This window comes from Lolium perenne, chromosome 1, assembly GCF_019359855.2.
Source record: "Lolium perenne isolate Kyuss_39 chromosome 1, Kyuss_2.0, whole genome shotgun sequence".
NCBI lineage: Eukaryota > Viridiplantae > Streptophyta > Magnoliopsida > Poales > Poaceae > Lolium > Lolium perenne.
Genome location: NC_067244.2, coordinates 113,685,678 through 113,757,766, shown reverse-complemented (window position 1 = coordinate 113,757,766; position 72,089 = coordinate 113,685,678). Strand labels below are relative to the sequence as shown.

General features: G+C 44.6%; 2 protein-coding genes and 1 long non-coding RNA gene across 9 annotated transcripts; 2 read left to right on the top strand and 1 right to left on the bottom strand.

The window, feature by feature from the left end:
* Window positions 1–40,092: 40,092 nt before the first annotated feature.
* LOC127299588 (uncharacterized) lies at window positions 40,093–45,736 on the top strand. 7 transcript variants are annotated; one of them, XR_011756795.1, is made up of 4 exons: window positions 40,093–40,377; window positions 40,469–41,749; window positions 43,416–43,438; window positions 44,369–45,736. It is a non-coding gene; the product is annotated as an uncharacterized lncRNA (long non-coding RNA). The 7 variants fall into 7 exon arrangements; XR_011756793.1 differs by having other exon boundaries at window positions 40,469–42,060; XR_011756794.1 differs by lacking the exon at window positions 44,369–45,736 and having other exon boundaries at window positions 40,469–41,362; window positions 41,490–42,060; window positions 43,416–44,321.
* A 3,034-nt stretch (window positions 45,737–48,770) lies between these two features.
* Window positions 48,771–52,017, top strand: LOC127299570 (uncharacterized). Its single transcript, XM_051329549.2, has 4 exons — window positions 48,771–48,929; window positions 49,107–49,780; window positions 50,228–50,314; window positions 50,422–52,017. The coding sequence occupies exons 2-4, from the start codon at window positions 49,442–49,444 to the stop codon at window positions 51,697–51,699; spliced, it is 1,704 nt and encodes a 567-aa protein (XP_051185509.1). The 5' UTR covers window positions 48,771–48,929; window positions 49,107–49,441; the 3' UTR covers window positions 51,700–52,017.
* Window positions 52,018–52,405: 388 nt separating this feature from the next.
* LOC127332757 (uncharacterized) lies at window positions 52,406–57,080 on the bottom strand. The gene is made up of 12 exons (XM_051359097.2): window positions 56,856–57,080; window positions 56,655–56,744; window positions 56,370–56,447; window positions 56,140–56,214; window positions 55,420–55,472; window positions 54,660–54,810; window positions 53,773–53,889; window positions 53,538–53,661; window positions 53,255–53,358; window positions 53,000–53,144; window positions 52,788–52,840; window positions 52,406–52,677 (listed from the first exon to the last, which is right to left on the bottom strand). Exons 1-12 carry the CDS (start codon window positions 56,988–56,990, stop codon window positions 52,627–52,629), a joined length of 1,176 nt encoding a protein of 391 aa, XP_051215057.2. The 5' UTR covers window positions 56,991–57,080; the 3' UTR covers window positions 52,406–52,626.
* Between the last annotated feature and the right edge of the window lie 15,009 nt (window positions 57,081–72,089).

The window sequence follows — 72,089 nt, the reverse complement described above, 5'->3', positions numbered from 1 at the left end:
GCTACTCTAGTGATGTTATTAAAGTAGTTTTATTCCTCCTGCACGGTGTAATGGTGACAGTGTGTGCATCCGTGTTAGTACTTGGCGTAGACTATGATTGTGATCTCTTGTAGATTATGAAGTTAACTATTGCTATGATGGTATTGATGTGATCTATGCCTCCTTTCGTAGCGTGAAGGTGACATTGTGCATGCTACGTTAGTACTTGGTTTAGTTGTGTTGATCTGTCGTGCACTCTAAGGTTATTTAAATATGAACATCGAATATTGTGGAGCTTGTTAACTCCGGCATTGAGGGTTCGTGTAATCCTACACAGTTAGTGGTGTTCATCATCCAACAAGAGGGTGTAGAGTATGCATTTATCTATTCTGTTATGTGATCAAAGTTGAGAGTGTCCACTAGTGAAAGTCTAATCCCTAGGCCTTGTTCCCAAATACTGCTATCGCTGCTTGTTTACTGTTTTACTGCGTTACTACTGCTGCATTACTACTGCTTGTTTACTGTCCTGGGCAAAGCACTTTTCTGGTGCCGTTGCTACTACTTATTTATACCACCTGTATTTCACTATCTGTTCGCCGAACTAGTGCACCTATTAGGTGTGTTGGGGACACAAGAGACTTCTTGCTTTGTGGTTGCAGGGTTGCATGAGAGGGATATCTTTGACCTCTTCCTCCCTGAGATCGATAAACCTTGGGTGATCCACTTAAGGGAAATTTGCTGCTGTTCTACAAACCTCTGCTCTTGGAGGCCCAACACTGTCTACAAGAATAGAAGCTCCCGTAGACATCAAGCACTTTTCTGGCGCCTTTGCCGGGGAGGAAAGGTAAAAGGCACTCATACTTCGGTCCCAGGTAAAGTACTCTTCTGGTGCCATTGTGTTTGTGCTCGAAGCTATTTCCTTTAGATCCTGCAATTACAACTTTTTGTTTCTTGTTTACACTAGTAAGGCATAATGGAAAACAACAAAAATATGAGAGATCTTTATGAACTTTATCTTGAATTAGGACATGATGTGTTTGAAGAGAGAATTAAAAAACCCATGGAACTTTATATGCATGCTAATGGGAATGTTATTAATATGAATGCTTTGAACACTATTGTTGCTAATGCTATGGAAAATTCTAAGCTTGGGGAAGCTGGCTTTGATGAGCATGATCTTTTTAGTCCCCCAAGCATTGAGGAGGAAATTTTCTTTGATGATACTTTGCCTCCTATTTATGATGATTATAATGATAGTAGTCTTTTGGTGCCACCTGTTATGGAGGTTAAATTTGATTATGATTACAATATGCCTCCTATATTTGATGATGAGAATAATAACGATAGCTACTTTGTTGAATTTGCTCCCACTATTACTAATAAAATTGATTATGCTTATGTGGAGAGTAATAATTTTATGCATGAGACTCATGATAAGAATGCTTTATGTGATAGTTATATTGTTGAGTTTGCTCATGTTGCTACTGAAAGTTATTATGAGAGAGGAAAATATGGTTGTAGAAATTTTCATGTTACTAAAACACCTCTCTATGTGCTGAAATTTTTGAAGCTATACTTGTTTTATCTTCCTATGCTTGTCACTTTGCTCTTCATGAACTTGTTTATTTACAAGATTCCTATGCATAGGAGGCATGTTAGACTTAAATGTGTTTTGGATTTGCTTCTTGATGCTCTCTTTTGCTTCAAATACTATTCCTTGCGAGTGCATCATTAAAACTGCTGAGCCCATCTTAATGGCTATAAAGAAAGCACTTCTTGGGAGATAACCCATGTGTTATTTTGCTACAGTACTTTGTTTTATATTTGTGTCTTGGAAGTTGTTTACTACTGTAGCAACCTCTCCTTATCTTAGTTTTGTGTTTTGTTGTGCCAAGTAAAGTCTTTGATAGCAAGGTTCATACTAGATTTGGATTACTGCGCAGAAACAGATTTCTTGCTGTCACGAATCTGGGCAAAATTCTCTGTAGGTAACTCAGAAAATTATGCCAATTTACGTGAGTGATCCCCAGATATGTACGCAACTTTCATTCAATTTGGGCATTTTCATTTGAGCAAGTCTGGTGCCTCAATAAAATTGGTCTTTACGGACTGTTCTGTTTTGACAGATTCTGCCTTTTATTTCGCATTGCCTCTTTTGCTATGTGGGATGGATTTCTTTGTTCCATTGACTTCCAGTAGCTTTAGGAAATGTCTAGAAGTGTTAAGAATGATTGTGTCACCTCTGAACATGTGAGTTTTTGATTATGCACTAACCCTCTAATGAGTTTGTTTCGAGTTTGGTGTGGAGGAAGTTTTCAAGGGTCAAGAGAGGAGGATGATATACTACGATCAAGAAGAGTGAAAAGTCTAAGCTTGGGGATGCCCCGGTGGTTCATCCCTGCATATTTCAAGAAGACTCAAGCATCTAAGCTTGGGGATGCCCAAGGCATCCCCTTCTTCATCGACAAATTATCAGGTTTCTTCTCTTGAAACTATATTTTTATTCCATCACATCTTATGTACTTTACTTGGAGCGTGTGTTTGCTTTCGTTTTTGTTTTGTTTGAATAAAATGGATCCTAGCATTCTTTGTGTGGGAGAGAGACATGCTCCGCTGTAGCATATGGACAAGTATGTCCTTAGGCTTTACTCATAATATTCATGGCGAAGTTTCTTCTTCGTTAAATTGTTATATGGTGGGAATTGGAAAATGATACATGTAGTAATTTGCTAAAATGTCTTGGATAATGTGATACTTGGCAATTGTTGTGCTCATGTTTAAGCTCTTGCATCATATACTTTGCACCTATTAATGAAGAAATACATAGAGCATGCTAAAATTTGGTTTGCATATTTGGTCTCTCTAAAGTCTAGATAATTTCTAGTATTGAGTTTGAACAACAAGGAAGACGGTGTAGAGTCTTATAATGTTTACAATATGTCTTTTATGTGAGTTTTTCTGCACCGCTTCATCCTTGTGTTTGTTTCAAATAGCCTTGCTAGCCTAAACCTTGTATCGAGAGGGAATACTTCTCATGCATCCAAAATACTTGAGCCAACCACTATGCCATTTGTGTCCACCATACCTACCTACTACATGGTATTTCTCCGCCATTCCAAAGTAAATTGCTTGAGTGCTACCTTTAAATTTCCATCCTCCACCTTTACAATATATAGCTCATGGGACAAATAGCCTAAAAACTATTGTGGTATTGAATATGTACTTATGCACTTTATCTCTTATTAAGTTGCTCGTTGTGCGATAACCATGTTCCTGGGGACGCCATCAACTACTCTTTGTTGAATATCATGTGAGTTGCTATGCATGTCCGTCTTGTCTGAAGTAAGGGAGATTTACCACCTTTATGGTTAGAGCATGCATATTGTTAGAGAAGAACATTGGGCCGCTAACTAAAGCCATGATCCATGGTGGAAGTTTCAGTTTTGGACAAATATCCTCAATCTCATATGAGAAAATTAATTGTTGTTGAATGCTTATGCATTAAAGAGGAGTCCATTATCTGTTGTCTATGTTGTCCCGGTATGGATGTCTAAGTTTAGAATAATCAATAGCGAGAAATCCGATGCGAGCTTTCTCCTTAGACCTTTGTACAGGCGGCATAGAGGTACCCCTTTGTGACACTTGGTTAAAACATGTGCATTGCGATAATCCCGGTAATCCAAGCTAATTAGGACAAGGTGCGGGCACTATTAGTATACTATGCATGAGGCTTGCAACTTGTAAGATATAATTTACATAACACATATGCTTTATTACTACCGTTGACAAAATTGTTTCTTGTTTTCAAAACCAAAGCTCTAGCACAAATATAGCAATCGATGCTTTCCTCTTTGAAGGACCATTCTTCTACTTTTATGTTGAGTCAGTTCACCTATTCCTCCCATCTCAAGAAGCAAACACTTGTGTGAACTGTGCATTGATTCCTACATACTTGCATATTGCATTTGTTATATTACTCTATGTTGACAATTATCCATGAGATATACATGTTACAAGTTGGAAGCAACCGCTGAAACTTAATCTTCCTTTATGTTGCTTCAATACCTTTACTTTAATTTATTGCTTTATGAGTTAACTCTTATGCAAGACTTATTGATGCTTGTCTTGAAGTACTATTCATGAAAAGTCTTTGCTATATGATTCAGTTGTTTACTCATGTCATTTACATTGTTTTGATCGCTGCATTCACTACATATGCTTTACAATAGTATGATCAAGGTTATGATGGCATGTCACTCCAGAAATTATCTTTGTTTATCGTTTACCTGCTCGGGACGAGCAGAAACTAAGCTTGGGGATGCTGATACGTCTCCGACGTATCGATAATTTCTTATGTTCCATGCCACATTATTGATGATATCTACATGTTTTATGCACACTTTATGTCATATTTGTGCATTTTCTGGAACTAACCTATTGACAAGATGCCAAAGGGCCAGTTGTTGTTTTCTGCTGTTTTTGGTTTCAGAAATCCTAGTAAAGAAATATTCTCGGAATCGGACGAAATCAACGCCCAGCATCCTATTTTTCCACGAAGCTTCCAGAACACCCGGGAAGGACCAGAGGGGGGCCACAGGCCCACCAGGAGGGTGGCCGGCGCGGCCTAGGGCTGGCCCGCACCCCCCTATCTCCTCGCCGCCTCTTCGACCCTCTGACGCCGCCTCTTCGCCTATATAAAGGTCCTCGACCTAAAACCTCGATACGGAAAAGCCACGGTACGAGAAACCATCCAGAGCCGCCGCCATTGCGAAGCCAAGATCTGGGGGACAGGAGTCTCTGTTCCGGCACGCCGCCGGGACGGGGAAGTGCCCCCGGAAGGCTCCTCCATCGACACCACCGCCATCTCCATCACCGCTGTTGTCTCCCATGAGGAGAGAGTAGTTCTCCATCGAGACTCGGGGCTGTACCGGTAGCTATGTGGTTCATCTCTCTCCTATGTACTTCAATACAATAATCTCATGAGCTGCCTTACATGATTGAGATTCATATGATGATGCTTGTAATCTAGATGTCGTTATGCTAGTCAAGTGAATTTTACTTATGTGATCTCCGGAGACTCCTTGTCCCACGTGTGTAAAGGTGACAGTGTGTGCACCGTGTGGGTCTCTTAGGCTATATTTCACAGAATACTTATTCACTGTTATGAATGGCATAGTGAAGTGCTTATTTATATCTCTTTATGATTGCAATGTGTTTTGTATCACAATTTATCTATGTGCTACTCTAGTGATGTTATTAAAGTAGTTTTATTCCTCCTGCACGGTGTAATGGTGACAGTGTGTGCATCCGTGTTAGTACTTGGCATAGACTATGATTGTGATCTCTTGTAGATTATGAAGTTAACTATTGCTATGATGGTATTGATGTGATCTATGCCTCCTTTCGTAGCGTGAAGGTGACATTGTGCATGTTACGTTAGTACTTGGTTTAGTTGTGTTGATCTGTCGTGCACTCTAAGGTTATTTAAATATGAACATCGAATATTGTGGAGCTTATTAACTCCGGCATTGAGGGTTCGTGTAATCCTACACAGTTAGTGGTGTTCATCATCCAACAAGAGGGTGTAGAGTATGCATTTATCTATTCTGTTATGTGATCAAAGTTGAGAGTGTCCACTAGTGAAAGTCTAATCCCTAGGCCTTGTTCCCAAATACTGCTATCGCTGCTTGTTTACTGTTTTACTACGTTACTACTGCTTGTTTACTGTCCTGGGTGATGCGTGCAGTTGACACGTCCGTTGGGAACCCCAAGAGGAAGGTGTGATGCGCACAGCGGCAAGTTTCCCTCAGTAAGAAACCAAGGTTTAATCGAACCAGTAGGAGTCAAGAAGCACGTTGAAGGTTGATGGCGGCGGGATGTAGTGCGGCGCAACACCAGAGATTCCGGCGCCAACGTGGAACCTGCACAACACAACCAAAGTACTTTGCCCCAACGAAACAGTGAGGTTGTCAATCTCACCGGCTTGCTGTAACAAAGGATTAACCGTATTGTGTGGAAGATGATTGTTTGCAGAAAACAGTAAAACAAGTATTGCAGTAGATTGTATTTCAGTATAGAGAATTGGACCGGGGTCCACAGTTCACTAGAGGTGTCTCTCCCATAAGATAAACAGCATGTTGGGTGAACAAATTACAGTTGGGCAATTGACAAATAAAGAGGGCATGGCCATGCACATACATATTATGATGAGTATAGTGAGATTTAATTGGGCATTACGACAAAGTACATAGACCGCTATCCAGCATGCATCTATGCCTAAAAAGTCCACCTTCAGGTTATCATCCGAACCCCCTCCAGTATTAAGTTGCTAACAACAGACAATTGCATTAAGTATTGCGCGTAATGTAATCAGTAACTACATCCTCGAACATAGCACCAATGTTTTATCCCTAGTGGCAATAGCACATCCATAATCTTAGAGATTTCTGTCACTTCCCCAGATTCACGGAGACATGAACCCACTATCGAGCATAAATACTCCCTCTTGGAGTTACAAGCATCTACTTGGCCAGAGCATCTACTAGTAACGGAGAGCATGCAAGATCATAAACAACACATAGATATAAATTGATAATCAACATAACAAGTATTCTCTATTCATCGGATCCCAACAAACACAACATATAGAATTACAGATAGATGATCCTGATCATGTTCGGCAGCTCACAAGACCCGACAATTAAGCACAATGGGGAGAAGACAACCATCTAGCTACTGCTACGGACCCATAGTCCAGGGGTAGACTACTCACACATCACTCCGGAGGCGACCATGGCGGCGTAGAGTCCTCCGGGAGATGATTCCCCTCTCCGGCAGGGTGCCGGAGGCGATCTCCTGAATCCCCCGAGATGGGATTGGCGGCGGCGGCGTCTCTGGAAGGTTTTCCGTATCGTGGCTCTCGGTACTGGGGGTTTCGCGACGGAGGCTTTAAGTAGGCGGAAGGGCAGGTCAGGGGGCCACACGAGGGCCCCACACTACAGGTCGGCGCGGCCAAGGGCCAGGCCGCGCCGCCCTATGGTGTGGCCACCTCGTGGCTCCACTTCGTCTCCTCTTCGGTCTTCTGGAAGCTTCGTGGCAAAATAGGACCCTGGGCGTTGATTTCGTCCAATTCCGAGAATATTTCATTACTAGGATTTCTGAAACCAAAAACAGCAGAAAAACAAGAATCGGCACTTCGGCATCTTGTTAATAGGTTAGTTCCAGAAAATGCACGAATATGACATAAAGTGTGCATAAAACATGTAGATATCATCAATAATGTGGCATGGAACACAAGAAATTATCGATACGTCGGAGATGTATCAGCATCCCCAAGCTTAGTTCTGCTCGTCCCGAGCAGGTAAAACGATAACAAAGATAATTTCTGGAGTGACATGCCATCATAACCTTGATCATACTATTTGTAAAGCATATGTAGTGAATGCAGCGATCAAAACAATGTATATGACATGAGTAAACAAGTGAATCATATAGCAAAGACTTTTCATGAATAGTACTTCAAGACAAGCATCAATAAGTCTTGCATAAGAGTTAACTCATAAAGCAATAAATCAAAGTAAAGGTATTGAAGCAACACAAAGGAAGATTCAGTTTCAGCGGTTGCTTTCAACTTATAACATGTATATCGCATGGATAATTGTCAACATAGAGTAATATAATAAGTGCAATATGCAAGTATGTAGGAATCAATGCACAGTTCACACAAGTGTTTGCTTCTTGAGGTGGAGAGAAATAGGTGAACTGACTCAACAATAAAAGTAAAAGAATGGTCCTCCATAGAGGAAAAGCATCGATTGCTATATTTATGCTAGAGCTTTGATTTTGAAAACAAGAAACAATTTTGTCAACGGTAGTAATAAAGCATATGAGTTATGTAAATTATATCTTACAAGTTGCAAGCCTCATGCATAGTATACTAATAGTGCCCGCACCTTGTCCTAATTAGCTTGGACTACCGGATCATCGCAATGCACATGTTTTAACCAAGTGTCACAATGGGGTACCTCCATGCCGCCTGTACAAAGGTCTAAGGAGAAAGCTCGCATTTTGGATTTCTCGCTTTTGATTATTCTCAACTTAGACATCCATACCGGGACAACATGGACAACAGATAATGGACTCCTCTTTAATGCATAAGCATGTGGCAACAATTATTATTCTCATATGAGATTGAGGATATATGTCCAAAACTGAAACTTCCACCATGAATCATGGCTTTAGTTAGCGGCCCAATGTTCTTCTCTAACAATATGCATGCTTAACCATAAGGTGGTAGATCTCTCTTACTTCAGACAAGACGGACATGCATAGCAACTCACATGATATTCAACAAAGAATAGTTGATGGCGTCCCCAGTGAACATGGTTATCGCACAACGAGCAACTTAATAAGAGATAAAGTGCATAAGTACATATTCAATACCATAATAGTTTTTAAGCTATTTGTCCCATGAGCTATATATTGCAAAGGTGAATGATGGAATTTTAAAGGTAGCACTCAAGCAATTTACTTTGGAATGGCGGAGAAATACCATGTAGTAGGTAGGTATGGTGGACACAAATGGCATAGTGGTTGGCTCAAGGATTTTGGATGCATGAGAAGTATTCCCTCTCGATACAAGGTTTAGGCTAGCAAGGTTATTTGAAACAAACACAAGGATGAACCGGTGCAGCAAAACTCACATAAAAGACATATTGAAAACATTATAAGACTCTACACCGTCTTCCTTGTTGTTCAAAACTCAATACTAGAAATTATCTAGACCTTAGAGAGACCAAATATGCAAACCAAATTTAAACATGCTCTATGTATTTCTTCATTAATGGGTGCAAAGTATATGATGCAAGAGCTTAAACATGAGCACAACAATTGCCAAGTATCACATTATCCAAGACATTATAGCAATTACTACATGTATCATTTTCCAATTCCAACCATATAACAATTTAACGAAGAAGAAACTTCGCCATGAATACTATGAGTAAAGCCTAAGGACATACTTGTCCATATGCTACAGCGGAGCGTGTCTCTCTCCCATACAGTGAATGCTAGGATCCATTTTATTCAAACAAAACAAAAACAAAAACAAACCGACGCTCCAAGAAAAGCACATAAGATGTGATGGAATAAAAATATAGTTTCAGGGGAGGAACCTGATAATGTTATCGATGAAGAAGGGGATGCCTTGGGCATCCCCAAGCTTAGACGCTTGAGTCTTCTTAGAATATGTAGGGGTGAACCACCGGGGCATCCCCAAGCTTAGAGCTTTCACTCTCCTTGATCATATTGCATCATACTCCTCTCTTGATCCTTGAAAACTTCCTCCACACCAAACTTAGAACAACTCATTAGAGGGTTAGTGGACAATAAAAATTAACATGTTCAGAGGTGACACAATCATTCTTAACACTTCTGGACATTGCATAAAGCTACTGGACATTAATGGATCAAAGAAATTCATCCAACATAGCAAAAGAGGCAATGCGAAATAAAAGGCAGAATCTGTCAAAACAGAACAGTTCGTATTGACGAATTTTATCGAGGCACCAGACTTGCTCAAATGAAAATGCTCAAATTGAATGAAAGTTGCGTACATATCTGAGGATCACTCACGTAAATTGGCATAATTTTCTGAGTTACCGACAGAGAATTTTGCCCAGATTTGTGACAACAAAGAAATCTGTTTCTGCGCAGTAATCCAAATCTAGTATGAACTTTACTATCAACGACTTTACTTGGCACAACAAAACACAAAACTAAGATAAGGAGAGGTTGCTACAGTAGTAAACAACTTCCAATACACAAAATAAAAACAAAGTACTATAGTAAAAACCATGGGTTGTCTCCCATAAGCGCTTTTCTTTAACGCCTTTCAGCTAGGCGCAGAAAGTGTATATCAAGTATTATCAAGAGATGGTGCATCGTTATCATGAGCTCCCCCATCCGTAGTGGTACTAAGGGCTTTGTCAATTTTAGGCCTATAATAATACTTCTTTGGTTTAGGCACTTTAGAGACATACATAAACTTTTGCTCCTTACCCACATAAGCTTTCTCCTTATATTTAAGAGAAGAAAATGTTGAACCCAAGGTTCCCATAGCTTTTTCAAGTTCGTCAATCCTATTGCTTTGATCGTCATGGACAACACAAGTTCCTAGGACACTAATTCTTTCATCAATTCCTCCTAAGGATTTATCAAGTTCATCAGTTTTATCAAGTAACATTTCCAATTTAGCTTCAATACTTGGAAAAAATTTCTCTAAGGTTTCCAATTTTTTCATAACATCTTCAAGAGAGATTTCAGTTTTAACTTCATCAACAGGGGGTATTCCAAATAGACTCTCAATAATGCAGCTAGCTTCTAATGCAGGAGTACTTAGGAAGTTACCTTTCGCGAGACTATCAAGAACATACCTATTCCAGCTAGAGATACCAACATAAAAATTCCTGAGTAGGATAGTGGTGGAGTGTTTCTTAATGCACCTATTATGGGCATCACTAATTCTATACCAGGCATCTCTTAGACATTCTCCCCCTCGTTGCTTAAATGTACGAACTTCAACTTCAGGATTACTCATTTTAGCAGTAGTAAATAAAGCAAACTAGATAAAGTAAATGCAAGTAACTAATTTTTTTGTGTTTTTGATATAGCAAACAAGATAGCAAATAAAGTAAAACTAGCAACTAATTTTTTTGTATTTTGATATAATGCAGCAAACAAAGTAGTAAATAAAACTAAGCAAGACAAAAACAAAGTAAAGAGATTGGGAAGTGGAGACTCCCCTTGTAGCGTGTCTTGATCTCCCCGGCAACGGCGCCAGAAATTTGCTTGATGCGTGCAGTTGACACGTCCGTTGGGAACCCCAAGAGGAAGGTGTGATGCGCACAGCGCCAAGTTTCCCTCAGTAAGAAACCAAGGTTTAATCGAACCAGTAGGAGTCAAGAAGCACGTTGAAGGTTGATGGCGGCGGGATGTAGTGCGGCGCAACACAGAGATTCCGGCGCCAACGTGGAACCTGCACAACACAACCAAAGTACTTTGCCCCAACGAAACAGTGAGGTTGTCAATCTCACCGGCTTGCTGTAACAAAGGATTAACCGTATTGTGTGGAAGATGATTGTTTGCAGAAAACAAGAAACAAGTATTGCAGTAGATTGTATTTCAGTATAGAGAATTGGACCGGGGTCCACAGTTCACTAGAGGTGTCTCTCCCATAAGATAAACAGCATGTTGGGTGAACAAATTACAGTTGGGCAATTGACAAATAAAGAGGGCATGACCATGCACATACATATTATGATGAGTATAGTGAGATTTAATTGGGCATTACGACAAAGTACATAGACCGCTATCCAGCATGCATCTATGCCTAAAAAGTCCACCTTCAGGTTATCATCCGAACCCCCTCCAGTATTAAGTTGCTAACAACAGACAATTGCATTAAGTATTGCGCGTAATGTAATCAGTAACTACATCCTCGAACATAGCACCAATGTTTTATCCCTAGTGGCAACAGCACATCCATAATCTTAGAGATTTCTGTCACTTCCCCAGATTCACGGAGACATGAACCCACTATCGAGCATAAATACTCCCTCTTGGAGTTACAAGCATCTACTTGGCCAGAGCATCTACTAGTAACGGAGAGCATGCAAGATCATAAACAACACATAGATATAAATTGATAATCAACATAATAAGTATTCTCTATTCATCGGATCCCAACAAACACAACATATAGAATTACAGATAGATGATCTTGATCATGTTCGGCAGCTCACAAGACCCGACAATTAAGCACAATGGGGAGAAGACAACCATCTAGCTACTGCTACGGACCCATAGTCCAGGGGTAGACTACTCACACATCACTCCGGAGGCGACCATGGCGGCGTAGAGTCCTCCGGGAGATGATTCCCCTCTCCGGCAGGGTGCCGGAGGCGATCTCCGGAATCCCCCGAGATGGGATTGGCGGCGGTGGCGTCTCGGGAAGGTTTTCCGTATCGTGGCTCTCGCATCGGGGGTTTCGCGACGGAGGCTTTAAGTAGGCGGAAGGGCAGGTCGGGGGCCACACGAGGGCCCCACACTACAGGTCGGCGCGGCCAAGGGCCAGGCCGCGCCGCCTATGGTGTGGCCACCTCGTGGCTCCACTTCGTCTCCTCTTCGGTCTTCGGAAGCTTCGTGGCAAAATAGGACCCCGGGCGTTGATTTCGTCCAATTCCGAGAATATTTCATTACTAGGATTTCTGAAACCAAAAACAGCAGAAACAAAGAATCGGCACTTCGGCATCTTGTTAATAGGTTAGTTCCAGAAAATGCACGAATATGACATAAAGTGTGCATAAAACATGTAGATATCATCAATAATGTGGCATGGAACACAAGAAATTATCGATACGTCGGAGACATATCAGCATCCCCAAGCTTAGTTCTGCTCGTCCCGAGCAGGTAAAACGATAACAAAGATAATTTCTGGAGTGACATGCCATCATAACCTTGATCATACTATTTGTAAAGCATATGTAGTGAATGCAGCGATCAAAACAATGTATATGACATGAGTAAACAAGTGAATCATATAGCAAAGACTTTTCATGAATAGTACTTCAAGACAAGCATCAATAAGTCTTGCATAAGAGTTAACTCATAAAGCAATAAATCAAAGTAAAGGTATTGAAGCAACACAAAGGAAGATTAAGTTTCAGCGGTTGCTTTCAACTTATAACATGTATATCGCATGGATAATTGTCAACATAGAGTAATATAATAAGTGCAATATGCAAGTATGTAGGAATCAATGCACAGTTCACACAAGTGTTTGCTTCTTCAGGTGGAGAGAAATAGGTGAACTGACTCAACAATAAAAGTAAAAGAATGGTCCTCCATAGAGGAAAAGCATCGATTGCTATATTTATGCTAGAGCTTTGATTTTGAAAACAAGAAACAATTTTGTCAATGGTAGTAATAAAGCATATGAGTTATGTAAATTATATCTTACAAGTTGCAAGCCTCATGCATAGTATACTAATAGTGCCCGCACCTTGTCCTAATTAGCTTGGACTACCGGATCATCGCAATGCACATGTTTTAACCAAGTGTCACAATGGGGTACCTCCATGCCGCCTGTACAAAGGTCTAAGGAGAAAGCTCGCATTTTGGATTTCTCGCTTTTGATTATTCTCAACTTAGACATCCATACCGGGACAACATGGACAACAGATAATGGACTCCTCTTTAATGCATAAGCATGTGGCAACAATTATTATTCTCATATGAGATTGAGGATATATGTCCAAAACTGAAACTTCCACCATGAATCATGGCTTTAGTTAGCGGCCCAATGTTCTTCTCTAACAATATGCATGCTTAACCATAAGGTGGTAGATCTCTCTTACTTCAGACAAGACGGACATGCATAGCAACTCACATGATATTCAACAAAGAATAGTTGATGGCGTCCCCAGTGAACATGGTTATCGCACAACGAGCAACTTAATAAGAGATAAAGTGCATAAGTACATATTCAATACCACAATAGTTTTTAAGCTATTTGTCCCATGAGCTATATATTGCAAAGGTGAATGATGGAATTTTAAAGGTAGCACTCAAGCAATTTACTTTGGAATGGCGGAGAAATACCATGTAGTAGGTAGGTATGGTGGACACAAATGGCATAGTGGTTGGCTCAAGGATTTTGGATGCATGAGAAGTATTCCCTCTCGATACAAGGTTTAGGCTAGCAAGGTTATTTGAAACAAACACAAGGATGAACCGGTGCAGCAAAACTCACATAAAAGACATATTGAAAACATTATAAGACTCTACACCGTCTTCCTTGTTGTTCAAAACTCAATACTAGAAATTATCTAGACCTTAGAGAGACCAAATATGCAAACCAAATTTAAACATGCTCTATGTATTTCTTCATTAATGGGTGCAAAGTATATGATGCAAGAGCTTAAACATGAGCACAACAATTGCCAAGTATCACATTATCCAAGACATTATAGCAATTACTACATGTATCATTTTCCAATTCCAACCATATAACAATTTAACGAAGAAGAAACTTCGCCATGAATACTATGAGTAAAGCCTAAGGACATACTTGTCCATATGCTACAGCGGAGCGTGTCTCTCTCCCATACAGTGAATGCTAGGATCCATTTTATTCAAACAAAACAAAAACAAAAACAAACCGACGCTCCAAGAAAAGCACATAAGATGTGATGGAATAAAAATATAGTTTCAGGGGAGGAACCTGATAATGTTATCGATGAAGAAGGGGATGCCTTGGGCATCCCCAAGCTTAGACGCTTGAGTCTTCTTAGAATATGTAGGGGTGAACCACCGGGGCATCCCCAAGCTTAGAGCTTTCACTCTCCTTGATCATATTGCATCATACTCCTCTCTTGATCCTTGAAAACTTCCTCCACACCAAACTTAGAACAACTCATTAGAGGGTTAGTGGACAATAAAAATTAACATGTTCAGAGGTGACACAATCATTCTTAACACTTCTGGACATTGCATAAAGCTACTGGACATTAATGGATCAAAGAAATTCATCCAACATAGCAAAAGAGGCAATGCGAAATAAAAGGCAGAATCTGTCAAATCAGAACAGTTCGTATTGACGAATTTTATCGAGGCACCAGACTTGCTCAAATGAAAATGCTCAAATTGAATGAAAGTTGCGTACATATCTGAGGATCACTCACGTAAATTGGTATAATTTTCTGAGTTACCGACAGAGAATTTTGCCCAGATTCGTGACAGCAAAGAAATCTGTTTCTGCGCAGTAATCCAAATCTAGTATGAACTTTACTATCAACGACTTTACTTGGCACAACAAAACACAAAACTAAGATAAGGAGAGGTTGCTACAGTAGTAAACAACTTCCAATACACAAAATAAAAACAAAGTACTGTAGTAAAAACCATGGGTTGTCTCCCATAAGCGCTTTTCTTTAACGCCTTTCAGCTAGGCGCAGAAAGTGTATATCAAGTATTATCAAGAGATGGTGCATCGTTATCATGAGCTCCCCCATCCGTAGTGGTACTAAGGGCTTTGTCAATTTTAGGCCTATAATAATACTTCTTTGGTTTAGGCACTTTAGAGACATACATAAACTTTTGCTCCTTACCCACATAAGCTTTCTCCTTATATTTAAGAGAAGAAAATGTTGAACCCAAGGTTCCCATAGCTTTTTCAAGTTCGTCAATCCTATTGCTTTGATCGTCATGGACAACACAAGTTCCTAGGACACTAATTCTTTCATCAATTCCTCCTAAGGATTTATCAAGTTCATCAGTTTTATCAAGTAACATTTCCAATTTAGCTTCAATACTTGGAAAAATTTTCTCTAAGGTTTCCAATTTTTTCATAACATCTTCAAGAGAGATTTCAGTTTTAACTTCATCAACAGGGGGTATTCCAAATAGACTCTCAATAATGCAGCTAGCTTCTAATGCAGGAGTACTTAGGAAGTTACCTTTCGCGAGACTATCAAGAACATACCTATTCCAGCTAGAGATACCAACATAAAAATTCCTGAGTAGGATAGTGGTGGAGTGTTTCTTAATGCACCTATTATGGGCATCACTAATTCTATACCAGGCATCTCTTAGACATTCTCCCCCTCGATGCTTAAATGTACGAACTTCAACTTCAGGATTACTCATTTTAGCAGTAGTAAATAAAGCAAACTAGATAAAGTAAATGCAAGTAACTAATTTTTTTGTGTTTTTGATATAGCAAACAAGATAGCAAATAAAGTAAAACTAGCAACTAATTTTTTTGTATTTTGATATAATGCAGCAAACAAAGTAGTAAATAAAACTAAGCAAGACAAAAACAAAGTAAAGAGATTGGGAAGTGGAGACTCCCCTTGTAGCGTGTCTTGATCTCCCCGGCAACGGCGCCAGAAATTTGCTTGATGCGTGCAGTTGACACGTCCGTTGGGAACCCCAAGAGGAAGGTGTGATGCGCACAGCGGCAAGTTTCCCTCAGTAAGAAACCAAGGTTTAATCGAACCAGTAGGAGTCAAGAAGCACGTTGAAGGTTGATGGCGGCGGGATGTAGTGCGGCGCAACACCAGAGATTCCGGCGCCAACGTGGAACCTGCACAACACAACCAAAGTACTTTGCCCCAACGAAACAGTGAGGTTGTCAATCTCACCGGCTTGCTGTAACAAAGGATTAACCGTATTGTGTGGAAGATGATTGTTTGCAGAAAACAGTAAAACAAGTATTGCAGTAGATTGTATTTCAGTATAGAGAATTGGACCGGGGTCCACAGTTCACTAGAGGTGTCTCTCCCATAAGATAAACAGCATGTTGGGTGAACAAAATACAGTTGGGCAATTGACAAATAAAGAGGGCATGACCATGCACATACATATTATGATGAGTATAGTGAGATTTAATTGGGCATTACGACAAAGTACATAGACCGCTATCCAGCATGCATCTATGCCTAAAAAGTCCACCTTCAGGTTATCATCCGAACCCCCTCCAGTATTAAGTTGCTAACAACAGACAATTGCATTAAGTATTGCGCGTAATGTAATCAGTAACTACATCCTCGAACATAGCACCAATGTTTTATCCCTAGTGGCAACAGCACATCCATAATCTTAGAGATTTCTGTCACTTCCCAGATTCACGGAGACATGAACCCACTATCGAGCATAAATACTCCCTCTTGGAGTTACAAGCATCTACTTGGCCAGAGCATCTACTAGTAACGGAGAGCATGCAAGATCATAAACAACACATAGATATAAATTGATAATCAACATAACAAGTATTCTCTATTCATCGGATCCCAACAAACACAACATATAGAATTACAGATAGATGATCTTGATCATGTTCGGCAGCTCACAAGACCCGACAATTCAGCACAATGGGGAGAAGACAACCATCTAGCTACTGCTACGGACCCATAGTCCATGGGTAGACTACTCACTCATCACTCCGGAGGCGACCATGGCGGCGTAGAGTCCTCCGGGAGATGATTCCCCTCTCCGGCAGGGTGCCGGAGGCGATCTCCTGAATCCCCCGAGATGGGATTGGCGGCGGCGGCGTCTCTGGAAGGTTTTCCGTATCGTGGCTCTCGGTCGGGGGTTTCGCGACGGAGGCTTTAAGTAGGCGGAAGGGCAGGTCAGGGGGCCACACGAGGGCCCCACACTACAGGTCGGCGCGGCCAAGGGCCAGGCCGCGCCGCCCTATGGTGTGGCCACCTCGTGGCCCCACTTCGTCTCCTCTTCGGTCTTCTGGAAGCTTCGTGGCAAAATAGGACCCTGGGCGTTGATTTCGTCCAATTCCGAGAATATTTCGTTACTAGGATTTCTGAAACCAAAAACAGCAGAAAACAAGAATCGGGCACTTCGGCATCTTGTTAATAGGTTAGTTCCAGAAAATGCACGAATATGACATAAAGTGTGCATAAAACATGTAGATATCATCAATAATGTGGCATGGAACACAAGAAATTATCGATACGTCGGAGACGTATCAGCATCCCCAAGCTTAGTTCTGCTCGTCCCGAGCAGGTAAAACGATAACAAAGATAATTTCTGGAGTGACATGCCATCATAACCTTGATCATACTATTTGTAAAGCATATGTAGTGAATGCAGCGATCAAAACAATGTATATGACATGAGTAAACAAGTGAATCATATAGCAAAGACTTTTCATGAATAGTACTTCAAGACAAGCATCAATAAGTCTTGCATAAGAGTTAACTCATAAAGCAATAAATCAAAGTAAAGGTATTGAAGCAACACAAAGGAAGATTAAGTTTCAGCGGTTGCTTTCAACTTATAACATGTATATCTCATGGATAATTGTCAACATAGAGTAATATAATAAGTGCAATATGCAAGTATGTAGGAATCAATGCACAGTTCACACAAGTGTTTGCTTCTTGAGGTGGAGAGAAATAGGTGAACTGACTCAACAATAAAAGTAAAAGAATGGTCCTCCATAGAGAAAAAGCATCGATCTATATTTGTGCTAGAGCTTTGATTTTGAAAACAAGAAACAATTTTGTCAACGGTAGTAATAAAGCATATGAGTTATGTAAATTATATCTTACAAGTTGCAAGCCTCATGCATAGTATACTAATAGTGCCCGCACCTTGTCCTAATTAGCTTGGACTACCGGATCATCGCAATGCACATGTTTTAACCAAGTGTCACAATGGGGTACCTCCATGCCGCCTGTACAAAGGTCTAAGGAGAAAGCTCGCATTTTGGATTTCTCGCTTTTGATTATTCTCAACTTAGACATCCATACCGGGACAACATGGACAACAGATAATGGACTCCTCTTTAATGCATAAGCATGTGGCAACAATTATTATTCTCATATGAGATTGAGGATATATGTCCAAAACTGAAACTTCCACCATGAATCATGGCTTTAGTTAGCGGCCCAATGTTCTTCTCTAACAATATGCATGCTTAACCATAAGGTGGTAGATCTCTCTTACTTCAGACAAGACGGACATGCATAGCAACTCACATGATATTCAACAAAGAATAGTTGATGGCATCCCCAGTGAACATGGTTATCGCACAACGAGCAACTTAATAAGAGATAAAGTGCATAAGTACATATTCAATACCACAATAGTTTTTAAGCTATTTGTCCCATGAGCTATATATTGCAAAGGTGAATGATGGAATTTTAAAGGTAGCACTCAAGCAATTTACTTTGGAATGGCGGAGAAATACCATGTAGTAGGTAGGTATGGTGGACACAAATGGCATAGTGGTTGGCTCAAGGATTTTGGATGCATGAGAAGTATTCCCTCTCGATACAAGGTTTAGGATAGCAAGGTTATTTGAAACAAACACAAGGATGAACTGGTGCAGCAAAACTCACATAAAAGACATATTGAAAACATTATAAGACTCTACACCGTCTTCCTTGTTGTTCAAAACTCAATACTAGAAATTATCTAGACCTTAGAGAGACCAAATATGCAAACCAAATTTAAACATGCTCTATGTATTTCTTCATTAATGGGTGCAAAGTATATGATGCAAGAGCTTAAACATGAGCACAACAATTGCCAAGTATCAGATTATCCAAGACATTATAGCAATTACTACATGTATCATTTTCCAATTCCAACCATATAACAATTTAACGAAGAAGAAACTTCGCCATGAATACTATGAGTAAAGCCTAAGGACATACTTGTCCATATGCTACAGCGGAGCGTGTCTCTCTCCCATACAGTGAATGCTAGGATCCATTTTATTCAAACAAAACAAAAACAAAAACAAACCGACGCTCCAAGAAAAGCACATAAGATGTGATGGAATAAAAATATAGTTTCAGGGGAGGAACCTGATAATGTTATCGATGAAGAAGGGGATGCCTTGGGCATCCCCAAGCTTAGATGCTTGAGTCTTCTTAGAATATGTAGGGGTGAACCACCGGGGCATCCCCAAGCTTAGAGCTTTCACCCTCCTTGATCATATTGCATCATACTCCTCTCTTGATCCTTGAAAACTTCCTCCACACCAAACTTAGAACAACTCATTAGAGGGTTAGTGGACAATAAAAATTAACATGTTCAGAGGTGACACAATCATTCTTAACACTTCTGGACATTGCATAAAGCTACTGGACATTAATGGATCAAAGAAATTCATCCAACATAGCAAAAGAGGCAATGCGAAATAAAAGGCAGAATCTATCAAAACAGAACAGTTCGTATTGACGAATTTTATCGAGGCAACAGACTTGCTCAAATGAAAATACTCAAATTGAATGAAAGTTGCGTACATATCTGAGGATCACTCACGTAAATTGGCATAATTTTCTGAGTTACCTACAGAGAATTTTGCCCAGATTCGTGACAGCAAAGAAATCTGTTTCTGTGCAGTAATCCAAATCTAGTATGAACTTTACTATCAACGACTTTACTTGGCACAACAAAACACAAAACTAAGATAAGGAGAGGTTGCTACAGTAGTAAACAACTTCCAATACACAAAATAAAAACAAAGTACTGTAGTAAAAACCATGGGTTGTCTCCCATAAGCGCTTTTCTTTAACGCCTTTCAGCTAGGCGCAGAAAGTGTATATCAAGTATTATCAAGAGATGGTGCATCGTTATCATGAGCTCCCCCATCCGTAGTGGTACTAAGGGCTTTGTCAATTTTAGGCCTATAATAATACTTCTTTGGTTTAGGCACTTTAGAGACATACATAAACTTTTGCTCCTTACCCACATAAGCTTTCTCCTTATATTTAAGAGAAGAAAATGTTGAACCCAAGGTTCCCATAGCTTTTTCAAGTTCGTCAATCCTATTGCTTTGATCGTCATGGACAACACAAGTTCCTAGGACACTAATTCTTTCATCAATTCCTCCTAAGGATTTATCAAGTTCATCAGTTTTATCAAGTAACATTTCCAATTTAGCTTCAATACTTGGAAATTTTTTCTCTAAGGTTTCCAATTTTTTCATAACATCTTCAAGAGAGATTTCAGTTTTAACTTCATCAACAGGGGGTATTCCAAATAGACTCTCAATAATGCAGCTAGCTTCTAATGCAGGAGTACTTAGGAAGTTACCTTTCGCGAGACTATCAAGAACATACCTATTCCAGCTAGAGATACCAACATAAAAATTCCTGAGTAGGATAGTGGTGGAGTGTTTCTTAATGCACCTATTATGGGCATCACTAATTCTATACCAGGCATCTCTTAGACATTCTCCCCCTCGATGCTTAAATGTACGAACTTCAACTTCAGGATTACTCATTTTAGCAGTAGTAAATAAAGCAAACTAGATAAAGTAAATGCAAGTAACTAATTTTTTTGTGTTTTTGATATAGCAAACAAGATAGCAAATAAAGTAAAACTAGCAACTAATTTTTTTGTATTTTGATATAATGCAGCAAACAAAGTAGTAAATAAAACTAAGCAAGACAAAAACAAAGTAAAGAGATTGGGAAGTGGAGACTCCCCTTGTAGCGTGTCTTGATCTCCCCGGCAACGGCGCCAGAAATTTGCTTGATGCGTGCAGTTGACACGTCCATTGGGAACCCCAAGAGGAAGGTGTGATGCGCACAGCGGCAAGTTTCCTCAAGAAGAAACCAAGGTTTAATCGAACCAGTAGGAGTCAAGAAGCACGTTGAAGGTTGATGGCGGCGGGATGTAGTGCGGCGCAACACCAGAGATTCCGGCGCCAACGTGGAACCTGCACAACACAACCAAAGTACTTTGCCCCAACGAAACAGTGAGGTTGTCAATCTCACCGGCTTGCTGTAACAAAGGATTAACCGTATTGTGTGGAAGATGATTGTTTGCAGAAAACAAGAAACAAGTATTGCAGTAGATTGTATTTCAGTATAGAGAATTGGACCGGGGTCCATAGTTCACTAGAGGTGTCTCTCCCATAAGATAAACAGCATGTTGGGTGAACAAATTACAGTTGGGCAATTGACAAATAAAGAGGGCATGACCATGCACATACATATTATGATGAGTATAGTGAGATTTAATTGGGCATTACGACAAAGTACATAGACCGCTATCCAGCATGCATCTATGCCTAAAAAGTCCACCTTCAGGTTATCATCCGAACCCCCTTCAGTATTAAGTTGCTAACAACAGACAATTGCATTAAGTATTGCGCGTAATGTAATCAGTAACTACATCCTCGAACATAGCACCAATGTTTTATCCCTAGTGGCAACAACACATCCATAATCTTAGAGATTTCTGTCACTTCCTGCATTCACGGAGACATGAACCCACTATCGAGCATAAATACTCCCTCTTGGAGTTACAAGCATCTACTTGGCCAGAGCATCTACTAGTAACGGAGAGCATGCAAGATCATAAACAACACATAGATATAAATTGATAATCAACATAACAAGTATTCTCTATTCATCGGATCCCAACAAACACAACATATAGAATTACAGATAGATGATCTTGATCATGTTCGGCAGCTCACAAGACCCGACAATTAAGCACAATGGGGAGAAGACAACCATCTAGCTACTGCTACGGACCCATAGTCCAGGGGTAGACTACTCACTCATCACTCCGGAGGCGACCATGGCGGCGTAGAGTCCTCCGGGAGATGATTCCCCTCTCCGGCAGGGTGCCGGAGGCGATCTCCTGAATCCCCCGAGATGGGATTGGCGGCGGCGGCGTCTCTGGAAGGTTTTCCATATCATGGCTCTCGGTACTGGGGGTTTCGCGACGGAGGCTTTAAGTAGGCGGAAGGGCAGGTCAGGGGGCCACACGAGGGCCCCACACTACAGGTCGGCGCGGCCAAGGGCCAGGCTGCGCCGCCCTATGGTGTGGCCACCTCGTGGCCCCACTTTGTCTCCTCTTCGGTCTTCTGGAAGCTTCGTGGCAAAATAGGACCCTGGGCGTTGATTTCGTCCAATTCCGAGAATATTTCGTTACTAGGATTTCTGAAACCAAAAATAGCAGAAAATAGCAACTGGCACTTCGGCATCTTGTTAATAGGTTAGTTCCAGAAAATGCACGAATATGACATAAAGTGTGCATAAAACATGTAGATATCATCAATAATGTGGCATGGAACACAAGAAATTATCGATACGTCGGAGACGTATCACTGGGCAAAGCACTTTTCTGGTGCCGTTGCTACTACTTATTTATACCACCTGTATTTCACTATCTCTTCGCCGAACTAGTGCACCTATTAGGTGTGTTGGGGACACAAGAGACTTCTTGCTTTGTGGTTGCAGGGTTGCATGAGAGGGATATCTTTGACCTCTTCCTCCCTGAGATCGATAAACCTTGGGTGATCCACTTAAGGGAAATTTGCTGCTGTTCTACAAACCTCTGCTCTTGGAGGCCCAACACTGTCTACAGGAATAGAAGCTCCCGTAGACATCAGAGACACGCTCCGCTATTGCATATGGACAAATATGTCCTTAGGCTTTACTCATAATGTTCATGGCCAAGGTTGAATCTGCTTCGTTAAATTGTTATATGGTTGGAAACGGGAAATGCTACATGTAGTAATTGGTAGAATGTCTTGAATAATGTGATACTTGGCAATTGTTGTGCTCATGTTTAAGCTCTTGCATCATATACTTTGCACCTATTAATGAAGAAATACATAGAGCTTGCTAAAATTTGGTTTGCATAATTGGTCTCTCTAAGGTCTAGATAATTTCTAGTAAGGGTCGAACAACAAGGAAGACGGTGTAGAGTCTTATAATACTTACAATATGTCTTTTATGTGAGTTTTGCTGTACCGCTTCATACTTGTGTTTGCTTCAACTAACCTTGCTAGCCTAAACCTTGTATCGAGAGGGAATACTTCTCATGCATCCAAAATCCTTGAGCCAAACACTATGCCACTTGTGTCCACCATACCTACCTACTACATGGTATTTCTCCGCCATTCCAAAGTAAATTGCTTGAGTGCTACCTTTAAAATTTCTATCCTTTATCTTTGCAATATATAGCTCATGGGACAAATAGCCTAAAAACTATTGTGGTATTGAATATGTACTTATGCATTTTATCTCTTATTAAGTTGCTTGTTGAGCGATAACCATGTTCCTGGGGACGCCATCAACTACTCTTTGTTGAATATCATGTGAGTTGCTATGCATGTTCGTCTTGTCTGAAGTAAGGGCGATTTACCATGAGTTGAATGATTTGAGCATGCATATTGTTAGGGAAGAACATTGGGCCGCTAACTAAAGCCATGATCCATGGTGAAAGTTTCAGTTTTGGACAAATATCCTCAATCTCATATGAGAATATTAATTGTTGCTAAATGCTTATGCATTAAAGAGGAGTCCATTATCTATTGTCTATGTTGTCCCGGTATGGATGTCTAAGTTGAGAATAATCAAAAGCGAGAAATCCAATGCGAGCTTTCTCCTTAGACCTTTGTACAGGCGGCATAGAGGTACCCCTTTGTGACACTTGGTTAAAACATATGTATTGCGGTGATAATCCAGGTAATCCGAGCTAATTAGGACAAGGTGCGAACACTATTAGTATACTATGCATGAGGCTTGCAACTTGTAGGATATAATTTACATGATACATATGCTTTATTAGTACCGTTGACAAAATTGTTTCTTGTTTTCGAAATCAAAGCTCTAGCACAAATATAGCAATCAATGCTTCCCTCTGCGAAGGGCCTTTCTTCTACTTTTATGTTGAGTCAGTTCACCTATTTCTCTCCCATCTCAACAAACAAACACTTGTGTGAACTGTGCATTGATTCTTACATACTTGCATATTGCACTTGTTATATTACTTTACATTGACAATATCCATGAGATATACATGTTACAAGTTGAAAGCAACCGCTGAAACTTAATCTTCCTTTGTGTTGCTTCAATACCTCTACTATGAATTTATTGCTTTATGAGTTAACTCTTATGCAAGACTTATTGATGCTTGTCTTGAAAGTACTATTCATGAAAAGTCATTGCTATATGATTCGATTGTTTACTCATTGCATTAACATTGCTTCGAATCACTGCATTCATTACATGTGCTTACAATAGTATGATCAAGATTATGATGGCATGTCACTTCAGAAATTATCTTTGTTATCGTTTACCTACTCGGGACGAGCAGGAACTAAGCTTGGGGATGCTGATACGTCTCCAATGTATCGATAATTTCTTATGTTCCATGCTACTTTATTGATGATATCTACATGTTTTATACATACTTTATGTCATATTTATGCATTTTCTGGCACTAACCTATTAACGAGATGCCGAAGAGCCAGTTGTTGTTTTCTGCTGTTTTTGGTTTCAGAAATCCTAGTAAGGAAATATTCTCGGAATTGGACGAAATCAACGCCCAGGATCTTATTTTTCCACGAAGCTTCCAGAAGTCCGGAGAGGAAACGAAGTGGGGCGACGAGGCGGCGCCACACCAGGGCGGCGCGGCCCAAGCCCTGGCCGCGCCGGCCTGTGGTGTGGGCCCCTCGTGGCGCCCCTGACCTACCCTTCCGCCTACTTAAGCCTTCATCGAGAATAACTCCAGTACCGAGAGCCACGATATGGAAAACCTTCCAGAGACACCACCGCCGCCAATCCCATCTCGGGGGATTCAGGAGATCGCCTCCGGCACCCTGCCGGAGAGGGGAATCATCTCCCGGAGGACTCTTCACCGCCATGGTCGCCTCCGGAGTGATGAGTGAGTAGTTCACCCCTGGACTATGGGTCCATAGCAGTAGCTAGATGGTCGTCTTCTCCTAATTGTGCTATCATTGTTGGATCTTGTGAGCTGCCTAACATGATCAAGATCATCTATCTGTAATGCTACATGTTGTGTTTGTTGGGATCTGATGAATAAGTGAATGCTATGTTATGTTGATTATCAATATCATCTATGTGTTGTTTATGATCTTGCATGCTCTCCGTTGCTAGTAGAGGCTCTGGCCAAGTTTTTGCTTGTAACTCCAAGAGGGAGTATTTATGCTCGATAGTGGGTTCATGTCTCCATTAAATCTGGGGGAGTGACAGAAACCTCTAAGGTTGTGGATGTGCTGTTGCCACTAGGGATAAAACATCAATGTTATGTCTAAGGATATATTCGTTGATTACATTACGCACCATACTTAATGCAATTGTCTGTTGTTTGCAACTTAATACTGAAGGGGGTTCGGATGATAACCTGAAGGTGGACTTTTTAGTCATAGATGCATGCTGGATAGCGGTACTTTGTCGTAATGCCCAATTAAATCTCACAATACTCATCATAACATGTATGTGCATGGTCATGCCCTCTTTATTTGTCAATTGCCCAACTGTAATTTGTTCACCCAACATGCTTATTCTTATCGGAGAGACACCACTAGTGAACTGTGGACCCCAGTCCATTCTTTACATCGAATACAATCAACTGCAATACTCGTTCTACTGTTTTCTGCAACAATCATCATCCACACTATACATCTAATCCTTTGTTACAGCAAGCCGGTGAGATTGACAACCTCACTGTTACGTTGGGACAAAGTATCTTGGTCGTGTTGTGCAGGTTCCACGTTGGCGCCGGAATCCCTGGTGTTGCGCCGCACTATACTCCGCCACCATCAACCTTCAACGTGCTTCTTGGCTCCTACTGGTTCGATAAACCTTGGTTTCTTAGTGAGGGAAAACTTGCCGCTGTACGCATCACACCTTCCTCTTGGGGTTCCCAACGGACGCGTGCTGTATGCATATCACGCGGCTACTTGTTGCATCCCGTATCTCCTATCCGGAAAATCTTCCCTTCTTTTGTTGTGGTGGTTGTTTCGGTACTGATCTTGACGTGGCTGGGGTTTTGACAAAGGGTCACCCGCGATTGTCGGTTGCATTGGATCTCCCAATGCGTAGCTATCAGCCACCCGGATCATCTCAACCAAAGTGGTTGGCATGTTTCTCTGTAGCTTTTGCCACAACGGCGAACCTCTCCGACACCCATTACAGAACCAAGCAATTGCTTGTGCTTGTATTACACCTTCGCAAGAATTCCTCGTGGAGTTCCATCGGGTTAGATAATCCCGGTCGGTTTCGTTCTCGCGCTGCTGGCACATGGCGAGCTGCTGCGGTCTGTTCGGCCTCCGGTACGTGCTGCCGAAGTTACTCACAAAAGCTTCTTCAAAATCAAGCCAACCGTTTATGCTTCCCTTTGGCAGCTTGTTAAGCCAAATGCGTGCCGGTCCTACCAGGAAGGACGGTATGATTCTCATCGCCCAACACCGGTTTCCTCCGCCAGTTGCGGTTCCTCCACCTCCAGCGAGGTATACCGCTGTCACATAGTCTACAAGCTAATCTTCCGGCTTGGTGGTGCCATCGTATGTTTTTGTGTCACGGGGTAACTAAAAGCTGCGTACCGGTGGTTCTACCCTCATGATCCATGGGCCAAAGCATTCTGGACCCAGCGGACCCTCAGCTTCAATCATTTCGGATAGATATACCCTATCTAGCCTGTGCTTCGCATCCCGGTCTGGCAGGCATCTTTCTCCAACACGCTCTCCAAACGGGTTCCGGTAAGCACCGACCCTTTCCATTCCGGAATCGGCTTCATCGTATCGTTCCAGTATCGCAACATTTCCTTGCTGGTACCTGGGTGGAGGCATTTCCTCCTCAGCATAAGATGCTCTTGCTGCTCGATAATTTTGCCCGGTTTCTCCTTTACCGGCATAAGCATTTCCGGTGTAGCCATTTCCGGCATAGCCACGGCCTGCCCCTTGGCTTTTTCTACCGGCATCGTGTTGCCCGACTTGTTGTTTTCTGGCCAGAACCGGGTCGTACACAGTCATTTGTTGTGCATTCGCATCATTTTCTCTTCTGTCAGGATGGGGGGACGATGCCTGCCCATGTGACTTGCTTCCAGCATTTCTTGCCGAGTGAACCGATTTTGACGCTGCAGCGGCTTTGTTGATACGAGCCAGCTCAATGTTTTGTGCCTCGATCATATCAAGTAACTCTCTTACTCGATCTTGCTGCTTTGCTAAAGCCTCACTTGAAAGCGATTCACACATTTCTACTGCAGCCCTAGCAGCTTTTATTGTTTTATTCGGACTGATGTACTTAGGTTTCTCTACCATGCTCAAAGATACCTACACATTCTTACTGGAAAGCACTTCCCGATGCAGATCCTGCTCTAGGTTGCGTCTTCTAAGCCGGTTTCCCGCTATTCTAGTAGGGTTCGCGCTAACAGAAGCAAAGCCATGGGCAGCGTTATACTCACATAGGGTGAGGTTGAGCTCTTGCTGGGCCTTGACGATGTTCGCTGCGCCGGAGAGCGGCTTCTGTCGCTGCGCCTCCAGTTCGGCTTGAGCTGCAGCAGGGTCTATGTTTTGTGCGATGGGCGTGGCCAACACGCTCATGGCCGCTTGTAGCGGGGTCGCTTCCGGTGGCACGGTAGATGTTCCGACGACGACCTCGTCGCGCTCGGTCGGCAGCTTGGTCGTGCGCGTAGACTTGGTCTGCGCTGCGCCCTCCACGACAGCTTCTTTGCCGGCGCCTCCTGCGCCAGCCATCATCACATCCATGCTGCCGGCGACACGGTCGGAGCGCGGCCCGCGAGCAGCTGAAGAACTTGGCGGATCCGGCGCCACCAGCACCGGCGAGGGGTACTGGCGCTCCATCACGGTGCCGAGGTAGATGCGGTGGCTGCCGAACTCGATGACGTGACCATTCTACAGGTAGCGGCCGCCGTTGGTGAAGTAGCCCGCGTTGTCGTCGATGAAGTCCAGCAAGCCGAGGCGGTAGACGAGGCCAGAGACCACGCGCTCGCCGAAGACGGTGAGAAGGCCCTCCCTGATATGAACTCCAGCAAGCGCAGCTGCTGGCCCCACGGTGGGCGCCAACTGTCGTCGTGGGGAAACAACAGATGCCATAGGATGGCTTAAGTTCGGGCCGAATGTGCGCTAGAGGATCCGGGGGAGGGTGTTGTTAACAGGGAAAGAGAGAAAAGAAACCGGAATATATTGCTAAACTTGGCCCTTGGCCAGAGGTTGAAGATGTACAGTACAAGATTCCTTCTACTTGCTACTGAACAACCTAACTCCTCTCCGGATCGATCATCCGTTCCTCCCGCGCAGGGGTGTGCTCCCTCTCCTTATATAGAGGAGAGGGTGGCTTACAAGGGAAGAAACCCTAATGGAATCTAGGATGAGCAAAGCTACTTTATAAAGTAACTTTGGCCTCCCTGGCGCCGGTTCTGACTTTAATCAAGGAGCGATGACCTCGTCTGGTATCTTTTGCGTCATCATCTTCTTTGGCGCCAGGGATTCGTTTAAAGCTGAACTGCTTCGCTCATCCTTGTCCTCTAGTCCTTGGTGGAATCTTTGACCAAAGTGCCGACATGCTACAGTAACCCGGGTACCGGGAAACTGGTACCTTTCCTTCTGAACTCACGTACCTTTGCACTTAGCAACATGAACCCTGTGAGTCAGTACCTTGGTATACCCCTCTTGGGATACCGGTTAGTACCAACCCCGGTTAGCTGAACTTGACCTTAGAATCTGGATCACTCTTTGATCCGGTTTACCAGCACCATATTATGGCTAACTTGCCATAGTCTTGGCCTACCGGGGGCCATCCCACCGACAATATTGTCACTATCCAATCACTAAAACCATACTACTCCATCTAACACACACATCACCCCACACACGCTCTTGCATAGATGTTGGATCAGAACATAAACTTAAGAACGGGGTACATAATATGCATCTATGAATACATCTCACCAAATAATAAGATCAGATCTCATAAAACAATATCATAGAATATGGATCCACCACATAGGTATTACAAATATGACCATAATCATGATAGGCAGCTCATATGGCACTAAGAACTATGAAGAACATGAGAGAAATAGATCAAGCTACTGCCACAAACCCGTAGTCCAGACGTGGACTACTCCCTCTTGGTCATGGTGATGATGAAGACTTTGGAGAAGGTGGAGATCCCTCCAGCGGTTATCCCAGCGGAGTTTCCCCCTCCAATCTTCTCTGCAACAACCTCCATTTTGGTGTTTCTGTCTTTCTACGGCGCTCTCCTCCGAGAACTCTTCGGGACCATTATAGGGGTTTTTAGGGCAAAATACGTCGGTTCGCGAAAGAATTAGGGCCAACGGACGATCTAGGGCTGAACGGAGGTGGGTGGCGTGGCCAGACTTCTGGGCCGCGCCACCTATGCTCGTTTGGCCCTCGGGCCTCTCCAGGTGTTCTTCCAGGGTCCATGTTGTTTCTCCCGATGAAAAAATGATGCTCCAAAAATCTCAGGTTAATTTGACTTCATATAGGTCTCTGAAAGTGAAAAATACGCGAAATAGGGTTTTCCTGTTCTGCAGGGTTATAAACCAAACAAAGAGGGATCATTGGTAAATCCCCATAAATCAATGTAAAACATGGTATTATCATCATATATGTTGCAAATATGTGGGAATTCAATATGATAAAGGACAAAGTTCACGTATGCATTTTACATGCATTAGTACTCTAACATGTCCACACATAAACATGAAATTGAATAGTTATAGTTATAAACTCATAACTGGTTATTGGAATGGAATCACATTATCGAAATTCATCTCTTTCACGCTTATCTCATCATGCATTGATGGATTGACAAAACAACAGATGATTTGGAGAGTACATGAGAGATTGAAGTAACACGACAATAGCATGACACACAAATGAACACATTATAGTAACATGAGATCATGAAGATAGAGAGCTAATAAGTACTTTATCTATTATGGTCGAAATGAAAAATTTACAACAACAAAATTGTGTGAAATACCGAGATGAATCCACTTCTCAAAGGAATTTTTATATGATCGACCATGTGCGTTGAATTTGATGATGTAGTCTAAAATACTCCAAATATAAACACAAAATCCGAAAGTTAAAATTTACCAAATATGAAATAGATTGCAGACATGAAATATGTTCATCTTTTTTTGTGTAGAGCTAATCACGAATCGAAACACTCGGGAAGATTAGATATTGTGAGGGCCGATTGAAACATTTCCGGAGATACTAAGCCCTAAAGTGCTTTGCTCTTCATGTTGCTGCAGCCCACCCACTTTTGAGGCAACCAAACACTTTTGAAGATGTACAGTACAAGATTCCTTGTTCTTGCTACTGAATAACCTAACTCCTCTCTGGATCGATCGTCCGTCCCTCCCGCGCAGGGGTGTGCTCCCTCTCCTTATATAGGGGAGAGGGTGGCTTACAAGGGAAGAAACCCTAATGGAATCTAGGATGAGCTAAGCTACTTTGGCCCCCCTGGCGCCGGTTCTGACTTTAATCAAGGAGCGATGACCTCGTCCGGTATCTTTTGCATCATCATCTGCTTTGGCACCAGGGATTCGTTTAAAGCTGAACTGCTTCGCTCATCCTTGTCCTCTAGTCCTTGGTGGAATCTTTGACCAAAGTGCCGATAGGCTACAGTAACCAGGGTACCGGGAAACTGGTACCTTTCCTTCTGAATTCCGGTACCTTTGCACTTAGCAACATGAACCCTGGGAGTCAGTACCTTGGTATACCCCTCTTGGGATACCGGTTAGTACCAACTCCGGTTAGCTGAACTTGACCTTAGAATCCGGATCACTCTTTGATCCGGTTTACCAGCACCATATTATGGCTAACTTGCCATAGTCTTGGCCTACCGGGGGCCATCCCCCGACAATATTGTCACTATCCAATCACTAAAACCATGCTACTCCATCTAACACACACATCACCCCACACACGCTCTTGCATAGATGTTGGATCAGAACATAAACTTAAGAACGAGGTACATAATATGCATCTATGAATACATCTCACCAAATAATAAGATCAGATCTCATAAAACAATATCATAGAATATGGATCCACCATATAGGTATTACAAATATGACCATAATCATGATAGGCAGCTCATATGGCACTAAGAACTATGAAGAACATGAGAGAAATAGATCAAGCTACTGCCACAAACCCGTAGTCCAGAGGTGGACTACTCCCTCTTGGTCATGGTGATGATGAAGACTATGGAGAAGGTGGAGATCCCTCCAGCGGTTATCACGGCGGAGTTTCCCCCTCCAATCTTCTCTGCAGCAGCCTCCCTTTTGGTATTTCTGTCTTTCTACGGCGCTCTCATCCCGAGAACTCTTCGGGACCATATATATAGGGGTTTTTAGGGAAAAATACGTTGGTTCGCGAAAGAATTAGGGCAAATGGACGATCTAGGGCTGAACGGAGGTGGGTGGCGTGGCCAGACTTCTGGGCCACGCCACGTATGCTCGTTTGGCCCTCGGGCCTCTCCAGGTGTGCTTCCAGGGTCCACGTTGTTTCTCCCGATGAAAAAATGATGCTCCAAAAATCTCAGGTTAATTTGACTCCGTATAGGTCTCTGAAAGTGAAAAATACGCGAAACAAGGTTTTGGGTTATAAACCAAACTGATGCGGCCTAAGGCGACGTGGGTTGCCCGATCTCACGAATTGACCGAGGGAAAGGCGGGGGAGAGGAAGAACACGAAGAACACGGCGAAGAACACGATGAACACACGCGAACGCACGCCAACCCGATACAATTCCGGTTTACTCCCGATAGCCCGAACCACTATCCCGATAGAATCTCTCAAGGGAGAGACACGCGGTAGAATCCCCGAGAGGAAGATCGGTATACGATCGGTGGAATCACACGAGTGAGAGACCGGTGGTAGAATCACAAGTGTGAGAGACTAATCATATAAGGAGTGCCTTGATACAATAGATATGATAATCTAAGGAGGGGGTTTCCCTAATCCCAAAGGGATGGTGGAGGCATGAGCCAAATTCTAGTTCATCTACTCTTCCCAATGAAGGGGGAGGTGGGAGCCTATATATAGGGAGCCACTAAGGAGGGGTAGTTTAGGCATACAAAGAGCATAGTGGGATAGTTTATATTATGAGCTTCATAGTGGGGACGGCGGTGTCGGCATAGGCATGGCGACAGTGCCGTCTTCCTCCGGCGTCGAGCAGGGTGGCAGTGTCGGCCACTCCGTGGCGGTAGTGCCGGCCTTCCTAGACGCGTCTCCTTCTTCCGTCTCCTCTTCCATGCTTCCGTGACGTCGGACTTGAGCGTAGTTCTTGATGATGACCATGATGCGGATAAGACCGAAGGTCGGGCTGCATCATCTCCCCCCACTTGAAAAAGAGTCGCCCTCGACGATGAGTCTTCATGAATGTGTAGAGGAGGTAGATGACACCAACGCTTGAATGTCCCTTCACTAGTCAAGAGCCCTATCAATAGCACAAGAAAAGCAAAGGAGCAATCAAAGCGTAGCCAAAGTTCAATGGATTTAGCAAGAGAGCTCAAGTAGAAGGAGGTCACCTTAGCAAGATGCCGGTGTGCTCTCATCGAGAGATCTTGTGTAGTAGATGTGTGGGGTTGAACCCATTCATTAACACTCATCCACAAGTCGCGTGTACCTTCACACAACAAAGACCAAGCAAAATATGTGTGTGCGTGATAGAGGAGCATATCATCAAGGACATGTCCATTCATATTCACAACACCGTTAGCACAACACAAATATGTCAACAAGAATGCATATGCAAGGTCAGTGTGTAAGAACTCCTCACGAACATCTTCCAAATGTGAAAACACAAAAACTCCAAATTGTGAGACGACTATGATGTCCATCTCATGTAGAAACTCATGTGCATTATTGCACTCAAGGCATCGGAAAGAGAAATTGTTCAACATCCTTGAAGCAATAAGAGGAGAATTTGGCAAAAACACATAAGGGAGAGTGTTCAAAATATCATCAACATGTGTGCACACAAACCATTGGAAAGAGAAATTGGTCCTCATATTTGTGGCAACACCAATGGTAAGAATCACATCATCATGCTTGCAAAAGAACCATAAGAAAGAGAAATTGTTCGGCATGTTCAATGCAAAGCATGGCAAAGGTATTAGAGCCGGGTTCGATCTTGTACTTACTTGTATTATGCTCTCAAGAGCTCGTTTGGTCAACTCGTGCTCAATCGAGGTTGACCTTGTCTTCCGTGTACCTACACACACAATAGGCAAAGCAAAGAACGTGTGTGCATGGTATATGAACACATCATCCATCATGATGGTCCATTTCTTTTGCACATCACCATTAGCATTAAGCCAAGCAACATAATAGAGATGGTGAATATGCGGAGTAAACATGGGAACATGCTCAACATGGATATATGCAAAGTCTCCAAAAGGTGAGAGAGCTATGGGGGCAATCTCATTCACAAGCATATTAACATCATTGCAAACCAAGCATTGGAAAGAGCAAGTGTTCAATATTTTGGTTGCATTAATGGGAGAATATTGCAAGCATGTAGCACAAAACATGTTCAAGTTTGTATCATAGCATGGCATGGTCAAATTGTCACAAGCAACTATTTCCACATGATCAACAATGGTGGTATCACAAGGGAAAGTGAAAGAAGCATATGACATAGCAATAGGGTCATCCAACTCATGCAAGCACTCACAAATCATCATGTCCACTAGTGGGATCATGGCATCATCAACACCCATATAGGTACCTTTGTAGTCCCGCTCATATGAGGTAGGTTTTGTGGAAGAGGTAGGCTCGATGTGGCCTCCATGTTCATCTTCAAGCAACAAGCATGGTGTGATATCATCATTTTCATGCACCATGTACATATTCTCCATGATCGGCGTCTCGTCATCCATGGTACCTAATGAGACACAAGAGAACACACTAGAGGTAGAGGGTAAGTTGTTAGAACTTGAAATGGCATCACATGACCTATCAACTACCACTCTCATCTCACTTGGTGTATCGCTCATGCTCTCGAAGTGGAGGCACTCATCAAGCTCACATATAGTGGAGTCACTCATCTCACATATAGTGGAGTCGCTCATCTCACATATAGTGGAGTCCCTCATCTCCATGGCAATGGCGTCGTCGATGTCCGAGAAACCTAGCAAAGAGGAAGACAACACAAGAGGAGTAGAGGTTAAGTTGTTAGAAATCGAAACATCCTCACTCGACTCATGGAGTGTATCACTCTTGCTCTCAAGGTGTTTGAAGTAGGATTTACACTCGGCTTTGTCTTGGAGGGTCATTTTGGCCTCTCGAGCATCTAGCTCGGCGAAGTATGCTCTCATCTCGGCTTGCTCTTGTGGGGTCATCATGTATATATCTCACTAGGAAGGTGTATATGTATGTGGTGGAAGGAAAGCTACACAAGTATCTCACCTATCAAGAAAGTATCGGAAAATAGTTCAAGCCAAGAGCAAAGTCGAAATGTATCGGGGTTACTCACACACACACTCAAAGCACACGCAAAAGGCTAAGAACTCTATATGTGGTGGGTAAGGGGTGGATAGCAAACGAAAAAGATCAACGAAAAAGTCTATTGTCAAATGTGGGTAAGATCCAAAGTCAAATGTCAAGAGTGGTGATCTATGTCAAGGAAACACGGAAACACACACAACGGAGAACAAAGGGGTTAGCGCGACCAAGGAAGTGAGCAAGTAACAAGGATGGTCCTAACGAAGACTATAAGCTCGGTGTCACGCCAACACAAGAGAGACGGTAGCTCGGTTGCATAAGAGGGAAGCAACAAGATTTGCACAAATGTCACTCTTCTCTTTTCTCTCTTAGTGCGCACAAGCTTTGCACTCTTTTGTATCGGTGGACACACACTTCTTTTTCTATTTCTTTTTTTTTCTCTTTTTTTCACTTTTTTTTTCTCTATGCTTAGAAGCTTTATTTCTCTCTATGTATATGTCACACTTTTCTTCTTTTGTGTATTTTTTCTCACCGAGCTTGCTTCGGAGCTTCGCTCAACACAACGCACACACACAAACCCTCTCACGGTCGTGACACTTGTGCAATGCTTCGCAACACTCGGAAAGTCACTCTCAATGGGATAGGTACGCAAAGGAAGAAATGGGCTACAAGGGGTAGGGGAGGCAAGTTATACCTATTGACGTTAGGCGGTGTCAAGCACACGGACTTGCGATGATGGTGATGACGATGGTGTCGAAGATGCGCCGGAATCCGGGGTGCCGATGCCGTTGTCGCGGTGTTGATGTAGGCGCGGAAGCGGTTCTCACGGACCAAAGGCACTCCAAAACGGAAACCGGACAAATTAAGTCAATGCCCGAAAAGTTGGGTCGAAACAAGCGGTCAAAAAAATATGTTCCAAAAATTGTCAAAAATTTAGGGTAGACTACGTGGAGTATTTGGGAGATGCTGTTAAAATTTGGAGTCAAACGGGCGCCGGAAAGTTGTCAAAATTTGGGGCAAAAAAATGGAGTCAAAATGGCGAAATCCGATCAGGAGGCCGGTTTGACCGGATTCTGGGCCGGACCAGCCGGTCTGCAACCCGGTTTGGCTCCGGTCCGGCTGCCGCCCAGTCTGGATCCGGTTTCAACCGGATTTCCCGGTGTGCCGCCCGGTCTGGTGTGCTGCGTGGGATGGAATTTGATGCTGGCGTGGAAGAATGGAGACTGAGGCGAGCGGGCGTGTGTTTTGCCGGAGCCAACGAGCGGAAATGGAGAGCTGATGCGGCCTACTGTGGTTGTCCCTGCGCGTGCGGTAGCTTGGTGCCTGGCGTGCTTGATGGAGAGCTGAGGCTGCAGGATCAGCGCTGGTGGCCTGCGTGTGGGGCGTGCGCGATGGGGATTGGAGCTGCGCGCGCGCGATGGTGCGGCTTGCTGGGGCGCGCGCGATGCGAGCGTGGCGGCCGGTTGGGGCTTGGCCGGGCGGAGGCGAGCTGTGGCCTTGAGCAGGGGAGTTGGTTGGCCTGCTGCACGGTGGGGCGGCGCGGTTGGAGGTGGCCCGAGCGGTGGGCGCGGGCGGCAGTGGCCGGTGGTGCGGCGCGTGGTGGTTGGCCAGGGCCGCGAGCGTGGAGGTGGCTTGGCGCGTGAGGCGGATGGTGGCCGGCAGCGGCTCGATCTGGGGCGTGCTGCGGGGAGGCGGGCCAGGCGGCGGCTGGGTGGACGCGGCGACGTTGACCCGCCGGATCTGCGCGAGCTGCTCGTGTACACGATGAACAGCACGAAGAACCTACAGAAAAGGCCAACAAAAACCTCAGATCTGCACGAAATAGGACGAATTTGATGGGGAAAAGATGGGGCAAACATAGATCAGCACCAACAACATCAAATTAATGGATCAAAACCACAAAAAACGCAACAAATTCGGAGATCAATTTTCGAGCTATTTTTTTGGGGCAATTTTTTGGGAAAATTTTTGGGCGAAAATTGGATAGATTTGTGGTCAAATTCGTGGCAACCTTTGCTCTGATACCATATGATGCGGCCTAAGGCGGCGTGGGTTGCCCGATCTCACGAATTGACCGAGGGAAAGGCGGGGGAGAGGAAGAACACGAAGAACACGGCGAAGAACACGATGAACACACGCGAACGCACGCCAACCCGATACAATTCCGGTTTACTCCCGATAGCCCGAACCACTATCCCGATAGAATCTCTCAAGGGAGAGACACGCGGTAGAATCCCCGAGAGGAAGATCGGTATACGATCGGTGGAATCACACGAGTGAGAGACCGGTGGTAGAATCACAAGTGTGAGAGACTAATCATATAAGGAGTGCCTTGATACAATAGATATGATAATCTAAGGAGGGGGTTTCCCTAATCCCAAATGGATGGTGGAGGCATGAGCCAAATTCTAGTTCATCTACTCTTCCCAATGAAGGGGGAGGTGGGAGCCTATATATAGGGAGCCACTAAGGAGGGGTAGTTTAGGCATACAAAGAGCATAGTGGGATAGTTTATATTATGAGCTTCATAGTGGGGACGGCGGTGTCGGCGTAGGCATGGCGACAAAGGCTGCGTCTTCCTCCGGCGTCGAGCAGGTGGCGATGTCGGCCACTCCGTGGCGGTAGTGCCGGCCTTCCTAGACGCGTCTCCTTCTTCCGTCTCCTCTTCCATGCTTCCGTGACGTCGGACTTGAGCGTAGTTCTTGATGATGACCATGATGCGGATAAGACCGAAGGTCGGGCTGCATCACAAACAAAGAGGGATCATTGGTAAATCCCCATAAATCAATGTAAAACATGGTATTATCATCATATATGTTGCAAATATGTGAAAATTCAATATGATAAAGGACAAAGTTCACGTATGCATTTCACGTATGCATTTTACATGCATTAGTACTCTAACATGTCCACACATAAACATGAAATTGAGTAGTTATAGTTAAACTCATAACTGGTTATTGGAATGGAATCACATTATCGAAATTCATCTCTTTCACGTATACCTCATCATGCATTGATGGATTGACAAAACAGTAGATGATTTGGAGAGTACATGAGAGATTGAAGTAACACGACAATAAATGACACACAAATGAACACATAAGTACTATACTATTTGGTAACAAACTTCTTTTTTGACAGAATTTTGAGTTTCTTTTTGGTTTAATAGCAGGTTGACACGTACTAATTTTGTGGTTCATTCCCGCAGTATTTTTCTTGTGTGCACTTCGGGTGTCATGTTGCACTTTTCCTTGTTCTTTTCTTTGGTTTGTGCTTTGCTTCCTTTTGATCTCGGTGGATCTAGCATTTTTAGAGAACCGCTTTGACCAAGTAAAAACATACCACCGCCCTACCTCGATTTTCTCCCCGCACTCCCTCTCTCCCTATTATCTCCGCCGCCTCGAAACTCCATCCTTGCCCAGGACTACCGCCCTCCTCCCCCTCCCTGGCCACGTCCGGCGCCGCCTCCTCCTCCTTTTCCATTGCCGCACCACCACAGTGCTCAGCCGCGCCCCTACGCGCTAGAGGCTAGGGTTCAACACGGTGGGCATGGCCACCGCATCCGCCGCGACGGACGATGTCCGGCGGCCGCGCAGGCCGAGTCCGGGGACGCAGCTGTGCTCCAGATCCAAGAACCGAGCCTGAAGCCGCCGGTGGTGGTCGTACACGAGTGGCCGAGCGCGATGCGCGCCCACGTCGCGGAGGTTCTGCGGGACGCGACGTGCTGTCGTGCGTGGCGCGCGGCGCGGGCGCCGTGGGGCGCTGGTTCTGGGCGCGACTAGGCGCGTCACATACGTCGTGCTCTGCAAGGAGCCCTCGCCGCTCGAGCTCCGGGGCACGACGGTGATCGTAGGACTGGCAGGGTGCTTCTTCCTGCCCTCTGCCTCGCCAGTGGGCGTGGTGGTGTTCCTAGACAGGTTGCGGGGAGCCGTGCTGGGCGGTGGCCTCGCCGAGGGAGGGCTTGTGGTTGCACAGACGATTGTGGTCATGGTGGCCACGTTCGTGGGTAGTGGCTGCAGTTTCTTGGCGGCGTGGCCGGATACTGGCGGTGCGATGGCCTGCCGCAGCGGCAGTCCAGTACCAGATGTTCCCACCGCACAAAGGAAACACACAAATCGACCAGCCCCACCGTTACCCTGGTCTCGCTGTGCCCGTGTAGTGGCTGCAGTTTCTTGGCGGCGGATGCGTCGACGGCGTCCCTCTATGGTGAGTCTCTCGGCGTAGCCCCTTACCTGGCTCTCAACGTTCTTAAGCGTTGGCGGAGCGCCCTGCACTGACGCAGGTTCACTCCTCTGGTAGCATATGGGTCAAATCGTCCGCGGGTTCGTAGGCCTCCTCTCGCTGACTCTGTCATTATGCGCAAGCGGCCGCAGCAGCAGGGGAACGAGGCCTTGCTTCACTCCGTCGTCAAGGCGAGCAGCAGACAAAGCAGGGGATCTCACCGAGGCCTGGCACGCTCCCGCTGTTGATGCCTGGGTCGCCTAGGCGGCGAGAGGCAGAGGTTAGACGGAGAACTGGAGAAGGGGATCCCAATTAGGCCTGTCGCACCAGGCATGTCCTCCAGCGTCCCAGCAGCCCCCTCCTCCCCCAGGTTCACTTTCCCCTCCCCTTCGCTTCTTCCCTGCAAAATAGATCAATCATTCTCACATAGATCAGCGGCAGCACAACAAAACAAATCAGACATGCACGATTTAGTGTGGTCAATATTAGCTAGCTTCTAACTGATAGTGTTTTGTTTTCTTCTGATATGATTATTGACAAAATCCCTACCTTTCTGAAGTGCTTTCACTTAGTTGTCCAAATCAAATTGCATAAAGTGAACTGTTGGATGCCGTTGCCTGGATCATTTTTGCTGCATCACCGGCACACCATCCGTACTCTGCTTCCAAGCTCACCGATTTTGACTCTGAAGTCTGCAGCATCGACGATGAACTAGCACGTCACGTCTGCCTGCAACAGTGGAGCACGGCCTCAAGAAAAAATCTCGGTAATATTTTCATAGAGGATTGTAGATTTTAACTATCTCTTTAAGATTAAACCAAGCTAAGTCAATGACCTTCCTAAGTTATTCTGTACTTCCCCGGTTCCCCCTTCCACGTACCAATTTCTATACGTTATGTATTTTAGTTCTACAGCTGATAATTCTGTGCACATGTGTATATCAAGTTTGCAGCAGATAATTTTTTTCACTTCGATCGTTTCTATTCATATATGAAATCCCATGAAAGAACATGAACTGACATAGTTGTCATTTTCTTACACTTCTATTGCAACAGGTGGATATTAAGTTGACACCAACTTATGTCTTGCAACGTGTTCCAGTGGCCAGGGAATGGCTGTATACGATGTGTTTGACTTTGATCCATAGCTTTCATGTAGAATAAATGAAGAACATGCCATGACACTTGATTTTCAGTAAGAACTAAGAACTGAGCTGAGTACTGACACCAATATTTCCTTGCTTGCTTATGATGGATTTGCTATGGTCAGCTATAGTGCCATTTTTTTGATTCCTGGATTCTTGATGTGAGCCTAGACCAAATGTTCCTCCACCTTCTGCTCAATCATTTGTTCTTACAAAATAAGGTAATCATAGAAGCTCTTTAATATTAATGGAAGCTTCATGAAAAATTATGTTATGTATTTTAAACTCTTGAAACGTCAATTAAATTTTTAGGTGCTACTGAAGTTGATATGGGTTGACTCAAGCACCACAAAATCATAATACATTGTCTTGCATGGTCAAGAACTGATGACCTTGAGGACCAACAACATCAGTCGTAGTAATCATCCTAAAGCGACTGTTCATAAGCCTATGATGTGGTCACCAGCCCCCAACATTTCATAGAACAATGCGCTAATGTTTCACTAGAGGTCCTCTATGGAAGGTTGGATGCAGCCGGGAATGCCTGAAACTGAGTTTAAGGATGTTAATTCTGTTAATCATTAATCTTTTGGTTATTCCCTGGGATATTTCATGTAGACCTTTGATGGGACCGCTAACTGTCTTAGTTCATTCAAAATCCAGTTCTAGGTTGATGCGAGCAAAGAATTATTCAAGCACTTGAGTTACCGAGAATGGTTGATTCGTGAACTGGAGATCTTATTTTATTGTAAGTAGTGTCCAAAACTTCCTGGGAGGTTAATCATGTATGTGTATGTCTAAAAACATGGTCCCTGAGTTGAGAAATATATTGATTCTTTTCTGCAGTTTCAATATTGTTTTTCTGCATCACAGAAAGCTCTTTTTATCTTAGTGGAAACTTCATGAAAAATACATAGCTATCCTGGCTCCCGGTGCAGCGGCTGGTTGGTCATCTTTGCGTGCCCGGCTTGCTGGCCCTACGGGCTACCTTGACTGAAGCCCCGCTTGCATGGGTGGAGAGGCTAGGCACTTATTTTACCCGAGTCGGCGCATCGGCGGTTGCATCAAGGACCCTCCGTGTCAGTTCGTGGGGTACCCACACTACATCGCGTGCCATCTCCGGCATACTGTTTTGTGCCATGGGCTTGACCAGGAGGCATCTGGTGCAGACTAGGCTGAGCAAGTATATGGAATTCTTTTTCCAAGGTATGCCAATTTTGTTTCCATTAAGAACCATCCATTGCCCCTACTATGCTTGAGACACCTTATGATATTTATGTGAGCTACTGTAGTGTCTACATATTTTCAAATGACTTCCCAATTTGATCAGCAGTTCAGACTTGGGGTGCTTTATATTGCACTCAAAGGATGTTTGAGGAAAAGTTATGTCCGACTATGCTTGAGACACCTTATGATATTTATGTGAGCTACTGTAGTGTCTACATATTTTCAAATGACTTCCCAATTTGATCAGCAGTTCAGACTTGGGGTGCTTTATATTGCATTCAAAGGATGTTTGAGGAAAAGTTATGTCCGCAGGGATGTATATAATAGCTCTAGGCGTCGGTGGCCAAATGTAGCAACAGAGCCAAGGTATTTTGTTCAATAATTAGCACTGCTATTTAATACGAAGCATATTCCTTTATCATCTTTATCCGGCCCGCATTTGTACTCATGTCCCGTAGACCATGATATCAGTAGATGCCCTCCAACAGCACAACTTCACTCTAATGGTGCCAAGCCTATTATCTCTTTTGTCCAGGTTGTAACTGGTCCTACACATTAATGCTTGAAGATATCTCAAGATCAACCAAAAAATAGGAACTTACTTCCCCATAGTAAATTAGTCGACACCAGTGAACTGCTCACTCAGCTCATCTACCTGCACGAATATTTTATATTTGGTAGGCTACTTCTATTTTATATTCGAAAACAGCTAAATAAGTGTTTTGAGATTCAGTATATGTTCTTCTCTTCGGTTAGTTCTGAAAGAAGGGATTAGATGATTTTTTCTTCAGGCTGTGCATTTTATTTACTTGCTAAATAGTTCCTGAATAACAGGAACCATCCTCAGTTCAAACATGAATACAAAAATAAGCTATTTACCTAATTTTTATGCCACGCCATTGCTCGCTACAGGTACCACCATACCATTTTTTTTCTTTCAATCCGCAGCCGTATATTTCAGATTCTTTCAGTTAGTTTAGAAAATATAATGTAGTAAGGGATTTAGAATATTGAGCACGTAGGACCAAGTTGCGAATATAAATTGATGGATGACATTGATCTTTGGTTGGATGAGATGACTCAGTGCATGCATGTAGCTTTGAGAATGGAAGCTCAGGTGTGTTATTGCTCACAAGCGAGAAGTTAACAAGTAGGAATTGCTAAATCACTATTAACATTTGTGTTTTAGACTTCTACGTATGACGTATCTTTTGGAGGATTTTACATTGATAGTTAAATTTTATTGTCTTCATCACTACTTAAATCATACATAGTAAAAAATAATCTCGAATATATTTGACTAATTGGATCTTCACAACGGCGGGAAGAAGCATGAACATCTTTGCAATGGCTAGAAAAGGCATGGATGTTGAGTGGGTAATATGGATTTACAAGGCTGTTGCCGATTTGCTGAGATTTTGGAACTAAATCATTCCAAGATGAACACTAAGAATATGATGGAAGATAAGAATTTGCACATAATTTTCGCAACCCTGCGGCTCTGATTCTTTTCCCTTCTCGGAGCCGCCGCGACGGCTCTGGAGTTCGGACTCTCAAAATTACGGTCCACTTTACCACATTGTATCTGATCAAGTTTCTCAGGTAGTGCCACCTACTTCCTTTTCCATCTTTTTTTATCGTTTCTTTCCATGTGAAGGACCAGCCTGCGCTGATGCTGCTGGGGAACCTGTGCCAGTGGTGTTCCCAGTCAGATGCACCACTGCCTCCTTCATCATCTCCCTTTCTGACTTTCCCGTGCCATTTCTGTGGTCAGCGTCTCTCTTATTTGATTTGGTGTTTGTTAACTGAAGCTTCATCTTCTCTTCTTAACTTCGAAAATGATTTAAAAATATTATTGACACACTGTAACAATTTTGAGCATCTTATGTATCAGAACTGTGATGACAATATGCAATGACTACCTACTAACGAGCATTGACCTATCTGATCACAATCTTCTGTACATTGTTTGTTCTTACCGTGTCATGAATTATTTTTGGAAGAGCATGGCTGAGAGATACATTTTTTGCAGGTTCAGGAATATGCAGATTGGAGGTTGATACCACTTGCTGATAAAATTATCATATTCAGTGCCTTGAATGAAACCTCTTCGATTTTATGTTGATTGCAAATCTTTTTCGTTCACACCACTCCCTGTTAAACACTGTCATCAACTACTTAACCTGTAGGTAACAAAGACATATTGCTCTCTTTTTTGGTCAAAAAAGGTACCCAGTATATGATTGCATGGTTCGATTAGCTACATAAGGGACTATTGTTTTGACTACCAGTATGGTGTAAAAATATTTTCCCTCTTCCCCGGTGAAGCAAAGTTAAAATCCATTTAGGAGTGGTTTTTTGGTCGCATATAACCTTGCCAAAGTGCATGGTTCTCGCAGCATGGACATTACAATGGAATGTAAAATCAAGCTCACTAACTAAAAGTACCTTTGATATCATCCCTACCTTTGTTTGATGCATGATCGGAATAATATAATTTAGTGTGGTTCTATACTTTCATATATTGTTGTTACATTCCGCTGCCAAAGAATGTATCTTTCGGCAGGTTTAGATAACAATTGAATCAGTCAACTGGCAAATTTGTTGTAGCTTATTTACTCTCTAAACTGTTCACCACAATAATTCTACAAAATTAATGAGTTATAGTTTTCCTTTGATCCTGGGAGGGGTTATTGCATGTTTGTCCTCTTGAGTGGCCTAGGGATATGCATAGAAATTCTCATATATTACATTCTGTTCCAAATAAAAGATTGCATAAAAAATTTAACCTCTGGGACTGATTCGTTTTGTTAATATAGTTTGTAAGTTAACTTAACGTTATTTCTCATACATCATCAATTGTTTTTAGTTACATTCATCCCTCGGAATATGTTGATCAAGAAACACGATGTATGAATGATCCATCTGTGTATACATACATTGTCCATTCTCAGAAACTGATAAGAATACCAAATGCTATTATAGAGTTCATGAGACATATGGTGTACCAGGGGCAGCACCATCTCTGTTCTTGAACAACTACATTGTCATTGTATAGAAGCCACAATATCTCCATAGAATAACAAGGGAGGTATAGATATGATACTGCACTTGCTGTGTTTACGGCGCATGCGGTCCATGAAGATGAGTGCTATATTTCACCAGTGTTGCTTGCCAATGATGCTACCCAAAAGTACTCTTGGGCATTAGTTCTACACCCTAAACCTGATTAATACATGGCCCATCTCAAGCATGTCCTAATTTATCGAACATAATAGTCATGTCCAGATCTCGAGCATGTCCTAATTTATTGAATCAAATAGTCATGTCCAGATTCAAGTTAAGCTGATAAATGACGAAGGATGGATTATCCTTTTTTTGTCATTGTATAAGATGCTATCTATTTCAATGGAAGATTGGATTAGTATGGGGGAATTAGAGCTATTTAGTGGACACCTGAATATGGTCCAGTGGGGTGTGTCACTGAAATGGTTCAGCTACAAACAAGTGTTTTGCCATGTAACCTAAGTTTAGCGCCTGTGATTCAACATATACTTGGGCCTTTTAGATCAGTAAAATCACATGGAGATGAAGGCTTTCAGCTGCCCGATCCTTGATATATCAATACAACATAATACAGTTCAAGTTGTTGACCACTTCGGTTAGTCATTGCATTGAGATTCTTATCCGCCCATTGGGTTGTTGAACGCTTTGTTTGGTCATCATTGCGATAGGTTCTTATTTGCCATGTACTAGCTAGATTTCATGCTTTGTTTGATAAAAATATTGTGTGGGACCCAAAAACATTGTAAAATATTATCCACCTATTTACTCGATATTGTTTCAAGTATTGCTTAGAACTCATGCTACACTCTTATGTCTTAAATCCAGTGTATAAAAGGACATCACTCAGTTTAACATACCGGTAATTGTCTTTGTTTAAATAAATATAGAGAAATTCCAATAACCATGCCTTACAAATATGACAAAGGAGCAAGAAAATAGGCACACCATGGACTCTCCCTTTGATAACGCCATTGAGCCCTGAATCCCTTATGGCGATGATGGAGCTCCCTTTGATAACGCCATCGAGCCCTAAATCCATTGCGGCGATGATGGAGAACTCAATCGAGCTCTCGGCCTTCCAAGCTGCTCTCAATACCTTCCGGCGCCAAAGCAAACTTTGCTCCACTTATTGGCGTCCTCACATCAACATAGGAACTCATCATCATCATCTCCTTCAACGAAGAAGACAACAAGGCCAGTCACTCATAGTTCTGTAAAAGGAACACCAACACCACCTTTCAATATGTATGACCATTGACCACCAGGTAATCTACTACTTATGTAACACGATCTATGAACTGTGAGCATACATTAATATGACTAATCCCTGCTTAATGGGAAAGATCGCCTCAAGCATCAGTAAACATTTACCACCACCAAAAATTACTATCAACTAGCCACCATATGGCGCGGCGTGCCGCCGCGCGCTCATTGCTAGTTATAGTAACATGAGAACATGAAGATAGAGAGCTAATAAGTACTCTATCTATTATGGTCAAAATGAAAAACTTACAACACAAAAATTGTCTGAAATACCGAGATGAATCCACTTCTCAAAGGAATTTTTATATGATCGACCATGTGCGTTGAATTTGATGATCTAGTCTAAAATACTTCAAATATAAACACAAAATCCAAAAGTTAAAATTTACCAAATATAAAATAGATTGCAGACATGAAATATGTTCATCTTTTTTTGTGTAGAGCTAACCACGAATCAAAACACTCGTGCAGATTAGATATTGTGAGGGCCGATTGAAACATTTCCGGAGATACTAAGCCCTAAAGTGCTTTGCTCTTCATGTTACAGCCCACCCACTTTTGAGGCAACCAAACACTTTGGATTTTCAGCTTGTGGATCTAGTTAAGTATGCATATCCACTTGTACCAATAAATATAACATAGTGTAATACCAAAATAGACTAGACACGAAAGGCGTTCTTAGTAGGAGCTGCCGGATCAGCTGCAACGTAGTGATCTAATGCGTTCGTTAACTTCGACTTCTTGTACTATCGCTGACTACACTTTCCGCTAGTGCTCCCGAAAGTCGTCGGGCACAGCAGTGCTAGCGGGCAACAAGCTCGTGCGGGGAGAGGTAAGATGAGAGATGAGTGGGGCTCCAGCGACAGACGAGGGAGGTCGACGGCAGGGTGGCTGCAGAGCACGGAAGAGGAGGGAGCGGGCAAGGCAACAAGGGAGTCGCACTTGCTCCTGGGCGGACGCCGCCTCTGAGGGAAGGCCCGTTGGCCGTTGCCGCGGGGAGTCCCGGTTATTCAGAGGTCGCTTGCATCGGGAGGGATCTGTGTTTGTGGCCGGTGTATCCTGGCGATGGTACCCTGTGAACTGTGATGGCAGCAACCAAAATACGCGATTGCCAGTTGACCAATTGAGCAGCTAGCTTCAGAATTAGCAAAGATCTCTTGCTGAATGCAAAATTCAGAATGATGTGAATTTTAATTTGCAAGTCTGGTATGCTGGTGGTAAATTATTGAACCTGATTTTTGCACTGAAGAATCGATTATCACACTTCTTATACAATCGAATTGCCTGTGAGGTTCATCTGTTGTGCATGCATTTCTACTAGGTGCTACCAACTGTTACCGTCCTAAAATAAATTTAGAGCATACTTCAGGTTCAACCATCGGATGAAAAATCTAAGTTTATACTCTTCCCCTGCCAGCTTGAGTAGAAAGGTTCAGATCTTGGACGCATGCACTCTAGGAAAAGACAAGCGGTGCCTCACATATACAATGTACAGAAGGATTAAGTTTAAGCGGTGCCTCACATATACAATGTACAGAAGGATTAAGTTTTCTTATGCATTACTTGAAGAGCGTACTGAAGTACAGTTCGTGTTCTGCATTGCTTAAATCTTGGAGACGGGAGGAAAAAGGAGATGGTTCTCCGGCCGGCTAGATAAAAAGACCAAATTAGTATCGGGTCATAATCTGCAAAGAAAGGAGGGCAGTCAGGGTTACTTAATTGTGCACGAACAACATTTGTGATCTATAACCGCGGTTCGGTCAAAGGCTCAAAGCATATAGCACGAGCAGGTTTTGGCAGCCACACTGCGGGAATTTGGGACTTCGAAATCGGTCTAGGCTGTGGCATTCTCCATAAACTTTCACCAACGAGTTATTAGTAAAAATAAAATCATCGGAAAGTGCACATATGTTCATATCCGAGAAATAAGCGGCCTCTCCTGAAAGTGCATAAAAGTAAATAGAAGTTATCAACTGGGATTGCATTAGATGTCATCTGTGCAATTTACCATAGTTCGCATTCCTATTGTATCTCACACACTCGCCTATGATGTCGATGAAGCTATGCAACATGGGATGAGATCACTGATAAGAACCGTGCACCAACAATGGAGCCTGGGGCGATGCACAAGGAAAAGGAAGAAGAACTAAACCAAGCTCCAAAGACCAGAGCGAAGGCGGCTTGGCCAAAGTCAGGTGGAGCCAAGATGTACGCAAACAAAGGAGGAAAATGGTTCTTTGAAAAAAAGGAGGAATATGACACATATATTTCATCTATAAATTGTAACAAAACTATGGTGGAGCTTTTGAGGTAGGAAAAAATGAGGAAAAGGTTTGGAGAAACGCAATATTTTGTGTTCTAACAAATACCAATTAAGATCTATGCTAATGAATTGACTTATCACTACCAATCACAAAATACCTTTTTATAAGATTCAAGCATATCACATGTTACAATATGCACCTATAACATTGTACACCTAGAGTCAAGAAAGAGGGAACACCGAGAGAAATCATCCATCCATTTTTTCTTTTTCTAAAATCCGTAGCAACGCACGGGTATTCTGCTAGTCTATTAATAATCATCAATAACAGTACAAGCATATCCAAAAAAAAAAATTACAAGTAGGTCTTTAGACCACCTAGCAACGACTACACTGACACGAGCTAAAGGCGCACCGCCGTCCTCGTCCCTCCATCACCGGAGCCAAGCAAAACGTGTCGTAGTAGAGCTTGTTGTAGTAGACAAATGTGAAGTTGTCGTGCTAAGCCTCCTATAAGAACAACATACCAGAACAGCAATAATCATTAAAGATGACAACCATAGATTGAAAGAAACTGACCTAAAACAACACCAAGCTTGGGACATTGGAGTCGGGCGGTCAAAGTCAAGCGAAGTGCATCCCAACCGGATCCAACCCGCTACCCTCCCTCCCACGACATGACCTCATCATCCCCATTTTTATGGCCTTGGCCCACTGGAATATCGGCAATACGATGTAACAATAAATATAATATATATATCCATCTCCGCTGATAAAAAGAAGAAAAAACATCCAGCTTCTAGCCTAGACTCTATATAAATCTATAAAGAGAGAAGTAAAATCCGAATCCCTTGCGAGATTTCTGTACGCGAGGAGCAGTTGCTTTGCCTCTGCTTTGTTCTTCCTCCGTACTGTACCTCCTCTTCTCCATCGAGGAGAGAGGGCTGCTTCAAGGTTCGCTCTTCTCCATCTCCTGCTGTTCCCTTTCACCATTTTCACCCTCTCTTCTCTATTTCTTTTCCTGCGCGTCTGTGCTATGCAAATCGAGCTATCGAAGCATTTGTAGGGCTTCTTGGCTGGGCTTCCGCTGGCGATCTTTCCGATTCTAATTTTATGTGCTTTTTTCTCCAGATTCTACAGCTTGCAGGCACTTTCCTCATCCCCAATCGCTCCCGAAATTTCTCCTTCTCCGAGCGACCAAACCCTTGAGGGCGGCGGCGGCGCTGTCGATCGAGCCAAGAATCCCAAGATTTCATTTTTGACGAGCTAGACGTGCTCCTGGAGGGGTTTCTTGGGAACCATATTTTGTTCCGGATCCGTGGAGGTCGACGATAACCTGGGTTCCTCTTTCACCGCCTAAAATTGTCTTGGCAAGGGTTTCTTGACTCTTCAAGGGTCGTCTTAGGCCTTGTCAATCTTGGCCCGGACTCTGTGGGCCACGGCTGTGTTAGGGCTCTGCGGCTTGGATGGGGTCGGCGGGGGAAGTTGTGGAGATCAGCTCCGACGAGGAGGACGTTCCCATGGCCAGGAAGCCGATTGACGACTGGCTTGGGAAGTTGTTGAATGACGAGGCTGATGAGATAAATGTGGATGATTTCTCCGATCTCATGGTGATGGGCGAGTTGTCCGCACCACCCGTGCCGCCGCAGAAGATGGCCAAGCCTGGTGGTTGCGCTGATGATGATGATGAAGATTGTGTGGTTCTCGATGGTGACCCTGATAAGGCGATTACAGTACGAGAGGAGAAGGGGGATGGGGGAGATAGCAGCTCGGATGAATTGCAGATAGTCGGGGGAAAAGGACCGGTATTTGTTTTCTTCCAATTCATCCATAGCAATGTGTTTTGTGCATACCATAGAAACAGTATGTTGTTATATTGGGGGGAATGCAAAGAGATGAAATGCTTTATATCGTGTATGACCATGGTGTGCTGATTTTGTTTGATATCTATGTGTGGATTTGGATCGCGTTACAGATGTTGTTTAGAGAGCTTATGTTAATTTAGTATTCACTACCGTAGAGCTTGCTTTTTTGATTAAGATACTACAAAAGTAAGGATGCATTATTGTACTTGAAACATGGAAGTAGTTTGCCTAACTACCATATGTTAACCCTTGTCTGCTTGTTTGTATTGTCAAAAATAATGACGGTTTTAATTCATGTTAAAGTCGGCGATTATTATTACAATTTGCATGTAGGCTGTAGTAGCATTCCTCTACTATTTACCTGAACGATTTTCAATTCTTCTGCAGGTAGCATGCAGGGACTTCCCTCATTCGCGCCATTTATGTTCTAACTTGCCCTTCAATACTACTTTTCATGCGAAGCATTGTGGCATGGTAAGTAACACACGTCAACTACATGATGATGTTTGTGATATGATACGATGAAATCTAGCAGAGACGATATATATTTTAATTCTTTTCATTTTATTTTAAAATTGCAGTGTCACTGTTTTGTATGTGATGCTCCAGCTCCATGTAATTCTTGGGGTCAAGGTGTCTCGCTTGATGATCATTGTCATGCAACCGATAAGGAATCAAGGTGGAAACTGCTAAGGCAAGCATTCAAGTGCAAAAGTCTGCCAGCGTCTCATCCAGAACAACGCCAGAATGTCGTGTGCCCAACAATGCCATCACCCAGACATCAGGATATACAGTGTCAAGTCTCGGTCGCACAATTAGAACTACCTTTACTATCAAATATTAGCGGTTCTTCTTTTGCCAAAGGAACCCCTCTTCTTAATGTTATGAACCAAAACCGACCAAGGCACACTTCAGTTAGAGTCTCACTGAATGTAGAACGAACTATAAGTACACAAAGAGGATCCCTTGCAACAAGGGCGAGGAGAATGACAAGCAATATCTGCACCTCTCAGAACGCTCATTCACATGGAAGCTTCAAAAGAGTAGGGACAGTCTCTCCAGGCCACACTATCCGAAATGCTAACCAATTTGGTTCTACTGCTTCAACCAGTACCCGGCCCTTGATGAACAAGGCATTGCCACATGTATCCCAGCCAGTTGAAGCTATACCAAGAACTAATACTCCACATGTATCTCAGCAAGTTCAAGCTATACAAAGAACTAATGCTTTCGGTGGTGCTGTTCATAAAAATGCCCCCCAGAGATCTCTCAGTGCACCAATAGTACAAGGTCAGCTGGCACCTTCTTGTCAGGTTACCTCAAATGGAGTGCATGGTATAGGAGCACAACTTCCACGGTGCACCTCGCTTATGACTCAGAGAACACAGTTCCTACCGGAGCAAGTAGTGGATGTTTCCACACAGAGCTGGCAAGACATACTTGCTAGCGTGGCATCCGAAATGGGGGTATTAGATGATTCTGAATACAATTCAAGTACTGCAGAATCTCAGCAGCCTGTGAGGACTTCCTCCCAACCTCTGGATGCTGGTGCAAACCAAAGGGAGGAGGGTCTTCACGCGGAGTCTGTTGCATCAACCTTAAACCTGATGACTTCGAATGGGCATGGCTTTCCTAGTCACATGACTGGTGCTGATATTCAGGCAAATACTCCTGTGCAAACAACGCAAACTTTGTACCATCTGAATTACGACAGCAGTCTTGGTCCACATGAAGCTCATCTCGATGGTGTAAGCCCCCCTGCAGACGAGTTATTGGCAGAAGCTGCTCATCACAGGGAATCTTCAGGGTTGGATTCCACGGGTCTTATATTTGACTTTGAGCTCGACGATTGGACTTAAGCAGTGCAGTCTCACGGGCTTAGCATTTTAAGAATCTTGTGGACAATAAAACCGGTGATGGACCAGCTGGTCCATAGGTTTCCTTCCCAGGAGAGGTGAAGATGTTCCTTGTACAGTATCTAGGTTCTGTTGTAGAAATATTATGTTCGATGAGTTACTGTTTACCTATCAGTCGCATGCCTTATGTTAGGCCTTAGATGCTTGTTGCAGTTATCGGCTTATCGCTTTGTAGAAGAGTAGAATTACAATTCCCTAGCTGTTGAGCATATTTATATGGGCCATATTCTAGTGCCAAAATTGCATCCTTATGTTACATCTTGTTGATTGCCTGCTGATTTTGTGAGGCATTTGGTTGTGCTTGATAATATTGTTTACAAAAGTGCCTCCTGAAAGATCCTCCTTGAGTGAAGTTTGTGTTAGTAGTCTCTGCTGAAGGTATGGCGTGGTTATGTTTGGTCACGTGGCTGGGCGCAAATATCAGTTTGGCATGGCCAATAACCTTTGATGGACGTTTGAGGCATGTTGGCTGGGATTGCTTCTAAAGTGGATTGGCGGTGTGTGGCTGACCGGACGGGATTCCATGGGGTGCATTTTGCTTTGGTTTGGTTTATGCATGCGGGCACTAGGCTGATTTGGAGTCTCTGACGGCATGTACATTGCACTTGCACAGGAACAAGCTTAAATTGTGGGGAAATACTGCCTTCCCTGACAACACTGCATCGCTGGCTGATTTTATTCACTCAAACAGTACCTCTGGATGCATACTTTCAACTTTTAGTACGAAACTTTATCACCGACGCTCACCATGTTTCAGTCCCATGGACTCTTACAACAGCTGAGGACATGGTGCATTTCTCTAAACCTCTATTTTTTCCCACACAATTTTCAGAATGCCTAACAGAAGTATTTAGACAAGCGTGTATCAGACTACCATGGTAGGCCGGTGCGCGCACCGATTGCTCTGCATTTGATGGCCGCCTGCAACATTAACAGAAAGCTCAGTGTACATCTCAGTCAGGATCATTGAAAGAATACAGCTACTAGTAGTTCTTTCTTTCGTGGCGTTTCCATAGCAGATGGATTATTACCACTTGGCAGGCGAAGGGCAGCATCTTCTCAGGTGGCATATCCGTGGATAGTCCTATTAAGAATCAATAGAGAAGAAACGGTAAAACTTTGATAGTTACTGTTTGTTTGATAAGCAAAAAATACTGGCATTATGCACTGCAATCTTCTTGCTCATTTGGCAAAAAATAATGAATAAAATACGCAATCTGGAATAGGTTAATATGCCTCTCACCATAAAGTACTGCTCCTATAAACGAGTCGCCACAACCAGTGGTGTCAACAAGCTCCGGGCTAGGAATTTTTTCTGCTGTTCCTATGAGCAATCTTCCAAATATAGTAGTAACAGTACCATGCCCTCTTGAAGAGAGTTCCATGAACTAAAATGATAAAATTGAAAATTGTAATAGCAGTTAGTAAATTTCTCGAGAATTTCGATCACACAAAGATATTGTCAGTAAACAACATTGATATTGTCCAATTTCCATACCTTGGATGAAACACAAGTTGGCAGGTTGTCATCTTTAAGCACTTTCAGCCTCAAGGACTCAGCAACATCCTCTATATCTGATGCATCTATTTCAGAACTATTGCCTGTTCAAGCACATACCAGATGGCCAAAAAAGTATATAAAACTGATCTTGAGATCTCAAAGACAACAATTACAAATCATGTAGATCCTTCCTGGTGTCTATCTTATAAACAGAATGCATAAAATTGAGAAGTGAACACAAGGAATATTGCATCGAGACGCAAGGTTCAGTACTGATCACCTTCGCTCCTCTCAAGCATCATGCATCCATTTTCTCCAAGGGTTGCAATCATGAATCTCACATGAGGATATTGCACAAGGATCTCTAGTAGTGCCGAGGGAATGCATGAGATGGACGTCCATTTCTTTAAAAAGAAGACACCACTGAAATTAGCGTGAAAAATGAATGAAACTGTACCAAAAGTATACAGCTGAAAAAAAGCAAATATTCATGTGATATCATAACCTCAAAATACCTCTGGAAATTTCCCCGAACAGACAACGTAACTCGCTAGGCCAAGCAAACTTCCGAGTTCAGCCTTTGTTCTTTCTGGTTCCGCATCAACCAGTATTGGAATCTTCATTAGATCAGCCTGTACACTTCTAGTATTTATCATGCAACATACTAAACTACTATTTATTTCTTTATACAGGTTTTATATAGCTCCACTGTAGAACACTAGTTATCTACAGAATTTGATTTTCAATCTTTTGAAGAGGAAGGAAAAAGTCCAGTGCTCGGCTCATCTTTTCTCCCACATGCTTTTTTGGTCTCACTTAACCCCCTAAACTACCATATCTCGAAGAACTTACCTCTCGGTCAGTTCTGCAAAGATAACATCGTGCCAGAAGTTTCTAAAAGAACTGAAAGAAAATCATACATGTAAGTTGAGGGACGAAGTATGTGGGTGTTTTTTTTGTTCCAAAATATAACAATTTGCAATATGTGCAAAATAAAAGTAATCATGTTAATTTTTTCCTAAAGTCATCAATGGTCACATTATTAAACAAAATGACAGTGTGCATAACCTTACATCACAGCCTACATACACGAATATTTTTCGGACTTTCCGAAACTTTTTAGAAGCAGTTTTAGCATTACAGAATCTGGGCAGGCGGTATAGTGCTCAAGATATTACGGGTATAGTTAGCCTGAAAGATGTTTTTTTTAGAAAATGGAAGCTGTTTGGGGAAAAGTGAGCCAAACAACTAGTTTACATAGAAAACATGAACTTTTTTACTTTCAACAATTAATTTTCCAATAGTGACGCACTTGGACTTTTGAAGATTAAAAAATACATATATTATATACTTATATAGTATCAGTGAATTATTGTTGCAGCAACTTGAAAAATGAACTTACCTGCTTAGCAACAGACAGTGCCATTTTATGTGAATATCCATCTAGGTATAACAAGTTTACACCTTCCAGTGCAGCTGACAGATTTGACATTGATAAGTCACTAGGAACCATTGGAGGGTAGCCTGCCGTGATTATGCATGTACGAGTTTTACTACAAATGTAGAGAGTTATGTAAGTATATGTATGGTAGTTTTTTATAGGACAAAGTAAATTACAAAAGTTGAATAAAAACAGTCCCATATCCTGCAAAAGAAGACCAACTGCTTCAGCCACGTTGAAACTGATTCAGAAACCAGTAAAATAATGAAATGTGGATACCACAGGATAAATTGTTATAGATGATGATCAGAAAAATAATTTCCATGAATTTTCTTAACTGCATATATTCCTGTTGTCTGATCTAAATATGCAGTATCTGAGAACAACAGAACGAACTCTGTGGAGGCCTTTCACTAGCGATTTATATTATGCTGTGAGAAGTCATGTCAAGCAGCATAACAAGAAATGAATATTGGAGAAAAAATCCATATGTAATAAACCTAATTCAGATGGCATTAAGATAAACAGGAAACTGCTATTCGAGAAATTTGTCTACATGTACTGACACAGAGTAGACAAATGCCCCGAAAATCCACTCAGGTATGCTAGCTGCGGCTATCTTGACTGCTTATAACCTACCTATATGTAACTACATGAAGATGAAGCTAAGTGCTAGTAGTTGGCTTTAAATAGTGATGATGATGAGAAGATATACTCTCACGTTTTCTTATCAATAATGACATAGACAAATGTTGTGTTTCCACCATCAGAGATCTGCAAAGCAGAATGCCAGAAATAATATGAGTTGTAAAAGACGAAGGATAGTCCAATAGGATATTTTACTAGGGAATTCACATTCATCTCTCATCTGTTAATGCTTCTTTTTTTTGTTTGTGAAAACTCATTTGTTAATGCTTGACGTAATATCACAGACAAAACTTACCAAGAAGGTGGTTTAAGAGATGCAATTCACGATATGCATTTTATTTTGTTGAACACAAGAACAAGCCATCTATACTAAGTACTCCCTCCGTTCCTATTTAATCAACGTGAGGGAGACAAGACTAATGAACAAATAACGTTTTGAATGAAGTCAGTTAAATCTGAACAGAGGAAGTATTAGAGATATTCTTTACACATTATATTACTAGAAATATTATTGAGCTGGCCTTACCGGTGTTTTCTATCCATGTTAGTAGTACCCAGGTCAGTATTTCAGTTATCTTTCACTGTTCAGACATAAATTCAATGGTTCTGAAAGGGAAAGTTGCTATCTTCCGGGTGGCAGCCACAGATATCTGGGCCCCGAAAACACGATGCTACCAATCTCAATGTTTCTTTTGGGGGAAGAGGTGTTGTGCCTATAACTAAACCATCACTTGTATGCAATGCGCATGATGATCAAAGATGCAGAAAGTTTTGTTCGTGATCCAAGCCTTACTATAACATGCGACACATCGATTCCAGCTTCCTGGAGTTCCGAAAGAACAGTTCCTCCGATTTCATCGCTGGCCACCTGAAAAGACATCTTAAGTGAGCGAAACGCGTCTCGTGGAACATCAGCTGAGCAAAGTTGAGCAAAGTTTTCCCATCTTGATGGAATACTCATAGTGTCAAAATGTCAAATCAGTGGATGCGACACCACAACAGCAGGTCGAGCAAAGTACGCACCTTGGAGATGAGCCTCGTGTTGAGGCCCAGACGAGCAGCGCCCGTCAGCGCGTTCCCGGCATTCCCGCCGCCCGATATCTGTGCACACCATCACCAAGAACCAGCAGGGAGCAAAGCAAATGGTCACTGCAAATTCAGCTCACGCAAAGAGGGAACCCGCCCAAATTCCGCAGTGCTACTCTGCAAAGGGGACAGTGTCCCCACTCCCCTGTTTCTAGCTTCTTCTTTTTTGATTGTCCTTCTAGCTTCTTGGTGACCCAGCCGTAAAAAGAAGGACATGGTTACCTGCAGTTCTCCGCTGCGGATCTTGTCGTCGGGCCGCGGGTACGCGTCCACGGTGGCCAGGTAGTCCAGCGTCACCAGCCCGCACCCCAACTGCAAAAAAGAAACTCACGACCGATCGATCAGGCCAGGAAAACGAGCAAAGCACATGAGCACTGGTCAGTGAGGAGTGAGGCGGTTAGTGTATGAGGTGAAGTATCGCACCACGACGCGGTTTGCGGCGACGGCACCGCGGGCAACGTTAGATAAGGAGGAGCAGAGGAATCCGCAGCGGCGCCGGCGCGGCGCCGCGGAGAGGATGGGAGTGTACGGGGTCGGCGAGTAGTGGAGGAGCTGCATGGTGGGGCCACGGGCTGGCCGCCGGCGGGATGTGGACGGAGAGCGAGAGCCGGGACCAAGACGGTTGCGGCGTCGCGGAAGTGGGCGGACTTTATTAGCTGGTGAGGGTGATGGGTCCAAGCTTGCGTCGGAGTTTTGTCTTGTTCTCTTGTGTGCGTGTGCTTGCGATCACATGCAGGTTCCATGGCCTCTCGAGCTGTTCGGATGAACCATGAACGGACAAGTTTGTCTCGAGTGCAAAGGAGTGAGAAATGAACATGAGCCGAGCGGGCACCCTTGAGGCATGGTAGTTTTACATTAAACCATTCATGGAATACATGGTAGTTTTACAGGTGTTTCTGTGGCTATTTTCAAACAATAAAATCCTAACTAGGGACAATTTAGCTAAAAGACAGTCAATCCAAGACATGAGATGTTTATTTTGCTCTGAGCCGGAGACTGTGGAGCATTTATGCTTTGGGTGTGATATTGCCAAAAATGTGTGGGATTTTGTTTCTACTATTATGAAGAAACATGTTAGGCATGATTATGAAACAGTACCTCTTTATCAAAAAAATGAAACAATAGCTAGATTGTGAGTTAGTAATGAAGTTAATGGGGTTGTTAATACTCTAACATCTGTTGTCATTTGGAACATGCGGAAAATGAGGAATGAAATCATTTTTGGTCGACTAATCCGGTCTGGAATGCATATTATTTGGCGAAGGATTGCTCGTCTACTCAGAAGATGGATGCTGCTGTGCAAGGAACGATGGCAGAAGAAAATAGAAGATTGATGCGTGGAGTTGGAGAAGAAAGCACTGGAATTTCCCCAAATCGGATGGCGATGAAAAGGAGGAGGATTGGCATGAAAGTTGTTGGGGGGATGACCCCCGGTATGCCAAAGGCATACCAAACCGGATGGTTTGAGCCATCAAGATACCGGTTTAATGTTTATACCGGAGCACAAAGATGAAAGTTTGGTTAAGTAAAGTCAGGCCGGTATCCCCAAGAGGGGTATACCGGAACCGGATGAAGAAGACACCGGGCTACCGGTAAGAAGGGCATGTCGGCAAGACTGGTCAAAGATTCTCTTCAGAGCTAGAGGACAAGGATGAGCTAAGCAAAGTGGCTTTAAACGGAGCCCTGGCGCCAAAGAGAGAGATGACGCTGAAAGAAGCCGGAGGACGTCACATTTCCTGATTAAAGAAGACCCCGGCGTCATCCATGATTAAAGTAGCTTTGTAAAGTAGTTTGTCCAGTCAAAGATGCCATTAGGGTTTCTTGCTCTGTAAGCCACCCTCTCCCCTATATAAGGAGAGGGGGCATACCCGTATCTGGAATGGTCGATCTCTAGGCGAACCTTGTAACCAGAAACCTGTATCATGTTGAGATCAATGAAGATCGTGATCTAGAGCAGAGTTCTTCCTTGTGTGTTTCTTCTTGTATCCTTGCCTCTGGCTGTGTTCTTGAGGAAAGCATCCGGAAGTTCATCCCATCTAATCACAAACCCTCCCCCGAATCCTCTTGCGCCCATTCGGCCCCAACTTAAGCCATCCCATGGCATCTGTACGTTCGCCACGACGACAGTTGGCGCCCACCGTGGGGCATGAAGTGGCGCTTGCTGGAGTTCACATTCGGGCGGGCATCCTCGACGTCGCCGGCCAGCGTACAGTGTCCGCGCTGGTGCAACGCATCTACGCCATGGACTTCATCAACGACAACGCGGGCTGCTTCGCCAACGGCGGCGTCTTCCCCAAGAACGGCCGCATCATCGAGTTCGGCAGCCACCGCATCTACTTCGGCACCGTTCCTGTGCGCCAGCGCCCCTCGCCGGTGCTGGTGGCGCCGGATCCGCAAAGGTGGCTACATGCTGGCCGCGCACCCGGCAGCGTGGAGGTGTGTTGGCGTCCGAAACCCACCGGCGAGTAGCGACGGGCAACACGTAGAGTCGGGAGGCTCCCAGAACTGCGGTAGGCCCTGGTCCCTCGTGCGACGGCCCGCAAAGCTCCGGCACGCACGTCCGATGCTGGTGCAAGGGCGTGCCACCTGACCTATACCTGGTCAGGAAGGTGATGATTTGCTTCGCTTAGTTTCCTGCATGGCATACACGTAAACATTAAGTACGAGCCTCGATCGGCTCTCAGGTTGTCCCGTGAATCGGCTCAAGGAGCCGATCCACCCATGATTCGTATGAGGTCTACGATAACATGGTGGTCCCGCTTGATCAATATGAAGCTAAAACGACCTACGACGATTTAGGGTTTTCACCACATAATCGGAACATCCTACACGTGATTGAGCCTGGCAGCCACGCAAGATGATAATAAACCAGCCCTAGATAAGGCCTAAAAACCAACATGAAGTTGATTCCCGGAACATCCTATCTAGGGCTAGCAAACCACACCCTACGTGCTACTGGATCCTTCAACCCGTTTGCAAGGCCTAACTATGTAGATATTAAACTAATCCTTGAAGAACAAGGAGCAACCATAACAGATTGGATCTACTAAACAAGGATCAAGCGAGGTGCTGCCCTTACACCTAAGATAGATGTAAAGGCAGCTAGATGTCTAAGGACAGCATGGATAAAAGCATATAACACGGTAAAACAATGCTAACCCTAACACATCTATGATAACTACGTTGCTCGCCATCAACAAGGCTTCAGCACGAGCAACGCATGAACAACGAATAAACGTATACTGCCTAGATCGCAAGATGCGATCTAGGCAGCATGATGCTTACCCGGAAGAAACCCTCGAAACAAGGGGTTGGCGATGCGCCTAGATTGGTTTGTTGTGAACGTGGTTGTTGTCTTTCTCAATAACCCTAGATACATATTTATAGTCCGTAGACTTTCTAACGTGGGAATAATCCCAACCGTGTACGAGCCAAATTCTACCTAACCGACACGTATCCTACTATATTTACAGATACACGGGCAAACTAGCCCAAACTTCGTGCACAAGGCCGATTCATGTATATCTTCCGTGTATATTCTCCAAGCCCATCTTAATCACGGCCCACCTCTGATCCGGTTAAATTCTGGTGATAACACATGCCCCCCTGGTTTTGGAAATGATAATTCCAAAACCACTCTGCCTTTTCCTCGTTGGGTCACGTCGTGGCAGGGCAGAACCGCCGCAGTATCCTTCATCATGATGCCTTGCCTTCTCAACTTCTCCGCGTGATTTGACAGTTGTTTTTTTTTCTTTTCTTTTGGCACCACTTCCTCGGAAACTGCTGTGGCATTAAATCCACTATATCCCCTTTTATTTAACCGCACCGAATAGTTCGCCTCTTCATCCCCTTGCTCTGTTCTAGCCATCGGCACCAGAAATCCCCCCTCTCCTGTAGCAATGTCGTCCTCTTCCTCCTCCTCCACCTCGTCGGATCTTTCTTCCCAATCCTTCTCTTCCTCGTCCTCCTCCTCCCGCGAGCCCACACCGGAGTATGTTCTGACGGCGGCGCACAACCAGCGCGCCCCCGAAGAATGGGACCAGGAGGAGCACAACTCCTGTGTCTGGTCTGAGGACGATAAGTCCCTGACCAGCGGAGATGAGGACCTACAGTTCCTTGCCGATGGGGAACTGGAGGCGGAGAGCGAGGACGACTCGTTCTCCTGGGACGACTATACTTCCTCCGAGGAGGAGGAAGAAGAGGAGGACGACGACTCCCTCGAGGACTACCCGCCGGCGAAGCGCTTCCGCGCCGGGTCGGATGATGATGACGACGACGACGATGATGAAGAGGAGGAGGCCCCCAATGAGGGCTACTGGAGCAGCAACGAGGAGCCCACCGGCAGCAGCGCCGACGAGAGCTCCAATGGCGACGACGAGGGCAGCGACGGCCCGTAGGGTAGCATCTACTAGTATAGGTCTAGTAGTAGTAGCAGATTGGTCAATAGACCTTTCTTTTGTTCTTCCTTCCTCGAGCAATCGGCTCTTCCTTTGTAAGAAATCCCCTTTATTAATGAAGAAAATATTCCTCTATTGATTTTGCTTTTTTGTCAATTTTTGCCGATTGCCAAACGAAGTCAACGCGTAAAGAGCCGATGTCAGGGCATCGGCCTTTTCCATAAAACGCGATTTTAGGCCAAATCAGTTGTCTATTCAGACGGTCAAACAGATCCAATCCGTGTCCACGCCATCCTCCAATCTCAAACGCGCAGATTCAACTCCTCACCAAGTCCAATGGGAGAAACATCTCAAATGCCATGGTCTCTGGCCTGAAACTGATCTATTAACCTGCTCAACTAAGCTTGTTCCTCTAGAGTCGATGACTATGCATCGGCTTTTTATTATTCTAAAGTCGATGTCCGAGCATCGGCTGTACTGGTATCCATGTTCCTAAAGTCGATGTCTGTGCATCGGCTGTGATTTGCATGGAATTTTTTTTTTACTGGCCGATTTTATACATGGGCCCCCATGTATCACTGTCCATCGTCCCACATACTTGGGAAATATTTCTTGAGGTGTTGACCATTGACGGCTACTGGGAATTTAACACCGTCCAGCTGCTCGAGCATGTATGCATTGCCCTTCAATACCTGATCGACTTTGTACGGACCGTGCCAATTAGGAGACCATTTGCCATATGCTTTATCCTTAGTTCCTAATGGTAACACGGCTTCCCATACTAGATCACCAACCTGAAACTCCTTTGGTCTCACCTTCTTATTGTATGCGCGAGCTACCCTGGCTTTGTTCTCTTTAATCTTCTCCAAGGACCAAAGTCTAAGTTCCGTTGCATCCTCAATAGTATCACTCATCAGGGCTGCATATTCTTCAGCTGTTAGATCATTCTGAAACATGACACGTCTCGATCCAGCCGTAATTTCCCAAGGCAATACGGCTTCCTGCCCATAGACGAGCTGTTATGGCGAAGTTTTTATAGCTCCATGGCATGACATGCGATAGGCCCACAAAGCTTCTGACAATGTTTCATGCCAAACCCTAGGGTTCTCGTCAATTTTCCTCTTAATCAGCTTGATCAGGCTCTGATTGGACGCTTCAGCTTGCCCGTTGGCTTGAGCATAGTATGGAGATGATCGGATCAGCTTAATTCCCATGTCATCGCAGAACTTTCTGAATTCTTTAGAGATGAAGACCGAACCTCCATCGGTCGTGATGGTTTGAGGAATCCCGAACCTATGAATGACATGTTCTTTCACAAATTTGATAACATCTTCTGATTTTACCTTCTTCATAGGGACGGCCTCCACCCATTTAGTGAAGTAATCCGTAATGGCCAAAATCCACTCGTGGCCTTTGCTCGACGCAGGATGGATTTTGCCGATCATATCCATGCCCCAACCTCGAAATTGCCAAGGCTTGATGATGGGGTTCATTGCTGATGCGGGTACCATCTGAATCTTCCCGAACATCTGACACGCTTGGCATCCTTTGTAGTACTTGAAGCAGTCCTCAAGCATGGTGGGCCAATAAAACTCTGATCGCCTGATCAGCCACTTCATCTTATGAGCCGATTGGTGAGTTCCACAGGCGCCTTCATGCACCTCATGTAAGAGCCGATTAGACTCAGTTGGTCCCAGGCATTTGAGTAATAACCCTTCCAACGTCCTGTAGAACATGTCATCTCCTATAAGGACATATATCATGGCCTTGTACCTTATCCGTTTAGGTGCCCCCCGAGCCGAATCCTTCAAGTAATTGAAGATATCGGCTCTCCAGTCATCCTGTTCCAGGAACTGCACCTGAACTTCCGACCCGTCTGTTATGTCCTTGTAGCCTGACGCCATCTGTGCGAGATCGTTGGCCTCGGTATTTTGAGATCTTGGGACCCAATTGAAGTTGATGTACCGAAATTGTGCCATCAACTCGCGGCATTCCATCCAATATGGGAAGAGTGACTCACTTTCGCACTTGTATTCGTCCGTGAGCTGGGAGATCACCAACTTCGAGTCTCCAAAAAGTTCCACCGCTTCTGCCCCGGCTTCCAAAAGCAACTCCATTCCCTTGCGTATCGCCTCATACTCAGCGACATTGTTGGTGCAAGGGGTAGATAGCCTGATGGAGAAGGAATATGTTGCCCCCGAGGCGACACGAGCAGAATGCCGATGCCACAACCATCGTCACAAGCCGATCCATCGAAGAACATAGCCCATGCACGTACAGATAGTGCTGCTATATTAGTATTGATCCGTTCAGCTATGAGATCGGCCAACGCTTGTCCCTTGACTGCTTTCGCAGGCTGATACCGGAGTCGAATTCTGATAACGCAAACATCCACTTACCAAGTCGGCCTTTCAAAATAGGAGCCGACAGCATGTGCTTGACAACGTCTGACATGCATATGATGATGATTTCTGCCGTCAAAAGGATGTGATGAAGCTTGGTGCAGGTGAAGAATAGGCAGAGGCATAACTTCTCGACCTCAGGGTACCTTGTCTCTGCATCCAACATCCTTCTGCTGAGGTAGAAAACGACATTTTCAACACCCTCATAGAGTTGCACCACCACTGAAGCGATGGACGTGTCAGCTACTGATAAGTAGATATAGAACGGCCTGTCTTGCTGAGGTGGAACTAGCACAGACGGCGTTGTTAAATACCGCTTAATCTCGTCAAACGCTCGCTGCTGTTCTGCCCCCCAGTGAAACTCGTCATCAGATTTGATCTTCGCCAACGCCATGAACGGCTCAATTCATCCTGACAGATTAGAGATGAACCGTCGGACGAAGTTGATCTTGCCGATAAGACGTTGGAGTTCCTTCTTCGTGGTAGGTGGCTGCATGGTACGTACTGCCTCCTGACTTTTCAGGCCGATCTCAATTCCTCGTTCATGAACCAAAAAACCTAGGAACTGACCGGCCGTCACACCAAAGGCACACTTCTTTGGATTCATTCTCAGCCCGAATTTTCGAGTTCGGTCTAGGATGCGTCGCAAATCATCCAAGTGTCCTTCCATGGAGAAAGACTTGACCACCACGTCGTCGATGTAAATTTCCACCAACTTGCCGATCAGATCATGAAAAATGTAATTCATGGCTCGTTGGTATGTTGCACCGGCATTCTTCAGCCCAAAAGTCATGACCACGTATTCAAACAAGCCCACCGATCCTGGTACTCTGAATGCAGTCTTGTGTATATCTTCTGGAGCCATGAAGATTTGGTTGTAGCCGGCATTGCCATCCATGAAGCTTAACACCTTGTGGCCAGCAGCTGCATTGATCAATGTTTCTGCCACAGGCATTGGATATTCATCATTTGGAGTGGCTCTGTTGAGATCTCGGAAATCTATGGCCACACGCCATCGGCCGTCCTTTTTCTCTACAAGTACGATACTGGAAATCCATTCAGCATACCTGCATGGCCTGATGAACCCGGCGGCTAACATTTTCTCGATCTCCTTCTTGACTTCTTCGAGAATTTCGGCCTTCATCTGACGTGCTCGTTGTTGGAATGGCCGAAATCCTTTCTTGAGAGGGAGCCGATGCTCTATGATGCTCCTGTCTAACCCAGGCATCTCTGTGTAATCCCATGCAAAGCAATCTGGGTATTCTTTTAACAGAGCTATCATCTGGCTCCTGAGATGTGGATCTAACTTTTTGCTGATAAAAGTTGGTCGTGGCTTATCCCGAGGACCAATGTCAACCTCTTCTAGCTCATCAGCCGATGTAAACCCATACCCTAGCTTTCCGTCTCCTGTTAAATCGATGCTCAACACAGGCAAAATGTATGGCGAGGATAATAATATGGGCCGATTGCTGGAATCGGCCCCCATTTTGATTGCACTGCTCAATGAAGGTTTACATCTGGTTCGTGCTTTACTATGACTACGTGACATGCTTGAGACAAGATCATCACTTTTTATTTTTTGGGGCCGATCGCAGGGATCGGCCTTGCCACGTTCGTCCATAGACTTTGCTCTTGTTACACGGTCAGGCCGGTGGATAAGACCAGTCTCACCCCGTTTTTTGTCACGTCGATGCGCTCACAGTCGTCCAAAGTGACTCCGGAAAGTGGCTCTTGGCCTGCCGCCTCCCAAACGTTCATGCCAGCCGTTGAAATCTCGGCTGAGTCATCTGCGTGGACGATCTCTACTTCATCTCCATCCCACTGTATTAGGCATTGGTGCATCGTGGATGGAATGCAGCAGTTGGCGTGAATCCAATCTCTCCCTAGCAGGACAGCGTAGGTGCTCTTGCTGTCGACAATGAAGAACGTCGTAGGGATGGTCTTCCTTCCTACGGTCAGATCCACGTTCAGAACACCTTGTGCTTCTGATGCTTGGCCGTTGAAATCGCTCAATGTGACATTGGTCTTGATCAGATCCGAGCTAGAGCGTCACAGACGATGTAGCATGGAGTATGGCATGATGTTGACTGCCGCTCCGGTGTCGACCAGCATCTTGTTGACCGGTTGTCCATTGATATAACCTCGTAAGTACAGGGCCTTCAGGTGTCTGTAACTTCTTTCTCGTGGCTTCTCAAAGATAACCGGCCTTGGGCCGCAGTCAAGTTGTGCCACAGGTGCCTCTTCGGTTCCAGGAGCACAAAACTCCGCCGGAAGAATGAACACCATGTTGGTGCCAGCCGATGTCTCATCATCGGCTTTCTTTTGTTTGGGGCGCCACTCTTTCTTCTATGTTCGACCCTCCTTGTTCAGAGTTCGCTGAATTTTCGCGGCCAGATCAGGCCGCACTTTCCTCAACGTATGCAGGTATAACCTTTCGGCTTCCTCCAAGCAACGTAGTCGCTGAACCCTACGTTTTTGGGAGTGGCTGAGTCCATCAGGGCACCACCTTGGACGGTGGTATTTATCTTCTTTTTCTTCTTCTTCGTCTTCTAACTCCTCGAGATCTTCCACCTGAGAGGACTCAGCTTGCTTGTTCAAAGATGGGAGAGGTCCTAGACGCTTGAATACTGACACGTCTCCTGTGCCCTTCTTCTTCTGTCTACATTTTGGGCAGTTGCCGATTGTGGGCAATCGGCTCATTCCTGAATCCCAGCAGTGTTTGAAGAAGGGACAGTCCCAGTGTCTGTCCACGTCGTCCTGCTCTCTTGATTTTTCCTTAGCATGGCGCTCATATCTCTCGTCATCTTGATCATGCCGACGATATTTCCTGGCGTCCCTGCTAGCCCGACGATCTCTATCGTCGTCGTCGTCGTATCGTCGGCGTTGGTCGTATTGACGCTCATATTTGTTGAGGAGATGATCAGATAGAGGTCGCTGATATCGCACGTTCTTCACTTCTCCATCTGTGATGTAGCGCTTGCCATCGTGTCGGGACCGATCGCGTGGAACGGCCTCCTCTTTGTCCTTACCACGAGAGCGGCTGCCCTCGTCTCTGTCCTTACCAGGGTGGTGCACCGGCCCGACCATGTTGATGCTGAACGAGAAACCTGGCTGGCCCCTTCCGGGGTAAGTGTACTCCACCATGTTAACGGCGGGGAAGGGGTGTGTGTCGACTTTCATGGCGTACTGGCTGAAAATTAGACGCCCTTGTTCTATCGCCATTTGGATCTGCTGACGCCACACCCTGCAGTCGTTGGTGGTATGGGTGAACGTGTTATGCCACTTGCAATATGGCTTTCCGTTCAGCTCTTGTGCCGTGGGGATTTTGTGGCCTTCGGGTAACTTTAGCTGCTTCTCCTTGAGTAAGAGGTCGAAAATTTGCTCAGCTTTGGTTACGTCGAAGTCAAACCCTCTTGGAGGACCTTGTGGCCTAACCCACTTGCAGGACACGGGGCTTGCCCCCCTAGTCCATTCAGCCACTGCTACCTCTTGATCTCCTGCAGAGCCTTCATCTTCCTCTGTCTCAACCAGGACTACCGCACGCTTGAACTTGTCCTGGTACAACTCTGGGTGGCGCTGTTCATATAATGACAGTTTCTAAACCATATGCGCCAGTGAAGCGTACTCTGCTTGGGAAGCCATATCCTTGATCGGCGATGCAAGACCCACCACCGCCAGCTCGACTGCTTCTTTTTCAGTCAAACGAGCCGAATAGCATCGGTTCCTGATGGTCCTGAAGCGCTGAATGTAATCTGACACTGTTTCTCTGCGCTTCTGCCGTACTTGTGCTAGATCGGCAATGCCAGCCTCGGAAGCCTCTGAGTGATACTGCATGTGGAACTGCTCTTCCATCTGCTTCCAAGTCCGGATTGAATCTGGTGGCAGCGAGGTGTACCACCCGAAAGCCGATCCTGTGAGGGACTGTGCGAAGAACCTCACACGTAATGGGTCCGATGCTGAGATCGTGCCCAACTGCGCCAAATATCGGCTCACATGCTCGATTGAACTGGAGCCTTCTGACCCGCTAAACTTGGAGAATTCAGGGAGCCGATATTTGGGTGGTAGTGGGATCAAATCGTATTCGTCGGGGTACGGCTTGGAATAGCCGATTGCCCTCCTTTTCGGCACCATGCCGAACTGGTCTCTCAAGATTGTACTGATCTGATCCGCGGTGCTAGCTGCAGGAGTCGAGTTTTGAAGATTCGCTAGAGTGGCATACTTGGCTAGCCACGCTTGCTTCTCAAGATCTGAGCTAGCTGCGGGAGTTGAGCTTTGAAGGTTTGTTGGAGTGGCATACTTAGCTAGCCACGCCTGCTTCTCAAGATCTGATCCAGAAGCCCCTCCTGCTGTTCCAGAAATCCCTGCTGTTGCAGTCTGGCTCGTGAGTGCCCGATTCTGCGATCGACACATATGTGCACGTGTATCCGTGCGGGATCTCCTTAGGCGCCTCATACAAGAACTGGTAATCACTAGGATCGCCACCGATCTTGTAGATGATGAATGCCGGTGAACTCGACACTTCTGGTGCTGCCAGCGCGAACGGCAGCGGTGGTCGGGTCTGGAGCGGTATCTCTCCTTGGTGAGTCCCTAGAGCAGGTCCTGACGGAGAGTACTGATGTCTCATGATTTCCTGGATCACCCGAAGCGCGACACGCTCCAAAGCGTTCACCAGGCTCTCAGAATGGCGGTGTAGCGAATGAGCTACCATGTGATTAACCTCCTGACGCAGAGACCTGGTGCGTTCTTCTGAAGGGGTAGATAGATCCACTCCATCGAGCGCGCCTTTAGGTGAGAACCCTTTCCACCTGATGCCGTGTGAGCGGGTCCTCTGGAAAGAGCCGATGAGGTCGGCTTCGAAGATAGCTTTGCATCGTCATACTTCTTCTTGAGCTCCTCAGTCAGATCCTCGTACGTGACTGGATCTTCCGCCATCTCTAATGCGGATGACGATGCAGTTGATGTCGAAGACTGTCCCACCGGGCGTGCCAGAATGTGTTGGCGTCCGAAACCCACCGGCGAGTAGCGACGGGCAACACGTAGAGCCGGGAGGCTCCCAGAACTGCGGTAGGCCCTGGTCCCTCGTGCGACGGCCCGCAAAGCTCCGACACGCACGTCCGATGCTGGTGCAAGGGCGTGCCACCTGACCTATACCTGGTCAGGAAGGTGATGATTTGCTTCGCTTAGTTTCCTGCATGGCATACTGTTATCACCAGAATTTGACCGGATCAGAGGTGGGCCACGATCAAGATTGGGCTTGAAGAATATGCATGGAAGATATACATGAAGCGGCCTTGTACAAGAAAGTTTGGGCTAGTTTGCCCGTGTATCTGTAAATATAGTAGGATACGTGTTGGTTAGTTAGAGTTTGGCTCGTGCACGGTTGGGATTATTCCCACGTTAGAAAGTCTACGGACTATAAATATGTATCTAGGGTTATTGAGAAAGACAACAATCACGTTCATCACAAACCAATCTAGGCGCATCGCCAACCCCTTGTTTCGAGGGTTTCTTCCGGGTAAGCATCATGCTGCCTAGATCGCATCTTGCGATCTAGGCAGTACACGTTTATTCGTTGTTCATGCGTTGCTCGTGCTGAAGCCTTGTTGATGGCGAGCAACGTAGTTATCATAGATGTGTTAGGGTTAGCATTGTTTCATCGTGTCACATGCTTTTGTCCATGCAACCCTTAGACGTCTAGCCGCCCTTACACCTATCTTAGGTGTAGGGGCGGCACCTTGCTTGATCATTATTTAGTAGATCCGATCCGTTATGATTGCTCCTTGTTCTTCAAGGATTAGTTTAATATCTGCATAGTTAGGCCTTGCAAACGGGTTGAAGGATCCAGTAGCACGTAGGGTGTAGTTTGCTAGCCCTAGATAAGATGTTCCGGGGATCAACTTCATGTTGGTTTTTAGGCCTTGTCTAGGGTTGGTTTATTATCACCGTGCGTGGCTGCCAGGCTCAATCACGCGTAGGATGTTCCGATTATGTGGTGAAAACCCTAAATCGTCGTAGGTCGCTTTAGCTTTATATCGATCAAGCAGGACCACCATGTGATCGTAGACCTCATACGAACCATGGGTGGATCGGCTCCTTGAGCCGATTCACAGGACAACCTGAGAGCCGATCGAGGCTCGTATTTAATGTTTACGTGTATGCCATGCAGGAAACTAAGCGAAGCAAATCCATCACCTTCCTGACCAGGTATAGGTCAGGTGGCACGCCCTCGCACCAGCATCGGGACGTGTGTACCAGGAGCTTTGCGGGCCGTCGCTCGGAGGGACCAGGGCCAGCCGCAGCTCTAGGTTGTTCCCGGCTCTTCGTGTTGCCAGCCGTTGCTCGCCGGTGGGTTTCGGACACCAACACATTCTGGCACGCCCGGTGGGACAGTCTTCGACATCAACTGCATCGCCATCTACATCTAAGATGGCGGAAGGTACTCCAGTCACGTACGAGGATCTGACCGAGGAGCTCAAGAAGAAGTATGACGAGGTCAAAGCTATCCTCGAAGCCGACCTCATCGGCTCTTTCCAGAGGACCCGCTCACACGGCATCAGGTGGAAAGGGTTCTCGCCTGAAGGCACGCTCGATGGAGTGGACCAGTCTACCCCTTCAGAAGAACGCACCAGGTCTCTGCGTCAGGAGATTAATTTCATGGTAGCGCATTCGCTACACCGCCATTCTGAGAACCTGGTGAACACTTTGGAGCGTGTCGCCCTTCGGGTGATCCAGGAAATCATGAGGCATCAGTACTCTCCGTCAGGACCTGCTCTAGGGACTCACCAAGGAGAGATACCACTCCAGTCCCGACCACCGCTGCCGTTCGCGTTGGCAGCACCAGTGGTGCCGAGTTCACCGGCATTCGTCGTCCACAAGATCGGTGGTGACCCTAGTGATTACCAGTTCTTGTACGAGGCGCCTAAGGAGATCCCTCACGGGTACACGTGCACATACGTGCCGCATCGCAAGAATCGGGCACTCACGAACCGCATCCGCAACAACAGGACTTCTGGAACAGCAGGAGGAGCTTCTGGATCAGATCTTGAGAAGCAGACGTGGCTAGCTAAGTATGCCACTCCGACGAACCTCCAGAACTCAACTCCTGCAGCTGGCTCAGATCGTGAGAAGCAGACGTGGCTAGCTAAGTATGCCACTCCAACAAACCTCTAAAGCTCAACTCCTGCAGTTGGCTCAGAGCTTGAGAAGCAAGCGTGGCTGGCTAAATACGCCACTCCAGCGAATCTTCAGAGCTCGACTCCTGCAGCCAGCACCGCGGATCAGATCAGTACAATCTTGAGAGACCAGTTCGGCATGGTGCCGAAAAGGAGGGCAATCGGCTATTCCAAGCCGTACCCCAACGAGTACGATTTGATCCCACTACCACCCAAATATCGGCTCCCTGAATTCTCCAAGTTTAGTGGGTCAGATGGCTCCAGTTCAATCGAGCATGTGAGCCGATATTTGGCGCAGCTGGGCACGATCTCAGCATCAGATGAACTACGTGTGAGGTTCTTCGCACAGTCCCTCACAGGATCGGCTTTCGGGTGGTACACCTCGCTGCCACCAGATTCAATCCGGACTTGGAAGCAGATGGAAGAGCAGTTCCACATGCAGTATCACTCAGAGGCTTCCGTGGCTGGCATTGCCGATCTAGCACAAGTACGGCAGAAGCGCGGAGAAACAGTGTCAGAATACATCCAGCGCTTCAGGACCATTAGGAACCGATGCTATTCGGCTCGTTTGACAGAAAAGGAAGCAGTCGAGTTGGCGGTGGTGGGTCTCGCATCACCGATCAAGGATATGGCTTCTCAAGCAGATTACCCTTCACTGGCGCATATGGTTCAGAAACTATCATTATATGAACAGCGCCATCCAGAGTTATACCAGGACAAGTTCAAGCGTGCGGTAGTCCTGGTTGAGACAGAAGAAGATGAAGGCTCTGCGGGAGATCAAGAGGTAGCAGTGGCTGAATGGACTCGGGGGGCAAGCCCCGTGTCCTGCAAATGGGTTAAGCCACAAGGTCCTCCAAGAGGGTTTGACTTCGACGTGACCAAAGCTGAGCAAATTTTCGACCTCTTACTCAAGGAGAAGCAGCTAAAGTTACTCGAAGGCCTCAAAACCCCCACAGCACAGGAGTTGAACGGAAAGCCATACTGCAAATGGCATAACACGTTCACCCATACCACCAACGACTGCAGGGTGTGGTGTCAGCAGATCCAAATGGCGATAGAGCAAGGGCGTCTAATCTTTAACCAGTACGCCATGAAAGTCGACACGCACCCCTTCTCCGCCGTTAACATGGTGGAGTGCACTTACACTGGGAGGTGCCAGCCAGGTTTCTCGTTCAGCATCAACATGGTAGAACCTGGGCACCACTCTGGTAAGGACAGACACGAGGGCAGCCGCTCTCGTAGCAAGGACAAAGAGGAAGCTGGTCCACGCGATCGGCTCCGACACGATGGCAAGCGCTACATCACAGAGGGAGAAGTGAAGAATGTGCGATATCAACGACCTCTCTCTGATCATCTCCTCAACAAATATGTGAGTCAGTACGACCGACGCCGAAGATACGACGACGGTGACAAAGGAGATCGTCTGGCTAGCAGGGACGCCAGGAGACATCGTGGGCACGATCGTGACGAGGAAAGAGATGAGCGCCATGCCAAGGAAAAGTCAAGAGAGCAAGACGACGTGGACAAGCACTGGGACTGTCCTTTCTTCAAACACTGCTGGGATTCAGGGATGAGCCGATTGCCTACAATCGGCAACTACCCAGAATGTAGACAGAAGAAGAAGAGCACAGGAGACGTGTCAGTATTCAAGCGTTTGGGACCTCTCCCATCTCGGAACAAGCAAGC

Bases quoted from the DNA above. Each gene is read 5' to 3' on its own strand.
- LOC127332757 (XM_051359097.2), bottom strand. From the start codon at position 56,990: ATGCAGCTCCTCCACTACTCGCCGACCCCGTACACTCCCATCCTCTCC. The intron at 56,745-56,855 runs GTGCGATACTTC...TCTTTTTTGCAG, and splicing joins TCGCCGCAAACCGCGTCGTG to TTGGGGTGCGGGCTGGTGAC. The intron at 56,448-56,654 runs GTAACCATGTCC...TGGTGTGCACAG, and splicing joins TCCGCAGCGGAGAACTGCAG to ATATCGGGCGGCGGGAATGC.
- LOC127299570 (XM_051329549.2), top strand. From the start codon at position 49,442: ATGGGGTCGGCGGGGGAAGTTGTGGAGATCAGCTCCGACGAGGAGGAC. The intron at 49,781-50,227 runs GTATTTGTTTTC...ATTCTTCTGCAG, and splicing joins TAGTCGGGGGAAAAGGACCG to GTAGCATGCAGGGACTTCCC. The intron at 50,315-50,421 runs GTAAGTAACACA...TTAAAATTGCAG, and splicing joins ATGCGAAGCATTGTGGCATG to TGTCACTGTTTTGTATGTGA.